Raw genomic sequence first — 72,089 nt, forward strand, 5'->3', positions numbered from 1 at the left:
TATAAATAAATAAATCTTAAAAAAAAATTGGGAAGCTTACAAGTTATTTGGCATTTTAGGTCACTTACAAATGCGCTTTTTATTTGCTTGACAGTGCTATTCATTTTCTTATAAAAGGATGATTTATATTGGCTTTCATTTTTACATTATCCATGGAGCCTAGTCAAATGCCACTGTTACCCAACAGTTCCTAGGTATTGTGAATTCTTCCCTTGGAGAGATAATTCTTTAATGAGAGTAAGAGATTCTGGATTTGTTCCCATGCCTTGGCTTCTAACACTAGGGTACCCTTAAATGTTGTGTTGTCATCAATTATCCAAAACAGAGCCATTATAGCCTATCCATATCATCAAAAGATGTATGAGCTTTCTACTGAGAGAACACTGAAGGCAGCTGCAGGTTGAGATGCTGGCCAAGATATATAATATGTGATTCCCAGGGCGTTAGGGAAGGAAATAGACTATGATCCAAAACCGTGGCCAATATTGGAAAGGCTTTATTGCGCAGTATTCATTTCTCATGCTGAAGTCCATTTTTTCTGGTAAGCACAGTCAAAAATAGAGGAATCTAGATGATGGAATCAGACACTCAGGCTTACATTAGTGTAGTAGCTTCCATTCTTCTCCTCCAACAAATATCTGTTGTGTACCCACTATGGACTAGGCCCAATGCAAGGTACCAGAGATTCAATTAAGATCAAGACTAAGCTCTCATGGAATTTAATTGAGTAGTGATAAAAATAATTAAAATAACTATCTAGTTAAAATTGTGATGAGTGCTACACTGAAGTATAGCACTCTATAAGTGCTTATCATGAGAAAAATCTACCCTTAATTAGGAGGAGAGACTGGGTAAGGTTTAGGAAGATTTTCCTGAGGGAAAAAAAGTTAAACTAACACTCAAAAGAGTCAATTAAAGGCAAGTTATGAAAAGATAAGATGCAAAGTAGCATGGAGAGTTTCAGGCAGGAGAACAGCATGTGGAAAGACAGGCAAGTATGGTTGGTATACCCAGAACATTCAGGGTCTGTGGACCATGCAAATTGCTGCTCTTGGGGTACAAAAAGTCCCTTCCATGATATTACAGGGTAGTGATACCTTTCCAACACTGACACAAATAATGAGTTTGTATAAGAGAATGAGTTTGCATCTATAAGAATGAGTTATAGGGCCTCCCAGTTGATGCAGGCAGTTGAGTGCAGTGTCCATAGCCTCTGCAGTGCAGGTTCAATCCCAGCTGGCCAGGGAGATACCCACATGGTGCAGCGGACCTCTCCCATCTCCCCACTGCTTCCCTCAGCAGTGTATTTCGGTCAGTCTGCCTGTTCTGTTCCCCGCTCTGTCTCTGGTGAGTCCTCTCTTCCTCCCACACATCTGGGCTGTGCCCTGGTTCTTGTATGCATGAGTGGATAAATCTTTAAAAAAAAAAAAAAAAGAGAGGGCCTCCCCGGTGGCGCAGCGGTTGAGCGCTGGGTTGCGAAGCTGCCCGCAGCCTCTGCGGTGCCAGTTCGATCCCCGGCTGCTCCCCGGCCACCGGAGGAGGGTCCCACATGGCCCGCAGACCTCTCCTGCGGCCCGCTGCTCCCCTCAGCAGTGTACTTTGGTCCTTCTGCCTGCTCTGCTCCCCGCTCTGGCTCTGGTGAATTCTCTCACCCTCCCGCGCTTCTGACTGTACCCAGTGCATGTATAAACAAAAACCAAACAAACAAACAAACAAATAAATAAATAAATAAACATGCCTCTATAAAAAAAAAATTAAAAAAAAAGAGAGTTATAGAAAACATCTAGTGCCTGCATACAACAGGGAGAGATTGCAGAATATAATCCTAATTTTGACATGTGAAACTGGATTATGTGACTTAGAAAAGACCTTGAAATTCATACTGAACAATACATTTTTAATACATGAAATCAGTAAGGTCAGAGCTTATAATTTACCCTAGATTATACCACTGAGAGACAGAACAAGCAATGCCTTCACTAGTCTTTCCCCTATACAATGAGTTTCAAACTGAATTATTTGTTTATATTACATGTTATGGTATCATATTATATGATATGTTATTATATTATATGTTATGATATCATGTTATATGGTATGTTACTCAAGATAACATACCAACTACTAAAGTTAACATACCAACTACTAAAGTTAGAATTGGAACCCATTTATGGCCAGTGGCAAAACTCATGCTCTTTTTACCAAGTCATGGTGATAATAAATAAATGAACCAACTCTTGTAAATGATTGTATGAAAAGAGTGAATGTATGAAGTATATGCATACAGTAATATGATTTAAATAGTGTTTTGATTGAGCACACAGTAATGAATTTGAAAACATTTTTATCTTTCAAAAATTTTAGACAGAATACAACTCTGGCTATTTGAGATAAAAGGGGATTTATTGTAAGAACCTAGAATTAGTAGGCTTGCAAAACAGGGGATTTCAGGTTTTGGCAGCAAGAAAAATTAGGCCAAGATTTTTGTGCTTTTGTTAAGGATTCCATGGCAACAGAAACCACATTCCAGCCTTGAATGCATCTAGGCTTGCTCTAGAGTCGAAGACCTTATCTGGAATGTCTGATTGGGGAAGCAAGAATAAGGAGTCTGGAGGCAAAAGAACACCCATTTTCAATTTTTGTTGCAGGAGGAAAGACGCTAGGTCCCCCTAACATCACAAACAATGAGAAATTTCTATTAAACAAGATGGGAGATTGGGTGTTTCTTAATCAAATTAATAAAATATTCCATGACAGCACTCTTTCTGAATACTCCTGAAATTAGGAAATAGAGTAAAAAAATATGCCGAAGTCAACTACTACTTTAAATGTACCTTAGAAGAGGGTCTCCCTGGTAGCACAGCAGTTGAGCACTGGGCTGTGAAGCTGCCCCACAACCTCTGCAGCACAGGTTTGATCCCTGGCCACTGGCGAGGGTTCCACATGGCACGCAGACCTCTCCTGCCGTGCCCACTGCTCCCCTCAGCAGTGTGTTTCGTCAGTCTGCCTGTTCTGATCCCCTCTCTGGCTCTGGTGAATGCTCTCACCCTCCCTCGCTTCTCACTGTACCCAGTGCTTGTGTAAATAAATAAATAAATCTTTTAAAAAATAATAAATAAATAAATGTACCTTAGAAGAGTATGTAGTTACACTTTGGTAGCAAAGATTAATTCTAGACAATTAGCAATAAGCAAGAGAGAATTTAAGGTGAATAAAGGTTGTGGTTCTAGAGCCTTGTAAGAATAAAAGAATTAAATATGCAAATACACTTCGTTTTTAGCTTGAAATATTGCAACTTTAGTATTCATCCACTGATGATTACATAAGAGCATTGAAATGTTAAATTATTCATGTCAGATGTCATGGGAATAAATAATAAACACGTCTATCACGTTTTCAACAAAGCAAGCATGCAAACACACACACATACACTCACATAAAATGACTTTTTTTCCCCTTTTTATTTATTTCAAATAGTTTTAAGTTTTATTAGTCTATCTGGGCAGAACAGAAAGTCTAAAATATGAGAAACAACAATGCATAATTTTCATCATCTGTAGGCAGGTGTATTTATCAGAGGATTTGGTAATAGTTGATGAAAAGGATTGCATTATATGTAGGTTTCATCTTTTTCTTATTCTATATGTTCTATTACTAACAACAACAAAAAACTAGTTGATTCAATTTTTTGTATCTCAGTGTGGTATTTTAACAAGGAGGTCTCAAGATTCCCTTGTATTCTCAAGTCACAGAGTGCTACTCTTCTCTCAAAGGATTTGAATAAGTACCAAAGTTTATGGATTTCTCTAGCATGTGAATTTCTAGGGAGAAATGTTTTAATAAAGAATTGAGGCATTCTGTCCACCATCTGAACCCTATCCATTCCTCATGTGTGTTTACCAAGACAACTTTTCCCTAATACTACAGAACTTCCTTTTCAAGACTATAACAAGCTAATGATTAAAGAAAGATATATAGATAATAAAAAGAGACTTGATAAGTAATATTTACCACACTACACATTGAGGTCTTGCTACGGGACTAAGTGAGTGCCTTCCACAGATTATTCATTGCATCTCTCTCTTTTTTTTTTAAAGATGTATTTATTTATTTATTTAGACAAGCACTGGGTATAGTCAAAAGTGCAGGAGGGTGAGAGAATTCACCAGAGCCAGAGAGGGGAGCAGAACAGACAGACTGATGAAATACACTGCTGAGGGGAGCAGCGGGTGTGGCAGGAGAGGTCTGCATTCCATGTGGGACCCTCACTGGTGGCCGGGGATCGAACTGGCGCTGCAGAGGCTGCCGGGCAGCTTCAAAGCCCAGCGCTCAACCACTGCACCACCAGGGGAGGCCCTATTCATTGCATCTTTACAAAGACCCTTTAAAATGAATATTGCTGTCCCAAGTTTTTGTGGGGGAAAAAAAAGAGAGAGAGAGAGAGAGACTTAAAAAGCTAATTAAATAACTAAATTTCTCAGTAATACCATCTTCTAATGGTGACTTTAAAAATAGGTCATTCAAGGTGTAAGTTCAACTTTGATTCCCCCCCTATTTTGTACTGTCCTCTAGCAATGCAACATGCTCTCAGCAGATTTATTTAGAGCCTTTCCCATTTGTGTATCAACACGCGGGCTTTACAGTTTAGCTGAAAAAAAAAAAAAGATCAAATAAAGGAGAATCTTTGTATGTCTGTTGTATTTGAGGAATTGAATGTTCATTACCTATAGAGCCTTTGATCCTGTCAGGTATAGTTAAGCAGCTCTGGGGTGTGGCTATCTGGAGTTGCCAAACTGGTAAAGTCCACGTAATGATAGTAAGCAAAGGCATTATTCCCTGCTTATGCTCTCTGATGTGTCCATGTCTATCTACAAGTTAAACATAGCATTTTTAGTTCTCATTAGCAATTATTTATTGATTTATCATGTTACTCATGATACATGTACATGCTACATAATTTTGAATATTTATGATCATGTACCCCCTGTAGAATCTGATGGAGAACTGTGAATATCATCTTCTTCTTACTACCAAATTAACAGACTCACATACAAATATTTGAAATGTAAATTTAGAATCCAGAGGCAGAGATGATGATGTGATGACATGAAAAGATCAAAATATTCTCACCATAGAAAATATAAAATCTAGGAGCATGATCAGAAACTGCTTTTGGGATCTGAAATCAAACAAGACCAAACAATCGTTTGAAATCAAAAATTTATTAAAAGCTACTAGAATTTTGTAAGGACAGTGGAAATTGTAGATTTTAGCCTGGGACAATTCTTATCCCTTTGTCCAGCTCAGCTGCAACTGGCCCTGAAAATTAGTAGCCGCCTTGACATAATACCTTTATTCTGAAAGGAACTGACACGCAATAAGTTGTATGTAGGAAAAGAAATAAAGATCATCAGAAATGGCATATATGTGCCTAAATATAAAATACAATGCTTTTAAATTTTTCCTCTATGAATTTGTTTTAAAAATATTTTATAAAACAATAAATACACCATTCTTTGTTGGATTTATAGCATATATGGATGTATGTGATATGTGTGTATGTATCATATATAAAAATAATAACACAAAGGGAGAGGAAATAAATCACTTTTAGAATAAAGTTAACTATATATCATTAGAATCACATATATACTAACTTGAAGTAGGTTGTGATTAATTGATATCTATATTGTAAACCTTAGAGCAACTCTTCAGAAAATAACAATTAAAAAAGTCAAGAGTAGAATTAAAATGGTACACCAAATAATTTTGTTTAGTACCATGAACAAATGTAGTGATGATATGTCTCAATTAAACATTATGAAAGTCACATATTTGGATAAAATATATCTCAGTAAATGGACTCTATCCCTTTTTATGTTCTTTAATTATTTCTTTGACTAGTCACATACTCACATATTCATAAGATAAGCCTAGCTTGGTATTCTCCTATGTCCTTCTGAGATTGATTGTGGAGTGTGATTCTTCTCTTATATATCTATTTGTTCTTATATAGATACTGTCAATGTCATATTTCTAAGCAATTCTTAAAAGAAGACATTCAGTCTTCTAGTGACGCTGAAATAATGCTTCCAGTAGTCTCAGTGGTGAAGAATCAACTTAGCTTTTACTTTTAAATATGTCACCAATCAATTTTTTTATAAAAATATATTTCTTTAAAAATGAAATGTTTCGAAAAGTAAAAAAATACAAGACAGTGCTTTTTCCATTATAAACATCAACAGATTTCATCAAGTTGCTGTGAAAGTTTCTAAACATTCTCAGTTTCTATACTTGCCACATTGTGATGGTTAATTGTTCACGTCAGTTTGACTGGACACACAGAGAGCTATCAACATTATTTCTTGGGCCTCCCTGGTGGCTCAAGGGGTTAAGCACCATACTATGAAGCAATACACAGCCTCTGTAGCATGAGTTCAATCCCCGGCCAGCTGGGAGAAACCCACATGGTGAAGCAGACCTCTCCTGCCTCGCCCGCTGCTCCCCTCTGTATTTCAGTCAGTCTGCCTGTTCTGTTTCCCACTCTGTCTCTGGTGAATCCTCTCACCCCCTGTATCTGTGGCCTATACCCCAGCTCTTGTATGCATAAATAAATAAATATTTTTTAAAAAACATTATTTCTTGATGTATCTGTGTGTCACACAAAGACATGAGCATTTGAATTGGTAGACTGAGTGAGGAAGATTAATCCTCACAGGTGCAGGAGCTTGTCTTCCAATCTGCTGAGAGAGGGCAAATTCTTTCTCTCTGCTTCTGTTGAGTTTGAGCTTCTCCTGTCAATTCTTGTTCTTGGGCTTTTAGCCGGAGACCTAAATTTACATCATAGACTCCCAATTCTCTGACCTTTCCACTCAGATTTATACCTTCTGTTTCCTGGATTTTAAGCCCTGGGACTCAGACTAAATTGTACCTCTGGATTTCCTGATACTCCAGCTTGCAGATGGCAGATTGTGGAACTGTTTAACCCAGTAACAGTGTGAGCCAATTCCTAGAAGTCTCATTTTAGATTATCTATCTATCTGCTTGCCTACCTACCTACCTTCCTACCTATGGATTTTCTTTCTTTCTTTCTTTCTTTCTTTCTTTCTTTCTTTCTTTCTTTCTTTCGTTCTTTCTTTCTTTCTTTCTTTCTTTCTTTCTTTCTTTCTTTCTTTCTTTCTTTCTTTCTTTCTTTCTTTCTTTCTTTCCTTCCTTCCTTCCTTCCTTCCTTCCTTCCTTCCTTCCTTCCTTCCTTCCTTCCTTCCTTCCTTCCTTCCTTCCTTCCTTCCTTCCTTCCTTCCTTCCTTCCTTCCTTCCTTCCTTCCTTCCTTCCTTCCTCTATGAATGATCTGTTTGTCTGGTATACCCTATTGATTATATCCTGTTGATTCTGTTTCCTTGGAGAACCTTGACAAATATATACAGTTAGACACAAGCAACTCAGTAAATGAGACAAGGTCACAAAGTTTTGAGTAGCTGCTCACTCAACCTTTGAGGCAAAAGTATTCTATGAATGATTATTTGAATCTCATTAGTTAACCAGACTTACATTGTACAAGATGGTCAAATATAGAATGTAATAATAAAGCATACAGGGAGTCACCTGCCCTCTTTCCAATATTCCTAACTTGAACGACACCAAAAACTTCTTTTTTTTCCACTTTAAGAATTTTTCAACTCTTGGGCCTCCCCTGGTGGCTCAGGCAGTTGAGTGCTGCGCAGTGAAGCTGCCCACAGCCTCTGCAGCGTCGGTTCCATCCCGGCTGGCCTGTGAGGGTCCCACATGGCACGGCAGACCTCTCCTGTCTCGCTCGCTGCTCCCCTCAGCAGTGTATTTCTTCAGTCTGCCTGTTCTGTTCCCCGCTCTGTCTCTGGTGAATCCTCTCACCCTCCTGCACATCTAACCTATACCCCAGTTCTTGTATAAAATAAATAAATAAATCTTTTTTTTTTTTAAAGAATTTTCACCTCTCAAAATGTGAAAATGTAAGAAACTTAAGCATGGTTTAAGAATCTGAAAGAACAAATTGAACAGAGTTAGCATGAAAATGGTGAGAAGGAGGGTGTGGGGGAAACTGAAGATGGAAAGTACACTAATCATATGGAGGAGAAGGAGTTGGAAAACGTGTTTGTCTCCTAAAGAAATCTGCTTGTGATGGTAATAAAATCCAAATTTCCTTGACCTGGTAATGAACTTCTTGAGCAGATTTTATTAGACCTAGCTCTAGCCTTTTGCAAGGTTTATCATGGTGATAACTTTATGGGTGAACTCTATGCCCTTTAAACTGCTTTACCAATAGTGAAACAGTATCATTTACAGAATTTGTATAATAATGACTTTCCTCACAACCTGCAAATGTATATTCCTAATTGATGAATGACACCAAAATAGAGAATACGATAAAAAGAAGATGGAATTTTGGAAGCAGTGCAAATCAAATGGAAATGAGAAAATTTCACATGAATGTAATTTATTTCTTAGAGTACCTCATGTGCTTTTCAGATATAATCAGCTCCTGATACACTTCTGAATGGCATCTTTGTTGCGTATAAACTCCTATTTCAAAGGGGGATGAGGAAAGCTAATAGTTTCTTTTATCAATGCTAGAACTGAATCACAGTCATAAGTATAGGTGTAGATGCAAAAATTGTAAGTCATACAGAAACAAGTGCTTGTTTATATATGGCAACTATCATTGTTGATTTTTATTCTGAAGCCTAGTTCTCAGTCTATAAATCTTCTTTGTAAGAAATGTTTAATAGTAGACTTGTTCTTCTTCATTATTTCATAGAATACTCTCACAAGTTCCCATCAAGGTTTGTTCTGTGCATCAATGAACAAATACTCATGTGAGATTAGAAATGGAGAGTTTCCTTTTCTTATATGGGACTGTATGATGCCACAATACAAATACCATTGGAAAATGTATTCTAGACTTTAGAAATTTGAACTGCAAAATGTCAAAGAACAAATTTAGTGGGTTAGTGAAATTGAGGCAATATTCAATCTTAAAAATACGATCACTGTCTTTTATTTCAACTTATTTCACAATTTTTTTTAATGAATATTAACAGTGAAACTTGATAGAATGCATGTTATACTGAGTCTGGGCTGCCCATGCTGTTGTTGAAACTCTACCCAAAGATGAAAAGGTTGAGAGAGGGAACGTGCCTATGTTCACAATAACCTATATATATATAGGTTATTGTGAAGGTTATGTATAGGTTATTATATATCTATATATAATAGATATCACCCAAGTGAAACCTGTCATAGTTCAAATACATTTACTAAATAGTATGTATTTAGTAATATTTGGTGAATGAATACACAATAACTCATGGGTATTTTGTTCAAAGGTGAGCTCTCTTTGGAAAGAAAATTTGCTGTTTTTTTTTTTTAACAAGAAAACAATTCCAACAATTTTTAATGTATTTTTCCCTTAAATTTCCTGAGTAAATGATTTTCACCCTAATTGACACATAGTATTCATGTGCCTAAGCATGGAAGGGAGAGAATTAAGGATTTCACTATTCAGCTTCCTTTTGAGAATGCGTTGTAAAACAAGATAAATATGCTCAATCTCATTTACTTTTCTAATGGACTGCTTAGATTCTATTTTTGGTTTTCCTTTTTACACATAGTAACAGACAAACATCAGACTAATTTTTATATAATGAAAGCTACATAGAAAGAATAATAGTACAGTTAGACCCTTACTAATTAATACCTCGAAGCGATTAGAGGGTAGAATGAAAGGAAAGAGGGAGAAGAATGGAAAAGCCAGATAACTGCCCACCTTAGAGAGGGCGAGCTGACCTAGATCCTCTGCGAGGAACACTGAGAAAGCATTTGCTGTGCTGCTGAAGGAAACTGTCTCGTAAGTGTTCTTGTCCCATAAATGACATTGGGCAGTATGTTTGAGCAGAGGGAGTCAAGCAACTTAACCATGCTGGCTGCTGTCATCTGCTGTGAGGGAATTCTGGTGGAAGGACAAGGTGCCCTCTCATCATGTTGGTGGACATTCATGCCCCGGTCAAGATAAAGGACTGACCAGGAGCCACCATCTCAGCTGAAGCTGAGTTGCAGTGAAGGTAATAGGCAGTATCCCCAAAACTATTGCTGAAGGCTGGAGAGATCAGAATGTGAGTTAAACTGGCAGTGGGTTGCTCCGCCTATGTCAATAAGGCATGCAGCAACCAGAGAGATGCAAAATAAACAGCTTTCTAAAAATCCAGGGATTGTATGTAGTTAAGGAACTCCTGTCTTTCACTTGCTGAACCATGAGGAGTCTATTCTACCAAAGACTTGAATATCAAGTAAGCATCTAGGAAATGGGGAGGCTATTCCAGAGACTGAGCATTTTCATGCAAGAGAGACTGAAAACTCCCCCTTAAAGAAAATAAATGATTGCATTGAACTAACATTTAATTCAGATTAAATATCTGGTATTTTTTTTTTTTTTTTACTAATTGGGGTGTGAACTCTTGTATAAAAGATCATATTCAGCTTAATCAAAATATTTTAAGTATACCCTTTATTTTGGATGACAAGGTGGCATTGTAAGCTTAAATTTATAATCTGAAGCCCTTCTTGCTCCACATAATTTCAACATTAAAAAAAGGCAGTCTCATACTACAAAGTCATAGTCATCAAAACTGCATGGTATTGGAACAAGAACAGACATACAGACCAATGGAATCGAATAGAAAATCCAGAAATAAACCCACAGATTTATGGTCAACTAATCTTTGACAAAGGTGCAAAGACTATGCATTGGAGCAAAGAAAGTTTGTTCAATAAATGGTGCTGGGAAAACTGGGTCGCTACATGCAAAAGAATGAAGCTGGACCACTACCTCACACCATACACAAAAATCAACTCAAAATGGATTAAAGAACTAGACATAAGACCTGAAACCGTAAAATACATAGAAGGAAATATAGACAAAACACTACGTGATATTCACATCAAAGACATCTTTACAGACACATCACCCAAAGCAGTGATAGTGAAGGCAAAGATCAACAGCTGGGACTACATCAAATTAAAGAGCTTCTGCACAGCAAAAGAGACAATAACAAAAACAAAGAGAAACCCCACCAACTGGGAGAACATTTTTGCACACAACACTAATGATGAAGGACTGATCACAAAAATCTGAAAAGAGCTGATGAGACTCAATAACAACAAAGAAAATAATCCAGTGAAAAAATGGGCAGAAGATCGAAAAAGAAACTTCTCTGAAGAGGAAATGTAAATGGCCAACAGACATATGAAAAAATGTTCAACATCACTTGTAATCAGGGAAATGCAAATCAAAACTACCATGAGATACCATCTTACACCAGTGAGAATGGCACATATTAAAAAAACTAGCAACAACAAATGTTGGCGAGGCTGTGGAGAAAAAGGAACTCTTCTGCACTGTTGGTGGGAGTGCAAACTGGTCCAACCACTATGGAGAGCTGTGTGGAGATTTCTGGACCTACTAAACATAGAGCTTCCATATGATCCAGCAATTCCACTCCTAGGTATTTACCCAAAGGACACAGAAACATCAATTCCAAAGAGCACCTGTACCCCTATGTTTATAGCAGCACTATTTACAATAGCTAAGCTTTGGAAACAGACCAAATGCCCAAAAATAGATGACTGGATCAAGAAGATGTGGTACATATACACCATGGGATATTACTCAGCATTCAAAAAAGATAAACGCATGCAATTTGCAGCAACATGGATGGCGCTGGAAGGGATCATGCTCAGCGAAATAAGCCAAAAAGAAAAAGAAAAATACCGGATGGTCTCACTCATAGCAGGAATCTAGAAAACTTAAATAAGGGACCAGGAAAATGAATAACTATAAGAAAGTGAAAATCAAAATCAACAAAAAACTATGAACCAGAGACACTTTTTGGGGGGTGGGGGGCGGGAGGGGAGGGACTGGGGTCAGAATGGGGGGGTTGCAATTGTATGGGGAATATAAAAATAAAATTTATTATTTTAAAAATTAAAAAAAGAATAAAACTATAACTATCAAACCCAAATAAATAAATAAATAAATAAATAACATTTGATTGCTAAAAAAAAAAAAGGCAGTCTCTCAAAAGTAACAAGTATTAAAGACCATGCTCTTTTTTTCCCCCAAATCAGTTGGTTTCTATTTTTTTTTCTCAAGAGGTCAGTCTCGCAGAAATCTTTCAAAAATAGATAGTTGAATAATACAGAATTCTGCCTTTTTTGGCATGATGTAGGAGAGTCACAGAAGTTTATATGTAGAACATAACATATGTGTTGAGTGTGACAGTGTGATTTATACAAAATGTCATGAGCACACAAAGGAGAGTGTGACTCCCTCTGTCATGGAAAGTTTTGTGCTGAGGTGGCATTTGACCAAGGACTTAAAGGACCTGTAGTATGATGTAATCCCAGGTGTTTTATCTTTTCCTTGACTTTCTTTGCTTTGGGTGATGAGTCTTAAAAGATGTTACTGAAATGTATGTCTTATGGTGTTTTATCTATATTTTCTTCTTTTATCTATATATTTTATGATTTCAGGTATTATGTCCACTTCTTTTATCCATTTTGAGTTGATTTTTGTGTATGGTGAGAGGTTGTGGTCTAATTTCATTTTTTTGCATGTGGTGGTCCAGTTTTCGCAGCGCCATTTATAGGTAAAACGTGGAAACAACCCAAATGCCCAAAATAGATGACTGGATCAAGATGTGGTGTATATACACAATGGAATATTATTCAGCAATCAAAAAAGATAAACTCATGCTATTTGTAGCAACATGGATGGAGCTAGAAGGAATTATGCTCAGTGAAATAAGCCAGAAGGAAAAAGAAAAATATCAATGGTTTTACTTATAACAGAAATATAGGGAAACCAAATAAGACATCAGTGTAAAAAAAAAAATAATCACAGTACAAAACACAACAAAGTAAAAACAGACACTAATAAATCAGAGACATACTGCAGGAGAGGGATCAGAGGGAGGGAGAGAGGGAGGAGCACAGGGGACTGGGGTGATGGTGCATGGGTGCATTGGTGAAGGAAACTCTGGGGAATACACCTGAGGGGGTGGGGGGAAGGAAATATTGTTTAAAAAATGAACAATGATGTAAAAAATAAAAATAATAATAAAAAATAATAATAATAAAAGAACCCGTAGTAACTGGCCAGGATGGGAAGTAGGAAGAAGGATATCCCAAACAGCTTATTTGAAAGCACAGAACTGAACACAAACCAGGCATGCTTGGGAACTCTGAGAGTTTGTTGTTACTGAAATATATGGAGCATGCAGGTAGATGTAGAAAAATGATTACCTAAAAGAATAGAAGCAATGAGGCAGAAATAAAAGCCTGTGTACAATTAGATATTGAGTAGTAAGCCATTCAATATTTGAGTATTATGGGATCCATGAGTATTATGGGAGTTTAGAAAAGAGCAAAACTAATGAAGATGGAGTGCTCAGTAAAGGCTTCATGGAGCAGATTTGTGATTCACTCAGATTTCCTCAGCATTGCAGTTCTTATGGGAGCAGTGTTATTTTATACCTCATGAATCTGGATCAGTTGATCAAAAACCAGGATGAGAAGAACCACCAACATGTGGACCTTCTGACTGAGATGTGTGGCTGTTGGTTGGTTGATCCTGCACAAGGTGTGTGAGGAAAGACTAGTTTTTCTGGCAGCTCCATTTTTATGATAGTTTTGCCTGAAGATTGTCACTCCTTGCACTACCTGTATCATTTCCATTGGTGGTTAATAAGTGTTTTCTATAAATAGAATTTTGTGAACAAAACTCAATGGGATTCTGAGGTGTCCTTTCTTAATATTCTATTGTTGAGATTCTTCAGGTGACTGTAATATAAGCAGTGTTTCCTAAACCTATTGAGCCACAGAATACTTTTTTTCCTGGAATATCTCAAAAGATTAACCTTCTACAGGACACAATTTAGGAAATGCAGACATGGTTTGGCTATTGACAGCAGAATAAGCATATTGTCTGGCAAGAAAATAATTCAAAATATAATATGGTGTCCTACCAGGGGGAAGGAATTCTGCATAAGGAATAATCAAGCAAGTGAGAGAAGTAAAGGAATGTGTAATTATTATTGGGGATACTTCTTTGTGTCAGTTCTGATCAACATATATTTCAAAAAGTGTTAGTTTCTATGGAAAGTTATAGTATTTCTGTCTTCCTCTCTTGTCTCTGAAAGTTGACTAGCTTTCGACTAGCTGTCCTTCAGTTGTTCTTTCCTTGCCCTTGGTGTTTCATTCCTCTTCACATTCCCCATTCTTTGCTTTGGTGACTGAACTTAAGAACTATTCTTTTTTTTTTTTTAAAGATTTATTTATTTATTTATAAAAGCACTGGGTACAGTCAGAAGCACGGGAGGGTGAGAGAATTCATCAGAGACAGAGCGGGGAACAGAACAGGCAGACTGACGAAGTACACTGCTGAGGGGAGCAGTGGGTGCGGCAGGAGAGGTTTGTGCGCCTTGTGGGATCCTCGCCAGCGGCTGGGGATCGAACTAGCACTGCAGAGGCTGCGGACAGCTTCGCAGCCCAGTGATCAACCACTGCGCCACCAAGGGAAGTCCTTAAGAACTGTTCTTTATCCTGACTCATGATTTAAACTTACAGATCCATCTATGAGATAGTAAGCAAGAAATTCCTTCACTCTTCCCAAGGATCTCAATAGAATGGTGTTATCCATCATTTAAAGAAAAATAAGACTAATATATTAGAATAGAATCCCGCTTGTCCTATGGATAGTACCCATAGGAACCAGGCAAGCTCTTCCTGACGTGATCTGGGTAAGAGGTGATCACAGAAGCTTTCAGGCAAAGGAACACAATCAGAATATAGTTACCAGAGCTGGGAACTAGGGTGGGTAATAGAGAGCAAAGTCAAAATCACCCTCACAACAGCTAAATCAGGAGTTTCAACTGCCAACTTCATTTTTCCAGTTGTGTATCTAAGAGATATCCCAAATTTAGAATTTCCAGAGCCACACACTTGGTCCCCTTACTTCTATCCTTAATGCTGATGCCCCTATAGTTTTTCTGATCACAATAAATGACATCACTAGTTATCCATTTTACCAGGTCCAAAACATTAGTCCAAACTCAAGTTTGTGGATAAAATTCAATAGGCTTCTGAGATGTTCTTTATTAATAGTCCTGTCCTGGGAATTTTAGAATTGATTTCAATTCTTAATACAAACCCCCTCCCACCCCCCTGTCCTGCCCCCAGATATTATGTTTTGGTCTTTCATATCATTTAGTTCTGTCTTTATTTTATTTTTTTAAATAAATTTTATTTTTATATTCCCCATACAATTGCAACCCCCACATTCTGACCCCAATCCCTCCCCTCCCCGCGCCCCACCCCCCCATAGAGTGTCTCTGGTTCATAGTTTTTTGTTAATTTTGATTTTCACTTTCTTAAAGTTATTCATTTTCCTGGTCCCTCATTTAAGTTTTCTAGATTCCTGCTATGAGTGAGACCATCCGGTATTTTTCTTTTTCTTTCTGGCTTATTTTGCTGAGCATGATCCCTTCCGAGGTCATGTTGCTTTACACAACAATATATATCTTAGAGATGTAGGTTTACACCTCTACAGATGTATGTTATTTCACCATACCCACCACCAAAACCAAAGTAATCTTCCATTGGACCTCCCTCTCCCCTTTAATTAGCTTTTTTAAAAAAGATTATTTATTTATACAAGATTGATTGATTGATTGATTGATTTACACAAGCACTGGGTCCAGTCAGAAGCGCGGGAGGGTGAGAGAATTCACCAGAGCCAGAGCGGGGAGCAGAGCAGGCAGAGGGACCAAGGTACACTGCTGATGGGGAGCAGCAGGTGGCAGGAGAGGTCTGCGTGCCATGCGGGACCCTCCTCTGGTGGCTGGGGAGCAGTTGGGGATAGAACCAGCGCTGCAGAGGCTGCGGGCAGCTTCGCAACCCAGCGCTCAACCGCTGCGCCACCGGGGAGGCCCCCCTTTAATTAGCTTTTGATGAATTAAGAATATAGTGAAGGAATGAGAGCCTGATAGGAGGAAAGAGAAGATAGAAAATATGAAGATTTGTAAGGAAGTGATGGGAACACAGTAGTGGAGCCAGAGTCTCTTCAGTGAAGACTTGGGAATGAACTCGATAGGTGCTTTCTCCCCATTAGAAGAGTAGATTCAATGTTAGTGCTTTACTTTCTTCCCTTGAGAGTCTAGAGATGTCTTAAAGGACTTTTTAGGCTGCGTATTGAAAAGGTGATTTTTTTATTGCAAGGTTCTAGGTTGAAAACCTCTTTATCTATCCTTTTCAATTGTGTAAAATGGTCAGGATGAAGTTTTACAGGCTTACCCCATGGGCATTATGGAAATCAAATAAGATGGATGTGGCAACACTTTGAAGCAATAAGGTTTTCATGATTATAAAATACTTACTATTATTATCTTAATTGCAATTATTATTAACAAAAGTAGATGTCACTCAAAAGTTCATATTGCTCAAAATTAGACTAAAATCTTTTATGAAGTCATGATAGTTGTGATCCTTTTATTTGTCTCACTAAAGAATTGCTAATTTTGAAAGTGCATTTAGACATGGATTTGAAATCCACCTTGCAACTGCCAAAATAATGACAACTCCCTTCCCACCTTAGTGTAATAAATGCTGGGAATCTATGCCTTTCTCTGCCGATAATTTGCATATAATCTATTGTTCTATAAAGTTTTTGTGTTTTAGGAAACAAATGCATTTCTGTAGAAACATTTCAATTTTATTATTCTCTTTATGTTTTAATTAGATCTCCTGGGAAACTTCTAGGCACATAAATTAAAAGCAAAACTGTAGAGGCAGCAGGAACACTCATTATTAGATATCTTTACATTTCATTATGCTTTGGGGTTGAGTGTTTTACCATAGGTTTTCCAGATGGAGATTTTTCCTGTAGCATCACACATAAAATGTAACCCCACAGGTGTAACTTACCTTGAGTTTTTTTTTTTATTAGTTCCAAGCTTGATTAGACATTTGGAGGCACAGGTTCTCAATATACTAGCTTCAGCTACGTAAAAAGCATTTTGAGTGTTTAATCCTGCTGATGTTACATGCTGACTTTTGTTTCTTTGCAATATCACTGAGAACGAAACAAATTAATGGATATTTTGCATTAATGTATCTCCTAAGAAATCTCTTCATTCACTTTCCATTTTGCTAGGCCTGTATCACTTTCAAATGTACATATTTTGTTTGATTTTTGCTAATAAGTTCAGACCAATAGACCAACTAAGAACTTATATTTCAATTTCAGTGCTACGTACAAAGACAAATAAGAAACATTCATCATGAAGGAGGCTAGGGTCAGGAAAGGAGACTAATTGTCTAATTAATCATTTGCAATATGGCAGTGTACATGCAGGGGTTTAAATGGTTAGAGAAGAAATGTAGGTAATTTAAGTTGATGTCACTTTTTCCTTCAACATGTATTCTAACAAATTTCACAATATAATGTGACTTGACTGATATCCTCTCAATTAAAGTCGTCAAGTGTGATATTAATTGATATCCCTGATAATGAACATGCAGCCTAAGATAGGAAGTGACTTATGAAGCATTAAATAATTAAGCACTGGGTTACTTTGTTGTCAAAATTTCTTATATATTATATCCTGACCCTCTGGAAGTTGAAATTGTGTATCCAATATACAAAATCAGTTTTCATACAGTCAGATTACTAAGGAGAAAGCAGTTCTCTAATTAGGCTAGAAGCCAAAAAGTTTACAGTTTTTAATGCAAAGCAAGGCTTTATTAAATAATGATCATCTACTAAAAATCATTCACTGGCCTTTATGCTTATATCCTCAGGATTGAACTTGTTCAGAGAAGAAAGAATATTTTGTATTAATAATAGCAGGCAGCACTAATATATGCTTGTTTCTGTCATGTATTGGAATATAGAATTCTAACCCATCCAATTTTTCTTTTGTATCCATAATTAATGCCTCTTTGCATTCCTCAAAAGTAGGATAAAGCAAAACAAAACAAACTGTATGAAAAAAAAATTCCAAATGTGTTTTCAAACACAATTTTCTGTATTGTCAGTTCTGATACTTGCACTACCGAGGAATTTCTATTTTATGTTGTCCATTGTTTATTCTTGTTTCTTTTATGTTTCTGAGTTTAGGTTTTCTGTTTGCAACTTTCTGCTTCTGCCTTTTCTTCTTGTCCATTTTCAGTTCCTGAAGTAAGCCTGAATTAGTTCTGTTTTACCTCTATAGTATGTGCTCTCAATCATTGATTCATCACCATAGCTGGGAATTGATGAAAGCTGAATTTTCTGTAGTTAACCAGAAAGGTGTGAATTACCACTAGTGACTCAAATAGTATGGATGGCCTGCTTCTAAAAAATACAGGGCTGACAGTCTCAAAAAAAAAAAAAAAAGAAAAACACTTTCATTAAAAAGATAAAAGATGGACTGCAAAACACTAGTTGCTCCCACTTCATGAGATTAACCTCACACAGTGAGATTTATAATTTGCATCTCTAGCTAATTTGCCAAATAGTCAACTAAGTAACATAAAATGCTATCACTACCTTTTCACTATCATCTTTCTTGTGTGTGATTATACCTAGACTGCTGAATTCTGATAAAAATGTCACACTATTATGAAAGTTGTAGTCAAATGAAAATAATATTTACCAAGTCATTCAGCCCATAATGTAGCTTTCAAATCCTATAATGTGTCTTTCAAATCCAAATATTCATATAGCATTATCCTCTAATTTTGCAATTTTACTCTGTCCTTTTAGCACTCTATGTTTCATTCTTTTAGAAGTTTCCTTTCCCGCTGCCTTTATTTCATGCAATAATTTTACCTTCTATTTATTATGAGTCAAGTTCCAACTGAGGGGTATCAGACCAAAAATATGTGACCACTGACATATTTTGTTAGAAGTTCCTTTTTTGGAAATTCTATGGGGACTCAATCTGAGGGGTTGGGGGGAAGCAAATATTGTCTAAAATATGTAAAAAATGATAAATGTTAAAATAAAAAAGAAGTCCTTTTTTATTGCTATTTGAGAACTTCCTGGAAACATCTGAAACTCATTAGAAAATAAATTTTTTTTTGTGTTTCTCCTCTGGCGGACGATGAGCTCCTTGAAGACAGATACTAAGTTTTTTGTCTTTATTTTTCCAGCTACTTTTCTTATTTAGCAAAAAAAAATTTGATGCTTAATAAAGTCCTCCAAGGTAATTTGAATACATTCAAATATTTGGAAGAAGGCTTAGGGAGACTTAAACTCAATAACAAGCGAGAACATTATATACACCAAACTGCTGAAAATTAATTTGCCAGTGATTAGGCTATAACATTTTGTTGAAGACAGGGCTGAATGCCCAAAATACTGAATTAGAATATGAATATCATAAAATTTGGATCAATTATGCTTTACTTTTGACTAAAATCACATATTTGAGAATTAATTTTTGCATCAAACTGTTAAGAAATTTGACTTTAAAGTTCAATATCTCCCAATCAAAGAACGCATGAAGGACAAAAGTATATCGAGTGTATAAAGTAGCAAAGTGATTTCCAAATGTGTCTTTAAAAAAGGTATACACAGAAGGTTCTTTTCTCAGAAACCTAACACTCATGAAGTATGATTTCTTTAGTGTAAAATAATGTTATTAAGTTACATATGAAAGCCAGGCTTCTTTTTCAGTAATGAAGGAGTCAGCAACATATAAGCATTGATCAAAACCATATTGTTAAGTCTCTTTGGGATTCTTCGTGGATGAAAATCATTAGTGTCCAACTTCCAGGGAATGTGCTTATTCACCATATCAAATCAAAGTAGGTTAGGTGGGGACTTCAAATAAACCTAAGAGCTGCTGATTTGTCAAAACAAGGGAGGAACGAACACAAGGGACTATGGTTATGGTTATGACTATGGGACTATGGTTATGGGTACCACAGTGGTAGGAGAATTATGGGGACTACACATGAGAGCAGAAATCAAATATTGTACAAAAATGAACAACAATATAAGAAAATTAAAAAAATAAATTTAGAAGCATTTGAAAAACTGAAAGAACTAAATGGTAATATGGATAAATATTTTAAATTAAATGATTGAGATAATTACAGATAGACATAGTTGTAGAATGATATGAAGATATCTCATGTAAGCTTTATTCACTTTTCCCCAATTGTAACATCTTACAAAACCGCAATACAATATCACAATCAGAATACTGAGATTGATGTGGTGAAGAAAAATAAAAGCACTTTCATGCCTACATGTATCCCTCAGTGTAATGTAATATCCTAGATGGGATTCTGAAACAGAAAAATATATAGGTAAAACTCAAGAAATGTGAAAAGTATAGAGTGTAGTTAATAATAAGGTATCAATATTGACCCATTAATTGTGACAAATATACCATATTAATATGAAATGTTAATTATAGAGGAAACTTTGTGTGGGATATATGGTTACTGTGTACAAACTGTAATTTTCTGTAAATCAAAACTGTAAATGGCTCTAAAATATACATATTTATTTGCAAAAGGAAAGGATATGTTTGTGATTACCTTAACAACAACAACAAAAAAACCCTTATTTAATCATGCGTTTTGGCAAGTCATTTTTTTTTCAAATTAAGCAGAATAAAAAGTGTAATAGTGACATATGAAGTTATCTCTTATCCAATAGAATTCTTTATTTAAACTGCATCTTTACATATACTCTCTGTGGTAAATAACTGCATTCATGAAAAAGCACCGAGGAAGACTGACAACAGTTGATATACTGCTATTTATAATAATGACCTTAAGAAACTGAATTACCCAAATGATCAACATACGCTTAGATATATTGTTTTTGGTTAAATTTCATATGTGGTGATATGATTCTTTGAAAGATATTAATCAGATTAAACATAAATAGCACATTTTTATTAACCCAAATCTTTTAATAGCTAGGAATAGCAGTATATTAGATGCTACCTTTTGCTGTATTTAAATAAACATGCATTATTGATGACTAGTGGTTCAAAATCGTTTAAATATGCATAGTGAGTTACCTATTTAGCTAGTTTGTTAATCGATAAAGTACATTTTCTCTCACCTCATTAGTGTTTATCTCTTTTCCTTTTCATTCTGTAAATTCAATGCTGATAAATACTTTTATAATCATTCCCTTTTTTGCTTGGTGGAAACTCAAAAACGTATCCTTTGCTATTAGGATTGATATTCGGACATGCTTCCAATTTTCCTTTGATGATACCTTTTGTGATTTGGAGCTTGTATTTCTAATTTGCAATTCATATATTCCCAAATTAGATTTATTAATTCTATGTAGATAGGATATTTTTCTCTTTAGTATTATTATTCAGGGACTTAGTAACAACAGTACATCAATATTAGATGTTGACAAATAATGTAATTACACAGGATTCATTTTTACATTAAAATTTGATTGGAGAAACTAATGCCAATTCATTACATTTTTTATATATTGGAATGAATCTAAGCATGTGCTGCTAAATTGAATATTATAAAAATGGATCAACTTTTTGTCTACATTTACAGATTGCTGTAGAATCACATTGGCTATTATTATCTGTGGGTGTTGATGTTGCCCTCTGGACTAACATAAGTCCTTTTACATGGTGATGATGTTTTATAGGTTTGGGAGTTCTTGAAATATCTGGAACAGTTATATGTTCTTTATATGACACTGTGTGAAACTGAGCAGATGAAGTGCCAAATAAGTGCAATTATTCTTTTGGAATTGATAACATCCTGACTTTTAAGAAAAGTAAACACTTGCCTTGCCAACACTGGGAGTCTTCACTCAAAGCAGTGACCATTAATTGTCTACAGTATCTATAAATATGAGTTCCTTTTATTCACAACATCAGTCCCCAGAGGAGCAAACCTGCAAAGGAAATTTAAAGCTTTCTCCTTTCAATATACTAGATACCACCAACATTTTCTAATGTTTTAATTAATTTTCAGACATGATTCTTTTTTAAAATTTTCTAAATACAAAGGCACTTTATTTTGGGTTTATTTATTTATTTTTAATTGAGGCAACATATGTTTACATCACTGTTTGTGTTTTGGAACTATAGGATTCCCCCCCTTTAAGTGCTATTACCATAGCACCCCCCACCACCAAGGCCACCACCACAGTCCATTGTGCTCTGTTTCCAATTTTATCTTCCTCCCTCCTTCCCTTCCTCTCTGAATACCTCAGTTCTATGGTCAGGTTTCATTATTCTGAAACAATTCATGATTGCATTTTTTTCTAGATACTTCATCATGGGTACCTGGTATTTCTGGTTTGCATCAAACTCTATAAGAACCACCCAATTTCTGTTCTTCAGAAGGGTAATCCAGAGAAGTTTAAATGATGAAGTGAGGCCTCACCTCATTGATGCTGGGAAAGAACGTGGCCACCAGAGTGGCTGACAACTTGATACAGACCGTTAGTCATCATCTACACCTGTAATTCCACTGCCCATTGCCATTGTTGCTGGCACGTGCGCTCTTCCTCTGTTGGACTTCCTCCTGACACTTGGAGGGTGATAAGATCTCAAACTTAGATCATGTTAGAGAGATAACAAATTCTCAAGTTTACCATCTAATCAGAATATCTTCCGAAGAAAACCATAGTCCAGTGTCAAGTGGGGCAGTTTAGAAGTGGAGTTGATTGGGATGCGGGAAGGCAGGCCCTCCCTACTGGCTGGTGGGAAAGCTTCCCACCTCTTGGACCCCTTTTTTCTACATATCTCCAGGTTCAACTGCTATTGTTTCAATCATGTGTTGAACAAGCTAACCCTTTTTCTCCCTTGACTTAACTTCTCATTAAAATCTTAAGTAAAGAGTTCAGCATGTTATTTGCCAACTGTTGAAAGAAACCATTTTGGGACCATGTGCTGAGTAAGAAGAAGCATCTTCTCTCTCTAATCCACATGCAACCTAAGGATATACTGTTGCTGCCCACTCAAAAGCTGGCCAACGACCCTGAATATTCTGAGTTAATTTTATGCCGCGATGAGAATGGACCTTAATTGCAGATAGGCTACTAGCTCTGAGATGTCAGTATGAAGGCAGTGACCCAGTTCTCTCCAGTACTCTCATGAGCCCACCTTGGTTCTGATGCTTTGTCTCTGAAGCACATCCTTTGTTAGAAAGGCATCATCAGTGTCTTTAAAGTATCTCATTCAGCTAACCTCTTCATCAGCACACCTCCATATGGCCTGAATTCACAATTTACCTAGTTCTTCACCTTCCCACAGGATATCCTCAGGGGGAAAGCACCTTCCCACATATATTCTGAGCTGCCGAAAGTTGGAACTACATAGTGTAAAAAGATGCACATTGGAACTACTCAAAAAGCTTTTAAAAACTCTCTGATATCTTTTTTCCCTCCCCACAGAGATTCACACTGAATGGTTTTGGGATAAGGTCTGGCTATCAAATGGTTTTACAAACCTGGCCCATGGCAAGTCCTTAGGTATTATTTTTATCCATTTCCATGATTCCATCAGCTTTCTTATCTACTCACTAAATTTTCATTTCTTCTATATTCCTTCAAACTTATTAAGAGTTTTCAAATCAAATAATTGTTTCCATTACCGCCACCATCATCATCAACTTATAATTGGAAAACAGCTTAGACTAAACCGATTGAAGTATCTATTACATCGAAGCATTTTCAAAGATGAAAATAGTTGCTTGAAAAGTAAGATTAAGATGAACTAATCATACCTGGATTGAGTTTTTCAAAATCACATTCATAGCACAGACTCTTGTTGGAAAGTTTTTGACTGTAAAAAACATAAATCAAAGGAGAAGCAAAGTCTCCTGTAGCATTTATAAAACTAACCTTCATAGTACTTTCAAATTTGGAGGCTTAGTTGATACTATTTAATTTTAAGAGATGCATAGTTAGTAGCTTATTACTAACTACATCATTATGTCTGCATCCATGTAGCTAATTAGCATATGTGGACCATTACTTCTTTTCAAAAAACCGAAAAATGATGTAAGAGTTATATAAAATAAAATATTAATTAAAAAATAAAAAATGGAAAAAAATGTTGATTATAATAAAATGATAAACCCAGGTCAATGTTTAGTATACAATGTATAGGCTTGCTTATGAGCTCATTTAGCTTATTTAAATATGGATTCCACAGGCCTTGGCTCTTTGTGAGTACTGGTATCTGAAATTTCTATAACTGGCCATCTGTTTGGCACAGATTAATAAGCACTGATGTAATGGTCATTGCATTCTATGCCTTCTATTTCCCTGCAGTGGTTCAGGCTAGTAATTGCTTCTGGTGTTTGACTGTATATTTTTAAGAATCACCTTTAGCCAATAAAAGAACAAGTAATCTGCTGACTCTGATTAACTTAATAAATATATTTGACTTCTTTGGAAGCTTTTAAGAACTTTTATAGTCTAGTAGAAGTATCTCTTCACTTCCCTGGGCCTTTGTAGTTATAGTTTGACTATCCAGTCTATGGATGTGTTTTAGAAGCAGTTGTGTATCATCTAGCCATGAACAGCTGAGTACAAAAACTACCAAAAGGTGTATACTAAAATCTATTTACTTTGACTTATCCTGCAAATGGAAAGGACTCTCAGTCATTCTGACTAATCAAAAAACCTACAAAAATTTTGCACTCACACTATTGCTTTATTCACAAATATGTATACTGTTTTAATAATGCCTTTGTTGGTAATGGTTTTCTCACCTGCTCATGGAGCAAAAATACTCTCTCACATTAGCTTCCTTATTTTCTAATGGTAATTTCAACACAGTATTGAAACTTTCCAATACTCCTTTATAAATGCAGTAGTTGGTCATACTTTTTATTATTTTTTTAAAGATTTTTTATTTATTTATGCATACAAGAGCTGGGGTCCAGGCCAGAGATGCAGGGGGTGAGAGGATTTACCAGAGACAGAGTGGGGAGCAGAACAGACAGACTGACTGAAATACACTGCTGAAGGGAGCAATGGGTGAGACAGGAGAGGTCTGCCTCGCTATGTGTGTTGCTCCCTGGCCGGTTGGGGATCAAACTCATGCTGCAGAGGCTGCAGATTGCTTCATAGTGCGGTGCCTAACACCTTGCGCCACCAGGGAGGCCCCTATACTTTTTATTATTTAAGAATAGTTCTGCAATATAAAATACTAGTTATCGTTGCTGTTCTGGTTTATTTGTTATCTTGTGACATTAACTGGAGTATCACCTTTGCTATCATATGCCATTTAAACATTAAAAGGCAGGGCCTTTGAAATTACTGGGATATATAATACTTAATATTTTTCTTTTTTGCTGGGTGATTATCATGCACTAATTCAATTTAATCAGTTTGCAGCATTTCTAGAAAATCAGTGTTTTATGTGATTTGAAATGAAGTTAAATTTTTTGAACTTCTTATGTTAATTTTAAATGCCAGCAGAGAACCAACTGCTGTGAAAATTAATGAATGAGCTATCCCATTCTGTCTTCACTTTGCACTTGAATGATATCAAACTCTGAGAACATATGCCACAAATAAAATAAATTCAAATAATACAAATGGCATCAAAAAAAACCAGTAATCTATCTCCTGTTTGACTAAGAAGGCAGACTGATGATTACAATCTTTTTTCTCTAGACAATTATTCTTAAGGAATGACAAAAATATTCTTGTTGCTGATATTAGTGAAAGGGTTTAAATGTATTGCTGTGAGATGTTGCTGTATTAATTTTACAAAATTATATTTATTATTTCTATTCTGTTGTCTCATACCTCACATTCAAAGAGCTCTGTGAAACCCTAAGTTCTGAAATTGCACAGCCAGTCTACTCTGCATGAGGTTGTGCAAAAGGGAAATGGTGGTGTTTCTCCTATTTGGGTTGAAATCTTAGTCCTGACCTGACCTGCTGTTTCTCAAGCTTGAGAAGCTTCTTTAATGGTGGCGAGTATCAGTCCCCTCATTCGTAAAATGAAGATAATGGCTCTAATCATGTACATTGGATTCTGATAAAGTGTAGTATGCTAAGGACTTAATCCATAGCAGACACTCAATAAATGATAGTTGTAGTAATATCTATCATTGTGGTGATCACTATACAATAAAGACGAATCGAAGAGAAAAAAAGAACACATACTTTCTATGCTATGTTAAAGCTCGTGAAAATACACGTGCACATTTGTAGACAATTGAGAAAAATATTTCCAGATACATCATTCAGATATTTTTGCTGTAAATGATCTGTAGTCCCAATGAAATAATGAACAGGATATTTGGCACAAACAGCAGGAAAGTATGTTTTCAATTTAATATTCTCATGCCAGTTTTGAATTTTGGGAATTAATATTAATGTTTTGCTTTACTAACACACAGAAAAAGATTTTTCTCTTAAACACAAAATCTGTGCTGAGTTAAAAACATTCCAGAAGATTCATTCTTATTTCCTGAGCACATCTTGAGATGAGACTGATATGCTTTTTTTTTTTTCTTCTTCTAAGAAGACACCCGTGTTGGACAGAATTACTCTGAAATACATTAGTAGAACAATTAGCTGCAAATCAACTAAAAGACATCATTCCAAATAAATTTAACGGACATTACATTTGTTTGTATATACCAGTCTAGAATCTTAGTGGTTATATTTACACTTCACTATAGTTGTATAAAAGAAACCTGGCATTCAGTGAAACAAATCTACGTTAAAATTGCAGTAAGAAATCATATTATACCTGTTTAATAGCACATATTAAAAAATATCTCCCTCCCCCAAACAAACACATAACAAATGCTGGAGAGTATGCAAAGGAAGATGAAACCTACTACACTGTTTGTTGGAATGTAAACTGGTGCAGCCATTTTGGGAAGTGGTCTGGATTTACCCTAAAAAACTAAAACTAGAAATACTGTATGATCTAGCCACTCTACTTTTAGTTATCTGTCTGAAGAACATGAAGCCATCATTTCAAAAATAGTCTGCTCCCTGGCCCTCCCTGGTGGCACAAGGGGTAAAGTCTCAGCACTATGAAGCTATCCATAGCCACTCCAGCATGAGTTCAATCCCCAGCCAGGGAGCTATCCATATGGCGCAGCAGACCTCTCCTGTCTCTTCCACTGCTCCCATCAGCAGTGTATTTTAGTAGATCTGCCTGTTCTGCTCCCCATTCTATCTCTGGTGAATCCTCTTACCCCTCACACCTCTGGCCTCCACCCCAGCTCTTGTACGCATAAATAAATAAATCTTAAAAAAAATTATCTGCTCTGCAAAGCTTATTGCAGCATTATTTACAATAGCTAAGACATGGGGATGACCTAAGTGCTCACTGGTAGAGAATTAAGAAGCGATATATTTGTACAAGGGAGTATTATTCAGCCGCAAGGTAAGGCAAAATGTTCCCAATTATGTCAAACTTGAAAGAATTTGGCAGATACAGTAAAGCAAGTCAGAATGTCAAATATAAGTAGTATTGGACATTTATATAGTGGGTGATTTGACAGAGCACAATACTTATACAAACTATTGGGCACAAATAAATGAAGTTCCTGTGTTTAAGAGGAGGAAAAGAGAAGGGATCAATGGAATAAAAAAATCTCTGAAATAATTAGAAGGTAGTAAGTGAAACTATATAGAGATAAATAATTAAATTTTTGTTACTGTGATATAATTCACAAGCTTATATATATTTGTTCTTATATGGTTGCTGGCTCAATATTCCCAAAACTTGTGCAGTTTCCTAGGTGAAGAGATTGTTATAGTGATATAACTATATATAGTTACTTTTGTAAAGTAACTAAGGATGGGAGCTGATTGACAGCTGACCAGAGGAATGAAATTTTCATGCTGTCACCTGACCTCTGGGGTGGAGAGAATGGCTGGAGATTGAATCAGTTGCCCATGACCAATGACTTGATCAGTTATGACTTTGTAATTAAGCCTCCATATAGACCCAGAATAGGTTTCAATGGACACTTGGAGATTTGGGATGCTTCCTGGAGAAGGCATGGAAGCTCCCACACACTTTGCCTTGTGCATCTCTTTCATCCAACTGGTCCTGAGTCATAGACTTTGTCATGAATGTTAATTTAGTTAGTAAAATGTTTCTCTGAGTTCTGTAAGCTGTACTGGGTAATTAAACCCTAGGAGAAGGGGTCATTTAAACCCCAATTTATAGTCACCTGGGCTTGCAACTGACATCTGAAATGGGGAGGACTAATCTGTGGAATGTGATACTATCTCTAGGTATGTAGTGTCACAGCTGAGTTAAATTGGAGGGAACCCAGCTGGTATCTTGGAGAATTGCATATTGGTTTGGGAAACCCCTCTCCACAATTAAACATTTAACTATTTGTTTGGTTTAGCATAATCTAAATATTTTCAATGTATAAATATATCCTGGAAAAGAAGACATTTTAGTTCAATGCTGGTGTCTTTAACAGCCTCAATTTGAAATTGCACCATTATGTTGTCCTCTTTACAGTAAATGAAAGTCTATTAAGAAGAGAATTGTTCTCCATACTTTTGACCAAGACTTGAATGGAAGATGAAAAAAAAATGTAGTACTTTGATTGGAATTCTATCTCTGCTCCTCGTTTGGGAGCAGTCAGCCTCCCCCTTAAAAATCTCTGTGGCATGGCTTTGCAAAAAGTTTGACTCTAAATATCTACTAAGTGCTTACAATATGCTGTTTTGTTTTTAGATTAAACTAACATGGATTGCTTTATCGCATTATGTATGTTTCAGGGGTACAGTTTCATACCTCAACAAATATATGCATATATATCATACCATAACAATTACCAAATATCTATTTACCATCCACCCCATCCCAATTGACTCCTTCTATCCATTCCTTTCACTTTCCTAACCACTTGGAATTATGGTATCTACAACTTTGTTGTAAGAATCTAAGGGTTTGTTTTGGTTTTGTTTGTTTGCTGGATTTTTTTCATTATTTTTTATATATTCTACTTATGAATGAAATCATATGGTATTTATCTTTCTCTTTCTGACTTACTTCACTTAGTATAATTACCGCAAGTTCTATCCATGTCATTGCAAATGGCAAGATTTCATCTTTTGTTATAAATGAGTAGTATTTTATCATAGGCTATTTTAATTGTAAAAGTTACAACGTGTGAACTTAGTGTGACATGGTTCCATTTCTATGTTCATCTATCAAGGGAAATTGATAACCTAAATTTTCTTCCCTTTCCCAGACTGCCTTGTCTTCATAAAGTCCAAGCTCAAGTTCCTCAAACTAACGATTCTCTCACCTCCTTGAGAAATTTCACTCCTTCAAACAGAAGTTGGTGTCTTCTTGCTTTCTTTTTTTTTTTAAGATTTATTTATTTATACAAGAACTGGGGTACAGGCCAGAGGTGTGGGAGGGTGAGAGGATTCACCAGAGACAGAGTGGGGAGTAGAACGGGCAGATGGACCAAAAGCACTGCTGAAGGGAGCAGCAGGTGAGACAGGAGAGGTCTGCTGCACCATGTGGATATTTTCTCCCTGGCCCTCCAGGAATCTAACCAGCACTGCAGAGGCTGCAGACAGCTTCATGGTGCTGCACTCAACCCGCTATGCCACCGGGGAGACCCAATGTCTTCTTGCTTTCTTCTTGCATTTTAGAAAATCGGAGCAAATTTAGTCCTCAGGCAGATACTCTTAAGATTCTCCTCTCTGTCATTTATGCTTCAGAAGAGGATGAGCCACAGACCTATGAACCCAAGGGGTGTGGACTACTCAATTCTGGTAATTTTATGTCTTAATAAGAACTTAAATTTTCCCAGTTACTTTTTCTACCTCACTTGTTAGATAGCCATACTTTGTGAAACCTGGCATTCAATTTTCTAAGAGGCATTCGAATCTGACTGCAGTCAAGGAAATTATATTAATTCTGTTAGATTGGTTTTTAGCACCACTACATGATACATTAGAAAAAATATAATCCTTTAGTTATCATGCAGGGAAGCATTAAGTATTTCTTTCTTGTCTGGAATAAGCTTGTCAGTTAAGGAAAAACCACACCCATACCACAAAAGGATCCATATTAAACTATTTTGCTAATTGTGTTATCTTATTGAATGAATTCTTTTTTGAATCTGAGGTTTTTTGTGCTACAAGTATATAAAAAGAGTTTTACTTGGTTCATTCATTTTCTCTAAAAAAAAAGAACAGTGACAAAGAACACTAAAAATGATATTCTTCTAAGTAATGAACTTAGAAGAAAAAAATTTTTCTCTGCTGTCTATAATAACAGGAACTGACTAAGCTGAAATTCTGTCATTACTAGGAAAAATTAAATCATAAATCAAGATGTAGTAGAAATATGGCTAACTTTTAGTGAGAGAGAACTGAGTTCACTTCCTTACTCTCCTATTTATTAATCTGATGTATTTGTAGCTGATATCACCTTTTGAAATCTCAGTTTCTTCAGCAGTAAAATGGGGTCAACATTACCTTAACACATAGTTATGGGAGTTACTCACATGATGTATGTGGAGTGCTTGATTCATTGTGGACTCTCAGTATGTAGTAGAAATGTTCCTTCTACAGTGCAGGTCACTGCACTGAATGTTCACATTCAACATTTTTATTTCTGGGATGTCATGTAAATCAAGAGCTCCTCTACTTCTTCCTTGCTCACAGGGAGGAACGCTAATGAGATAATGCATAAAGTGTACCTTTCAAAAATATGGCAATTTATTTTCTTGAAGTCTTTTTTTATATGAGTCATATTTAACTTCATGATTTCTGGAATGAGTTGGAACAGATGATATTATTCCCATATGATAGAAAGCAGAAACCTCTCAATGTTTACACTATATGATGATGGTAAATTCTGGAGTATAATACAAAATATTAATTATGTCCTTTGAGTTAATTCCATTCTCAGATATGATTTACTTTTGCCTATTTTTCTGATGGGTTAAAATTTCTTTTCAATGGAAAAATTTAGATAGCTCTCTCCTTGACTTACCTCCACATTCCTCAATGAATTTGGCTAGTGGTCCTTCAAGTTTGGAGAAAATGTTCAAGTTGGGGAATGTAAACTAAATTTGATTATTTGACTTTTCTGAATTCTTGCTGTAGGGTGGGCCCTGATGTGTTCTGGCAACAATTCTTTATTGTTGTGGACAGAAGTATAAATACCAGAGAATAGCAACCATGTTTTCACCTTTATGCCTTGCACTTTATTTGCTAATATCTGTGAGCTCCCAATTAGAGATTTAAAAAATGACTTCCCCATTTGAGTGATTCAAAACCATTTCCACTGGTCTCATCTAAGATGTCATTAAAAATAAAGTTGCCTCTCATTTTTTATATTATCTACAACAAAGGAATGAAAAGAAATAGAAAATATGAGTCTGTGTTCAAGAAAAAAGATGTATTCATAACTCAGAAATACAGATGATAAAAGGAAGTTTCAAATTTTATACAAACTGTACCACAAAACCCTGCACAGTAGCAGTGGCAGATAATTAAGAGGGCTAGTATACCGGAATTAAAATCTTTGTTTCATCAGTCAATAGTCCTGTGATTTGAGAAAGTTACTTAGTCACTTTCTGTGCCTCAATTTCCTCATGTGGAAACTGGGTATTATTACTGAGCACCTCATGCAGATGTTATTAGATGAATTAGTCCTCACATGCAGGGTGCTCAGAACAGTGTCCATCACATAATAAGCATCAGAAGTTAATTATGTTTATTATTCTCTCCTGTAGAATAGATGAAGCGTGGTGTTTCACCAGAAAGACATATAATTTAAAGGGCACATCCAATGACTAGTTTAGAATAGCAAGTTTGGTGAGATGAAAAAGGAAGCTATTAAGTGTCTGAGATTACCCAGACTTACTGTTAAATGTCACAAGTATGCAGAAATCTGCAGGATCATCTTTGCTAGAAGCAAGCTGCTAATCTAACAAGCTAGAGGAATATTTCATGAATTATAACCTTTTCTGTTCTTGATCTACTAAGAAATAAAGACTAAAACACCCCCATAAAGTAGTTTGACAAGAAGAAGGTAGAATGTGAGAGAGATCTTCCTTCACCTGGAGTACTGGGGACTCCCTGCAGGCCCAAGTATTATACCTGCCAGAGTAAGTGATGAGGAGAAAATTGGCAGTTCGGAAACCAAAGGTTAAACTCTCATGACTAAAGGTTTTGTCATCACTACTGTCTTAACTATGTGACTGATGGTTTACTCAACACTATTGCCTTAACTATCAGGTCATGAGAAATGAGATTGATTTGATGAGCAATAATTTAAAATAATCAGATCATAACAGTTTTTGTTAATATAACTTTCCAAAACTGTGATGACAGATGCCAGTCAACAACAATATATGCTTATGAAGTGATCAGGTGTTTAAGATTACCCAGACTTACTGAGACACGGAAAGCACAGGATGAAGTACGAGGGAAGGAACTAAGAATTGGTGAATGTGCAAATGTGCATGGGGAGACACTTTCCTTTCCAGAAAACAGATTGTTCAGGAAAAAAGATACATTTCCCAAAACAACAATGAAGTAAATAAACAAATAGCTGAGTATCATATACTCTTATACAACTCACCAATGTGTGCAACAAGGATGCAGAGTTATAGTAACTGGGCTCACCAGAGAATATGTTTTATGATTTCATTTTGCAAAGTTTAAGAATAGACTAAATCTAATCTACAGGGAAATAAATTAAAGCAGTGGTTGCCTTGGGGGAGGAGTTAGGGAAGGATAGTGAAGGGGTAAGCAGGGACTTTTTGTGATGATAAAAATGTTTTTTACTTTGATAGTGTACTATCATTCATAATGGGGGTAAAACTTATTTGACCAGACTGTGATCTAAGAGTGATATAAACTATAATAGTTATGGTATACTTATTGTCTCAATTAAAAATAAAGAGTACAAAACAGTTTGTGAGTGGAAGTTTGAAAAAAGAGAAACAATTGCTTTACAATATTTGTGTTCCAATTATATTTTGCTACTAATTAATTAAAACTATAGGAGATTCCCACAAAACCAAAAAGAAATAAAAATTGAATATTTAACAGAAGAGCACAGAGGAGATTATGCACCTCAAAGAAGAAATGATAGTGTTGGTGAAAAAGAAAAAGTGAATTGAACGAGTTTACGGAAAATGAAAAAGAAATAGAATACCATTCCAGAAACATATCTGAAACACGGTAAGGGAAATGGATGACAGATTTACCCAAAAATAAGTAGAAACCATCAAAGATTGTAGAATATAAAGGAATATGGTAGGCATGGGAGACACAGAATATCAATAAAACCCAATCAGTGCCCCACAGGAAACAGAACAATAAAATAGGAGAAATGTTCAAAGAGCTATTGGAAGATTGAAAAGCAAACTGTTTTTATGTTAGAAAAAAACTTATAATAAAGGATGAAAAGCACCAAGACATCTCCAAATAGTCATTTCCACAGAATAAAAAAATTAAATTCTATGGGCATTTACACAAAATTAAAATCAAGTGGTATAATTGAGGAAGAGGCCTCTCAGGTGGCACAAGTTGTTAATCAAAGCACTGTGAAGATATCTGTAGCCTCTGCAGCTTGAGTTCAATCCCTGGCCGGCCAGGGAGCTACCCACATGGCACAGAAGACCTCTCCCGCTGCTCTCCTCAGCAGTGTATTTCAGTCTCTGCCTGAAATTGTTGTGTCCCCACTCTGTCTCTGGTAAATCCTCTCAGCCACCACACCTCTGGCCTGTACCCCAGTTCTTATATGCATAAATAAATAAATCTTCTTTAAAAAAAGGAAAGGGAGAAGTATTTTTTAAAAAAATTGAGGAAGAATGTGGAAACCTCAGGTTTCTTCAAAGAAATGTTTCAAAAAATATTTCTTCAAAGATTTATATTAATAAATAAAGGAGAAATAAAAAAAAAAAACTATCGGAGAATGCAGTTCTCCAGACCTTGTATCTATCTGCATTCTTTCAGAAATGTAGGATTAAAGTAGAATTGTTTTTTAAATATGCATGATACTAGCAAAAGGAGTTTCCCTCAGTTCTGACCAGATACTTGAGTGTGAAGTTATGGTCCCTAAAAGTGCTCAACTTACCTCTAACAGTTATCCTTCTCATATCTCATTTAATATCAAAAATCTGACATTTCACAAACAACATGTGATCATTTCTATTGTTACCTTCCAGAGGCAAATATTTTCCAGACAAATGTATCACACCTAAATGGGAATGAGTATAACAAATCTATTGCTAGGAAAAGATACTGTAAGGGCCAAGAACTGGATACAGTGCAGGTTTTCTGATCCCATGCAGACCGGGTAAAGGAGGAGTCAGAGTCCTCAGTAGTTTTGCAAGTTTTTTATTGGGGTTCACAAGGCATATGGCAGGCAGCGGTGCTGGCTGGGGGGCTGGGAGGCTGGCAGACCTCCCAGCCCCCAGCAAGTCTTCACTCTATCTGGGCTCTCTGGCGTTCTCTGCTTCTGCTTCGGCTTCTCCTTCAGGTTCTGCTGCTGCTGCTGCTGCTGCTGCTGCTGCTGCTCACGTCCCCGTGACGCCGCCCTTAAAAGCACAGTCTTAGCTCAGCTGAATCCCATCTACCTATGCCCACACCCTATTCCAGGTGCCCGCCATCAGGCATGCATTCAGGACAAGGATCCATCATCTATCCTGATGGTGGAAGGGCAGAAAAGCCTGATATTTTCTTTACCCTACAGATACTGAAAAAACAGTATCTCCAAGAAATATCTGCTCTCATATTCAATGCAGCATGATTAAGAATAGAGATAGAGAAATGTGTCTGTCTATGAGTGAATAAAGATGATACTTCTCTCTCTCTCTCTTTCTCTCTCTCTCTCTCACACACACACATACACACACACCACATTATACTGGAATATTATTCAGCCATGAGAATAAAATAAATCCTGTCATTTATGACAACTTGAATCAACCTAGAGCTCACTAATGCTTAGTGAATTATACCAGATGATAAAAATTAGTATGTCAATAAATATAAAGGGGTGAGATTGACAGAATCTAAAAAAACTTGAACTCATAGAGACAGAGAGAAGAATAATAGTTATGAGAGGCAAGTGTTGGGTGAAATGAGAAGTTGCTGGACAAAGAGTGCAAATTTCCAGTTATAAGATAAATTATGATGATCCAACAAACAACATGGTGATATAGTTAATATTGTGTTGTGTATTTTAAATTTGCTTACAGAATAGATCTTAAGTATTTTTATCACACACACAAAGCAAATAGCACATCAGGTGATATATGTGTTAATTAACCTGATTGTGGTAATCATTTCACACACATATTTATCAAATCTTCACACCCTATACTTTAAAGGTATGCAATTTTGTTTCCTAATTGTACTTGAACAGTGCTAGAAGATAGAAAAACTAAAAAAGAAGTTAAACTTCTTCAGGGCAACTTACTAATTGCTGGCTCAGAGAGCTTTCAGTTTGGTTTGTTTGAGTCCATAACTATTGTTTTTTCATTAAATATGCTAAGAATCAAGAATTGTTTATTAGGTAATCTTTTATCACATAATTTGCAAATATGGTTTTTATCTTTGATTGCTTGTATTAAATCATTCTTAGTGGTAAAGAAAACAAGCCAAAAAAAGATACCAAAAGGTAGAAGAGAAAGAATAAGTTGAAACAATGAAACTTCTAAAAAGGGAGAGCAAATATTATAAGGAATTTTTTTTCAAATTAGGAGATATCAGTAACATGAAGATTTTTTTCCTATTTTGTACTTGTGCTATATAAAGCAAAATATATATACATGTCTTTAAAAACATGAAGTCTTTCCATGAACAATGTAAGACAACTAAATTAACTCACAATTAGGCCTGAAACAACAGCATTTTCTAGTTTATAATACAATGGCGTTAAGACAATGGCTTTGAATTTGTTTATTTGTAACTTCATTGCCTTAACCAAAGATAAAAGGAATCTCAAAAGAAAAATAAAATGTGATATATAACGTAAGTGGCCATTGTTGTATCCTAGATGCCGCAGCATCTACCTGTAGAGTGTCTTGCACCTTCCACCAAAGAGATGGACATTTCTTGTCTTTTTTTGGACATTTCTCTTCTTTTGGGGGGTATTTTGGAGGCACATTAACCCCACAGTAAATACAACCTGGCCAGGGGAGGTCTAACTGGTGGCCTAGGGGTTGTATCAGCACTGTCACCACTACAACTTGGATTCCATCCCCTGCCAGGGAGCTAACCACATGGCCTAGCAGACCTCTCCTGTCTCACCTGCTGCTCCCCTCAGTACCTGTTCTGCTCCCTACTCTGTCTCTGGTGAATACTCTCACCCTCTGCCCCTCTGGCCTACACTCCAGTTCTGAGCAAAAAATAAAATAAAATAAAATAAAATAAAATCTTTAGTAAATAAATAAATACAACCTAGGGGGCTGGCATGGTCCTACCACATAGGACCTCAGTTTTTTACTTTGAATGATATACTTCTTAACATCCTCTATGGGTTTGACTCCATTGTCCATAGCAAAAACTGGCTCGATATGTTCTTTATTACTTTTTTCCCTTCTCTTTCTTTCTTTTTTTTTTTCTGATTTATTTATTTATTTATACATACAAGCACTGGGTACAGTCAGAAGCGCGGGAGGGTGAGAGAATTCACCAGAGCCAGAGTGGGGAGCAGAACAGGCAGAAGGACCGAAATACACTGCTGAGGGGAGCAGCGGGCGGCAGGAGAGGTCTGCGCGCCATGTGGGACCCTCCTCTGGTGGCCGGGGTGCAGCCGGGGATCGAACTGGCGCCGCAGAGGCCGCGGGCAGCTTCTCAACCCAGCGCTCAACCATTGCTCAACCGATCCCTAACTTCTGCTTCCTGAGATTGCCTCTCAAATAGGTTACTAAAAAGAAATCCTTTCCTCAGAGGAAACTAAAGTAACAACCTTTAGGATCTGTAGGTATGTAGCCCTGGGAGCAATGTATCAAAACCAGGAATACAAGACTAAGTCCTAAATGTACTTTTGCATAGATCCTAAGTAACAGGGATGTCATGAATGATTAAGTCAGTGGAAAGATCTCAGCAAGGCAATGATTCTATAGATTTCAGACAACTTACCAGCTTACTTAGTATGAAACACTCTTGAGTATATTAGCAAATGTAAGAAAATGAATGTCTAGTTTTCCAGGAAATGTTCCAACATTGTCAGAATGACAAGGCAAGTTATGACATTACCCCAGATCTCTTCCCATAGAGAAAAGGAATAATAAATTGGATTGCATAAACCTCTTTGCCATTTGAAGCAACAGAGCGATTTCTAATGGTGACTGCTTTCTGAAACAACAAATTAATGAGATTTCATTTAAAATACTCTCTAAAATGCTTTCAGTTTATTTTCTCATTAAACAGAGGTCTCAGAGTAGCAGCTGTGACTTTGTTGGGTTAATGATAGTTGGACATGAAAAAATATCCAGACTTTGAGGGGATAAAAGGATGGGAGCCAGGGAGATAAAATTGTGGAAGAACAATCGTTTCTGATAATCCGTCTACCCCAGAAAGTTCAAAAATGATTTATTTCTGTAAAATAGTTTTTAAACTTTTACTTTATTTTTTTCTAGTTTTTCTTTTTTTTTTTTTTTCCTGATCTGTTCAGAGCTCACTCCCCAAAGGAAAGTTTAAATCAAACTTTCACATCCCAATCTCTCAGAATAAGGGTTTTTAATTTAACTTTAAGGGCAGCCAAGTTCCCTCATTATAATGCAAACAGGTTTCTAGAGATCAGTGGGCAGTGTTGTGTCTTTATTCCAGGATCTTTCACATTAGTCCTTTTTGAATACACAATGACCTTTCTGGAAGCTCACTGGCTTCTCCCACCCATTCCATCAGTGTTCTCTGGGCAGAACAAAAGCAAACCATGACCAAGTGGTACGGTAATGGAGAATTTGAATTTTGTGATAAATGTTCTTATTTCCAATACCAAAACTAACTTTTATAACACAAGGGTTTACAAAACACTTTCCCATTAGTATAGGGCAGATATAAGCAATAACTCCACCAATGATGATATGGAGGCTCAAAAGTTAAATGCCAGGAATAAGATTTCAATATTAATAAGAGAAAAAGGTGGGGTTTGAATTCGTATTGCCTGACTCTAGAAATAATTTTCCTTTGTCATCTTTCTAGGAATCATGATATCACACATATATTCCATGACTCATAATTACCTCTTCAAATTTATCTAGACAAAACTATAGTAAGAAAATGCATGTTTTTATTTATTTATTTATTTATTTTTTGCCAGAAATAGCTTTTAACTTTGAGGGAGAATTTTAAACATATGTTCTGTATTTCTAATGAAAATTTAGACAATGTGAACTTTTGTGTGTCAATAGTTGATTGACTCAATTTAGAGAGCAGGCAGGCTGTCTGCAATGCATTTCGCTAAAAAGCTAACACATTTAGTAAGTGTCAATTACAAGGGAGATTATAATAAGAATAATTTGTTTAATAAATGTCCTTGAACCATTTTCAACAGGCATTTGGAAATTTGGCATGATGTTCTTTCCTTCTATCTCCTCACCTACCTTTAAGACCATTTTATCTAAAACAGAATTGAGTTGGTAATATTTTTTACACAAAAATTAATTGATTTTAAGTCATTAAAATTTAGGATCAATATTATTTTAGTATGTGAAAAAGACATGTGTCAAGGACCAATGTTCCTTTGTTCTGTCAATAGATAACAGAATTGAATTTTTGTCACTTATTAATGGTGTTTTGGAGGCAAGGACTAGGTGTCTACTTCTTTAATAATTCAAGTACTTAAGTGCAACAGGATAGATTCAGAAGATTTGACTAAGGAAATTTAAAATTAATGTTGGAATGGAGTGAAAAGTCACAAAATCTCCTTAATAGAAATTTAGAAGTAAATCTTTTTCAGATTGTTTATGAAAAGAAACTTGTGAACCTGATTTTATGATTCAATGGAGTATAACAGTTGCTCACTTATTATATACTCTATTTCTTCTCATACCTATTCAGAGATAATTATTTTTCTTCTCCAGATGTGCTCTTACCTTTATCAATCATGAGCTCTGGATGGTTGTAACAATAGACTTGTTTACCCTTTGATAGCTGGTTGGTTTGTGTTGATGGGAAGCACACCCTGAAGAGTTGAGGGTAAGAGGAAGTGATGTATGTTTATGTCTCCAGGTCTCTCCCTACTAGGTTATTTCTTCCTTATCATAAAGCCTGTAATTCCTCCCAGTTCGCTTTCCATGTTCCTTTAACTCTGGGATAGTTAATGTCCTCCTACTGCCCTCACCCAATTGTGCTGGGCCTGGCTGGTTTGTAGGAGGGAAGGGATTAAGCAGCTGAATTCTGACTTACTTCTCTCCCTTTGATGATGGAATGTTCTGGGCCTCCCCTGGTGGCGCAGTGATTGAGTGCTGGGCTTCGAGGCTGCCCACAGCCTCTGCAGTGCTGGTTTGTTCCCCGGCCACAGGCGAGGGCCCCACAAAATAAATAAATAAATAAATAAAATCTCAATTTAAAAAAAAATGATGGAATGTTCTTTGGAAAAATTGTGAAGTTGGGAGACCTGATCTAATCATCAGATAAACACAATAATAATCTCTTGATAGACTAATGGAATAGAATGCTTAAAGCATAATACTCTGAGATTATCTCAGGCAGTCAAATGTAGAATCTATAGTTTTATTGGGTATAGCTTCTTGGGAAAGTAATGTAAAACATGAAGTTATCTGGTGAAATACTGCAAAGGTGTTTCATAACTTCATATGCTCATTGGTGTTTGAGCAGATACCTCACTTGAAAATACCGTCTTTCCACCTGGGAGTGCATGGCCTACCAAGGAAGGAGGCTCTCAGGAGCAAATTTGATGATCTGGATTTTTCTCTTACCATTGTCTTGTGACTGAGCGTACCCTTGAACTTGGATCTGATCTCTGATTAATATAAGCCTGATTTAAATCTCCAATCCTTTGTGTCAGCCCAGTTTTTGTAAATGCTGTTAAAAGTTGCTTCATTAAATTCTCACCAAGTTCCTCGTTAGAATATGTCATGGTTTCCTGGCTAGTATCCAGACTGAAATGGTATCGCTGCATTGTGATATTAGATTTATAGCTGTTGATTGTTTTCTTGTGTCTTAGCTTGAAATGATGTAACAGTAGGACAAGCACCTAACTTGTTCCATTATTAAGATTGCTAATCAACAGATAATTCATTTGTAATTTCATTCCACAGAACTCTTTGCTAAATTCTGTGATACCTAATAAAATGGGTAGTGTATTGTTTCTGTCCTATTCAGGAAACGTGACAGGCAGACAATATACAAAGGCAAGTAACAATTCTGAACAATGTGCTACTGTATAAAAAAGCATGGGCTTTGGAGTCAGACATCTGTGTGATCAAATTCATGTAATGTGAGCAGATTATTTAGTCTGAGGCAAACTTCTTTTGTCTGCACCCTCAGTAAAAGTAGTAATTTTGGTCTTATAGAATTGCTGTGGGAAATAAATTCAATAATGTTCATGTAAATGTACAGAAGCACTTGGCACACATTAGGGAGTCAACGCATCTCCCCCTCCTCTCTTCTCCTCTTTCCAGGGATACTTCTTAGTGGAATTTAGTGGGGGGGAAACAATTCAAGGTTTAGCTTAAACCATTATTTCAATTAATCTGATTTTTTCAGTATCTATTTTCAGGTAAAATCTTTTACCTCTTGAAATTGTGTGGAATGCAGTGTTTCTAGAAGAGATTATCATCTGATTCAGCAGACTGAGTGAAGAAGATCCACCCTGTCAATGTGGGAGGCAACATTCAGTCCATGAAGATCTGAATAGAACGAACAGGCAGAGGAAGAGTGACATTTCTCTCTCTCTTTATGAGCAGGAACATCTGCTATTTTTTTTTATATCCAAAAGAGCAGGTTTATTAAAAAGAAGGAAGGGAGGAAAGAATGCTTGCACAAGCATAAGTGGGCAGAAAAGCTGCCCCTGAGAGGGACAGGTTTGTTGAAAGAGAGGCCTGCATAGTCGCAGGCGAGCAGGCTTGGGAGGAGAGCTGCCTCTGCTGCTTTGCAAAGGGAGAAGGTTTGTGAAAAGAAACACCTGCATAGTCACAGGCGGGCAGGAGAGCTGCTCCCTGGGACACTATCTCCTCCTGCTTTTGGACATCAAAGTCCTTGGTTCTCCAGAGCTTCTGGACTTAACCACAGACTCAAACTGCATCTCACTGCCTGCTTTACTGGTTCTCCTGCTGAGAGAGCAGATTGTGGGACTCTTAGTCTTGTACAAGTGCTTGATGTATACAGACACATTTCTTGATGGTCCTGTGTTTCTAATACATCAGGTCATATAGTTTCTTTCTTTTTTTTTTTTAAAGATTTATTTATTTATGCATACAAGAACTGGGGTACAGGCCAGAGGTGTGGAGGGGGGGCTTTGAGAGGACTCACCAGAGGGAGCAGAACAGAACAGGCAGATCGACTGAAATCCACTGCTGAGGGGAGCAGCAGGAAAGACAGGAGAGGTCTGCTGCGCCATGTGGGTAGCTCACTGGCCAGGGATCGAACTCGTGCTGCAGTGGCTGTGGATAGCGTCATAGGTTTCATCTTAACCCCTTGGGCCACCAGGGAGGCCCAGGTCATATAGTTTCTGTCGCAAGTGTTCTATCTTGCTTCTGTAGTGCAAAAGCAGTCATAAACTGTATGTAAACAAATGAACAAGACTCTCTTCTGATACATCTTTATTTATACAAAAAGATAGTGGGCCACTTTTGACTCATGGATCATAATCTTCCAATTCCTTCACAATATTCTTACCTCTCCTAGGGAAGAAAGAGTAAAATCACTGACAGAAAAAAATGAAAAGAGATTATCATGCAGGTATAACTCATACAGCGGCAGAGTTGTATATTTATGGCAGATTTGAGAAACATTCCATGGGATTTTCTACTCCATTTATTTAAGAAGGTTAAATGAAGGTTTCTCAAAGTTCTTCCTCCCCCTTTCTTCTCCCCTAACCAAATTATAAAATCTACACATTGCTGGAATCCTGTCTCCTGCGTGAGACAAGTAACCTCCTGTCTATTAATTGTTATGCAAATAGCCTGAATGCTTAGGATACCATGGGGGAAGTTTGAAGTAGGAGGGTTGGGGCTAACCTTTTGTAAATGTGATTTTTTTATTTATGGGTTACTGATGGTACAGCGTTTAGAGCAAAGTCTGTAAGTTCACCCGAGGAGAGTTTAGGAAAGCTTCTGCACATAACATGTGGTCAGGAAATGTTCTCCAGGTGTAGAGAATAGGGCATTGCTAGGCCTTCTGCAGAAAGTGAATGCTGAGCGACTTTCTTAACAAGGAAGGCCATCACTAAGCAAAATGCATGAAGGCATGTCAGCTGAAGATAGCAACCCCTTGGGGCCAACTGCACTGCAGGACAGTGGATACAGTGGAAGGGGGAGAGGAGGCTTTAAAATGCATGGCCAAAAAGACAAAGGAAGAAAAGAAAGAAGGTGCATTTCAGGTTATGGGTGGGAATGAATTGTTGAATGACAACACAAGTCACTGAGATGAGCAATACACAGAACAAGGGAAGGTGGGATAGGGAAGGGGAAGAGCTGGCTCCTGCTGAGGACGGAGACAGGCAGGGCTTGGGTTTTTTTTTTTTTTTAATTTAATTTTTTATTTATATATTTTTTACATCATTGTTCTTTTTTTTAAAGATTTATTTATTTATTTGTTTGTATGTTTATTAATACAAGAACCCGGGTACAGGCCGGATGTGCAGGAGGGTGAGAGGATTCACCAGAGACAGAGTGGGGAGCAGAACAGGCAGACTGACTGAAACACACTGCTGAGGGGAGCAGTGGGCGAGACAGGAGAGGTCTGCACGCCATGTGGGACCCTCACCGGCAGGCCGGGATGGAACTGGCGCTGCAGAGGCTGCGGACAGCTTCACAGCATGGCACTTAACCGCCTGTGCCACCAAGGGAGGCCCTCACTGTTCATTTTGAGACAATGTTTGCTCCCCGCCCCCACCCCAGGTGTAGTCCCCATAGAATTTCCTTCACTGATGCACCAGTGCAGCATCACCTCAGCCCCCTGTGCTCCTCCTCCCCTGCAGGATGTCTCTGGTTTATACTTGTCTGTTTGTTTTTGTTTTGTTTGGTATTGTTATTATTTTTTCCCCCTGATGTCTCATTTGGTTCCTCTATATTCCTCCTATAAGTGAAACCATCCGATAATTTTCTTTGGGTTAAGGCACGGCACTATGAAGCTATCAGGGCTTCTTTTAATGAAAAACTGGCTGGTGTGAGAGCCATGGGAGAGGACTCGGAGGGAGAGTGAGGGAAGACAAGGACAGAAAGGGAGCTACTTCTCTCCCCACCTCTAGAAAAGTGGGTTTCCAAGGACAATTGCAATAAAGTGGATCAGGTGGAGATCACAAAGGATCTGATCTCAAAGGAAACACAAGGGGAAATAAAAGGGAGGGTGCAAGAAAAGTCTCCCAAGAGTATTTGAATTGAAAAATATAGGGAAGCATCACTGAAATAAAGCCTAACTGCTCGGGGCCTCCCTGGTGGTGCAAGGGGTTAAGTTGCAGCAATATGAAGCCGTCAGCAGCTACCACAGCACAAGTTCGATCCCTGGCCAGGGAGCTAAGCCACAAGGTGCAGTAGACCTCTCCTGTCTTGCCCGCTGCTACCCTCAGCAGTGTATTTCAGTACATTTGCCTATTTTGCTCCCCACTCTGTCTCTGGTAAATTCTCTCACCCCACTGCACCTCTAGCTTATACCCCAATTCTTGTATGCGTAAATACATAAATCTTTTTTTTTTTTTTTTTCAAAGACTAGGTGCTTCTGCTGACAGAGGAATGAAGAACTGAGGAACCAGAATGTAATTTAGGTGTTGCAAGATTTGAGGGAGGTTTGTGTGCTCTGCTGGGGGGAACCTGTAAATGGCTCATCATCTAGTTCAACTCCAGCAGCAGCTCTCTCCAAAATACATGAACAGTTATTGCTCTGTATTTGATTTCATATACTGAAGTACATGCTTGGTTCTGAATACTAGATTAGTCAATGTGACAGAAAAGGGTGCATTAGTAATCATATAGAATAGAAAGGTAAATACATACAACAGACACGAACACGCAGACATGAGTATATGCATGTATATATTGATATATATTACCACAGAAATTTTAAGAATTAAATAGCACTTATGAGTGCCTATCAGATACTTAATTCATTCAGTAAAAGTTACAGGGGATGATAGAAAAAATGAGTAGTGCAGACCTGTCTGAATCACTATTCACATAGCTTGGGTACTCACTGATTAATGTGGACAATGACCACTTCTCATGCGTGGGAACAAGAAACAGCTTTAGACTTCATGATTGCCTATTGGGATTGTATTTTAAAGGACAGGAAAGTTATCTTTCTTTTGGGCACCATCACCGTTGGAAGGTTTATTTTTTAAACATTTTGATACAGCAATGAAGGGCTTGTCTCTCTTTCTGTCCCACCAGATAAGCTCTCCTATTTCCCTTATGTTCCCTGTAGGCTTAAGAAACTTTGTTTTCTTACATTCCAAGAGACAAGAGCACCACTAGGAAGATAACATCTGAATTGCTAGCTGATAGCTAAAGCATGCTGGCATCAACCAATATCTCTAGACTCTTGCCTTGCAAAGATAGACACACTAACTCTTGCCCACTCCCCCCTTCTATTTCAGTGTAACTCTGGGTAAATACCCCTGCATTCTGCCAAGGAGCAGGATGGTATTTTTTCAGACACAGATCTGTTGCCCTTGGAAAACGGAGACCAGCATTGGTATCAATTTCAGTTGTTTTTCTTCCATTGGCTTTGCTTTCTTCAGAGTCAGAATCTTAATTTACCTTATAGTCTCCATTACACAAGTTTCTTTTTATCTTCTTCTTCATATCCAATGACAGCGTGGAGGAGAAATCTTGAGTCAATGCTGGAGCAGAGTTGCTAGGAACGGAGAGTGTGGGAGAGGCAACTGCCCCCTAATTAGCATCTCATGTCAATATCACAGAACTTGGGCCTCCCCCGTGGCGCAGTGGTTGAGCGCTGGGTTGCGAAGCTGCCCGCGGCCTCTGCTGCGCCGGTTCAATCCCCGGCTGCTCCCTGGCCACCAGAGGAGGGTCCCACATGGCGCGCAGACCTCTCCTGCCACCCGCTGCTCCCCTCAGCAGTGTACTTCGATCCTTCTGCCTGCTCTGCTCCCCGCTCTGGCTCTGGTGAATTCTCTCACCTTCCCGCGCTTCTGACTGTACCCAGTGCATGTATAAACAAAACAAACAAACAAACAAATAAATAAATAAATAAATAAAGCATGCCTCTATTAAAAAAAAAAAATCACAGAACTTGTGTCTCTCTTGGTTTTATCTCCTTAGCAATCTAACTGAGACACCTTGGTATATTGTCTGTCTTTTGCAGGTAGGATTACTTTTGCTATTTTCATTTAATGTAAGAAATTACCTTCAGTTTAATATTTGAAACAATGTGCATGGAAAGTAGGCATTCTTAATAATCTGGATGCTGGATAGTCAATATTTCAATATTATTTGATTGATACAGCAATGAGCATCTTTAATACAGTCTTTTTCAGACCATACTCTCTCATCTCCATGTGTCTCTACTTCCCTGTAGCATTGTGCATATTACCAATGCCAAAACTGGAACATTATCATGTCTCTCTTTAACTCAGAGAAGAATCATCATATGAGGCCAATTAATCTTGAAACTCATTTCATTAATGAAGTACTAAATAACACCCCTAGAAGATGACCTTACCTCAGAAAGAAGACTGGATTTCCAAAGTGTGGGCCAGTGTATGACATAATGTGAGAATGATAAGTATTGCCTAATTTTCAGTAACTAGTGACCTGTAACCTTACAAATCTAAGAAAATTCTGTTTAAAGCAGTTGTCGTGTGAATGGAAAAGGTTTATTCATTTTTTTCATTCCAATATGTATTTTTTGAACACTTCCATTGTACGAGATACATTAGAATTGATGGGAAAGTATTTTCTCCATGGTTTTTCCTTTAGAAATATAAAGGTGATTCATAACCATAATTAGAAGTATTATTATATGAATACATGCAAGAGGCAGAAGCAACAGGGGGAAAAATCTACCTCTTAGTATTAACTTCATATTAAAACATTATAACAATGTGGGCTATTAGCCTTTACTATAAAATAGGTTTATTCCTAACTCCTTAGATTACTTGTCTTGCAGTTTAAAAATGCCTATATAATTGAAAACGTCCTCTGGAAACTTTAAAGTGTATCTCTTCTTAAATTTCTATATGAATTTGAAGTCCCTAAGAGAGAAATATTTTCATAATGTAATTTTTCAAGACTTTCTCCTTAGAGTCTAAACTGCTCCAAGTTAGACAATTTTCTCCCTAATCATATGAATATTTTATGTAAGTATAATACTCTATTGTATGAATATAAATCAAGCTTTCTTCAAAAATTTAACTTTGGATAGATTTTTCTTTGGACAATTTATCTGATATATTTTCTAATTCTGAGGGAATATGCTTTTCTTAGAGTTCAGAATTTCACTGAATTTGTGAGAATAGAAATGCAAGCAATTCATTATTCCTGCTGTGGTGAAAGGAGCAAGAGGTGATAAATGAAATCCAAATGTAATCCCCCCAAATTTATTTTAATGAAAATCTTCAACTCCTTTAATAATGCTGTGTGAAGCTCGTTAAGGACAGGCAGAAGTAGCTCCCACATTGGGGTTTACTCCCTCTCCCTGCCTCTAGGCACACTGTGACCCCAAGGGTTTCTGGGTGAAGTGAATGAGAGGCAGACATCAGAAGAACAGAAAATGAAAGGCTTGTGATAGAGCACGTATATGATTTAAACTAGTGCTTCTTCTTACCCAATTCCCATACACTTTGTTCTAGTTTCATTGCGTTCCTTCTCATGCTATATAAAAGTTAGGTAGGTGTTTGCCCAGATCCATTGTATTCAATGGTATTTATTGAATATTTCCTTTTTTCCTGTTTTTTTTTTAAAGATTTATTTTTGTTATTTATTTGTAGAAGAATTGGGGTGTCAGCCAGAGGTGCAGGGGGTAAGAGGATTCACCAGAGACAGAGTGGGGAGCAGAACAGGCAGATTTACTGAAATACACTGCTGAGGGCAGCAGTGGGGGAGTCAGGAGAGGTCTGCTGCACCATATGTGGGTAGCTCCCTGGCTGGGGCTCGAGCCAAGGCTGTGGCTGTGAGACAGTGATAGCTACACAGGGGAAGCCCCTATAGAGTATTTCCTTTGTGAAAAGCACTGGAAGCACCTAGAGAATAATGGATATTGTGTCTTAAACTTGTCTTAATCTGGTATTTTTAAGACAGATTTTGTATCATAAAATATATTATCTGGCAGTCCTATGATGCACAGAAACCTCTGTGAATTCCATGTGCTGTATAAACCTGACAGTGTGGGCAACAAGAAGCCAGCGTTCTTCCCATGACCCCTTGCAGTCTTTTCATTCCAAAGTGATGGATATTTATCTGTGAATAGAGTCAGCTTTCTGCTCTTATTATTTCTGTCCCATTTTTACTTTTGTGACAGAAGAGCACTGGCGTTACCCTTTGTTTTATGGGTAGTATTTCGTTTAATCAGATATGATAATACACACAGGCATGGGAAATACCATCATGAAAGAATTTTTTTAAACTCACAAATCCATATGCCACATCAGACAGAACACCAGGAAGCAATGAGGCCAGTCCAGAGGCAGAAGGAGTGAGGCAACAAAGTAGGGAAGAGCTTTTAATGTGGTTTCTGGAACCTGGAAAGGGTTGAGCAGGGTAAATAGATTAGGATTGGCTAGTAGGCAGTTGAGGAGGACTCTGTGGCAGAGAGGCTTTCCCTAGTTGTTCCCTGACCTAGTTGTTCCCTAGTTGAGGAATAAAGGCTCTGAGTATGAAAGCACCTAAAAAGGGGTTGGGGACTTGGGCTGCAATTGTTGGTTTGCATATGCAAGACACTCCTGGGAAGTTATTTGCTCTCTAGGAATTAGTGAATCTTGGGAGGGGCAGCATGGCACCAAGATGTCAGAACATCTGACAATTGAAAGGGCACGCTTAATGTACAAAAGGAGATTTATGATCTCTGTTTCTTAATTTCTCCACTATCATAAACTTTCAGCACTACCTAAGTTCTAACTTTGGGTGTGATTACCATGTCTATGCCTCAACTCAGTTCAGTCTTTCCTGCAATTATATCTCTTGACCAACATTGGGTTAAGGGTTTATGCTGACTTAATTGCACCGAATTGTACTAACTGGTACAACTACACACACACACACACGCACATACTCATCATAGTACTATTAGTAAAGACAACATCTGGGAGTAACTTAAATATCATTCAAGACTGGACAGGTTAAAAAATAAGTTCAGTATAAAAATATTAACTTGTATATTTAAATAATATTTAAATGATTTTAAAATACTCATAATATTCAATGCAAATAAAAAATAAAGTGTATTCTGAGTAACACCTAATTTTAATATAAATACACAGATAAATGTTAAGTAGATACTTGAACATGCATATTTATTAGGAAATTATGAAAAATACATGTCCAAATCATATCAATCTATTTTGTCTTTAGACTCTCCTGTATTTAGCATTTATTACTTTTGTAATTAGAAGTTTGCTTAACAAGTGAAGGATTTACTATTTAGTAGAAATAGAAGTAAATCACTCATTCAACCAACATTTTTGAGCACTCAGCCTTAAGATGAACTGTGCCATATAACGTAGCATGGTGTTGGGCGAGCTGCCTCATTGTGTTCTCCTGTCTGGTGTTGGGACCAGGGACCCTGTCTGGAGGATCATTTCAGAAGGCCTCCTTGCTCCACATATTAAATAAGAACAAGTTTTTCTCTCCTTTCTAGTTGCTGATTTCTTACTTGTGCCAAACATTTGCTGTATAGTGTATATGCATTAGCATATACTTTCCAGCAATCTTGTGAATTTAATGTTAACCTACAAGACATCAAAAATTAATACACAGTTCAAGAAACATGGAAGAAATGTGCACTTTTTCCCTTGAGCTGTTCTAATCTTCCTGTGCAACTAAATTATTTTAGTCTGTCCACTAATCTTAATCCAAATTCCAAATTAATACTTCACTTCAGCTAAAAAATTTTAGTATCTTATTAATTAAATGCAATATTTCAGCATTTCTTCCTTCCCCTTTTCTTTCCATCATGTCAACTGATGTTTTAGGGAAGGAGTGTGGCTTGAGTTAGTTGTGCTTGGTGCCTGGTTATTCTGCTGGTTCTTCTACTGAACTCTCTAACTCGTGAAATACTTTCTCTCCACCTCTGTCCTGTCCCCCTCTCTTTACTCCTTTGCTTTTCTCCTTTCTGTCTCCTTCCTTTCCTCATCTGCACCAATTCTCTCTTCTTTTCTTCTGTCATCTCCACTCTGGACTCAGCCATGTCCTAAGTCCTTGTGAATATTGCAGAATATCTTGACTTGGGAAACAGCCTCTCTGACATTGAGATTTCCCCTAAATTGATCAAGTGCACCTCCCACTTTGGAATATTTGCCAAAGAGAGGGAGACTGGGGCACATAAACACTAGATTGCTTGCTTTTTCTGGTGTCCTGTTCTTTTCCTTTTTCCAGTCTTTCTGTCACTTCCTTTTGCTCTCCAGTTGAGTGAACCTCCTGGTAGACCCAAGCTAGGTCCAAGAAAGATCCTTCTGTCCTCATGATCAGCATGAGTGTGAGCATGATCATGGTGGACTTCTCAACATCTGTTGACATTTGGGTGTTGTGTTGACGTTTGGGGCTCAATGGTTTTTTTGCTACTGGTCTGTCGTACATACTATAAGACACTTAGCAGTATCACTGGCTTCACCAGATACCAGTAGCATAGCCCTTTCCTCCCAGATATGACAATCAAATATGTCTGTGGACACGGCCAGGTGTATCTTAATGAGTAAAAATATCCCCATTTGAAAACCACTGGTTTCCAGATAAGGGTAAAAATGAGGGATGGGTAAAATGTGTACCCATTATGCTTCTCACTTCAGGCTTAAAAAATTTGCCAAGGTCAAACAGGTCAAATAGAGCAGGAAGTTATAACCAATCTGACTCCATTGCCTAATCTAGACTCTCAGGTGATATTGGCCTAGAGACCTAGGGGAAAAGTACAAACTACGGGAGAGAGACCAACAAGAATAAATTCACCAAGTTGACTATAATTTTGAGCATCTGTTCATTCCTAAGAGAATCTTATCATTCTGCACTAGATGGAAATGTTCCTTGGAGAAAGGGAGGGTGGAGCACAAGTAGGGAGCCCTGGTATTTTGACATGTGTATTTATATGAGACTCAAAAATGGCTGGTGAAACAAAAGGCTTTTTCTTTCTTAGAAACGTGAAAGAAAATTGGCATGTACTTGGTTGATACACAGAAAACGGATGCACCTTAGAGACGACACATGTCTTTAGCTACAAAAACAGAGATGTTGAAAACAAAATGCTTTCATTCTTTAAAAGAGCATTTTTTGAATTCATTTGCATTCCAGCAACTTGCAATGTAATCTGAGGGCAGGGGCATGATGCTGTCGCTGTCAACCCAGAGTCCTGCACGGGACCTCGCTGGGAGAATGAGATTGACAAGCTTGCACTGAATAAATTTGTGTTGGCCTGATGCCTGGGACTGTTGACATTGCCAGTAGCCACATAGGATAACTTACACTTAGGTGTTCTTTCTATGTTTTTCAACTTTTTTCCTGTTTAAAAATGAAACTGTGATGTTTGGCCTCTAGTGACTATTGACCTACAGGTGGAGATTTCCTTTCTGGGCAGTTAAAACATTCTCATGGGAGTGACAGCCCACAAGAGCTGTTCAAAGAACAAATGTTTGGGAATGACTGGGTGGGTCTTAATTAGCAAGTTGAATCTGCAGTGGGAGCATCTATTAATGGTGAAATCTTGGCCCTGAAATTTCACAGACTTGAGTTCAAATGACAGCTTCAAGATTCACTGGGCAACACACTTAACCTCTTTAAGTTTAGTTTCTTCTTTTACAAAAGGGCTAAAGTAATCTTTAAGCATTGTTGTGGAGCTTATTCTAATTAGTTAAAGCAGTTAGCATAGTCTTAAGGTCTTTGTACTCTCTTCAATACTTGACTTTCTTTTCAGAGCTCCTCCCCATAAATAAATCATTTAAACTACCTAGTTAAATGTTCTGCTGTGTCATAATGAAAATAAAACTTTAAAGCTATCTTAAGAAAATTTTAATATTTTATTTTCCATGGCTTGTCACATGGACTAATAAATTAATCTCTCTCACACTAGCCTTATCACAAGTTGAATCAAAATTTTGCCTCTGCAAAATAATTCCATCTATTTTATGGGTTTTAGAATGGTTCAAGGAGAGTTGAAATGGACAGCAGCATATTAGGAAGCTGTAAAGAGTGTGCTGTATTGGGAGGCTTTACAGACATAACTCTTGGGTTGACTCCCAGCTTTCCCACGAGCTGTGCAGTTTTGAGCTCGAGGCTCAACAATTTTCTCCTTCTGGGTCCCATTTATTAAATTAGTATAATAATATCACCTAAGTCATTTGGAGTTTGAAAGGATAAAAATAGTTAATACCTTTGAAGCCCTTTAATAGTTTGAATAAAATAATGATCAATGAATATTCATTGCTATTATTTGGGAATACTAAGAACTTACTATTTTTTCATGCTTTTGATGTGTTTTTTGGAGTCAGTGGGTTTGGACTGGGGGTTCCTTGGGCTCATTCTGGGAAAGGTTTCACCAGAGGTCCCCTTTCAGTGGCAAGCGACTAGTTTCCCAGGGGAGTTTGTCCATGAGACAGAGATGTTAGTTATATTTAAAGGACAGACTTATTAGGGAAAGGGGACAGAAAAATAAAGGACACTTGCATAGACACAAGTGGGCAGGAAGAGCTGCCCTGAAAGGGACAGGTTTTGCTGAGAGAGGTCTGCATGGTTGCAAGTGGGCGGCCTTGAGGAGAGCGGCCTCCACTGAGGGAGGTCAGTGAGGGGAAGCCTGGGCATAGGGTATGTCAGGGGCAGGCAGGAGGCTGCTGCTCTGCAGAGGAGAGAGTTGGTAAAAAGAAGCATAGTCACAGGTGGGCAGTGGGAGCGCTGCCCTGTGCCTGTGCAGAGACTGCCCTGATATATTCTTCTTGTCTTTGGGAGGGGCCCACTCCTTTGTGGAATGGCCTGTTTGCTGCTGATTTTGGACACCAGAGGTAGACTGGAGATTCCACAATGGGCTCAATCTTCATATCTTTACCCTCAGGTCAGAGTGTCTGTGCTCCAGGCATTCCTTACAGCAGTCTGATACCTGCTTGGGTCTTATGCCTTTGATAATGCACTGGAGCCTAAGGATCTTGATTTCTATAGCCGGGTTAATGGTCACGTTCATCCCCTCTACCCCCACCTCCAGCTCTTGGCATTTTGTGAGCCAGGTTTTAGTCTTGTGATGCCTCTTTTAGGTTTTTGATTCTTTCCTCCATCACTCTAATAGGTGAAGATTCCCTTTCTTAGTCATTTCCCTGCACCCACCTTTCACATACACACAGCCCACACCCCTCATGAGGCCCGTGGCCTGAGCACTTACAGGGCATCAGGCTCATAGACCCTGATGTATGCTTGCCTTGAGTGCCAGGTAGAGGTTGAATTCAGAAATGCAAATCATTTTCAGCTTTCACACCAATGCTGAATAAATGTATGGCTTGCCTAGAGTCAGTTTTATAAAGCTTCCAAAGACATGTCTTGATTCATTGGATGCCTTGAAAGCAGAGGAAGTAAGGACTAAGCATTTTCCATCTATGAACTTGATCTTAGCTCGGGGATGAAAGACAATAGTTCCTAGAAATTAAAAAATTGGAAAAGACCTTAATCTGTGTCCTCTACTAAACTACATACTTTGGGGCCAATTTAATCTTCTGTGGGAGCTCCAAAAGGAGAAGGACAGAGGCAGAGAACAAGGGGTAGTCAGTTCAGGTGATAACAGGGTACATTGCCTGATAATTAACAAAATAAAACTATCTAAGTTTGTCTAGTTTTTATTTTCATTATGCTCTGGCAATTTTGAACAATATCAATGAAATACCCTTGTCTCTGAAAATACGTTTTGTTGATCTGAATACTAAACAAGTACTAGGGTTACTATGAAGTTTTTAATAATAATATCTAAGTTCCAAATTAGCATACCTTTAATGTATATCTTTCACTAAAGATTGTCTTCTATTGGGACTTAATTTGGAAAACCCCATTATTAAAGTTGGCCAGATGCAGACTCAGCTGCACACATTCATTTTCATGGTCAACAGTATGAGTAGTTAAGTGAGCAGTGTGGAGTGATTCAGCTTATTTCAGGGGGAATCCTTTCTCCCTCCACTCTAATCCTGTACATTTTGTATTTAGAAAACAAATTTGAAGTAAACAATAGTAATATACTAGTTGTAGAGAAGGAGAAATGGAACTTGAATTCCTTCAATTCTTCATTTTAGGAATAAATCATGTGTGAACTTTGAGGACCTCACTCTTTTTGTTTTAAAGACTTATTTATTTATGCATACAAGAGCTGGGGTACAGGCCAGAGATGTGGGAGGTGAGAGGATTCACCAGAGACAGAGTGGGGAACAGAACAGGCAGACTGATGGAAATACAATGCTGTGGGAACAGCTGGTGAGTCAGGACAGGTCTGCTATGCCATGTGGGTCAGCTCAGTGCCTGGGGATGGAACTGGTGCTCCAGTGGCTGGGGATAGCTTCAGAGTGCTGACACTTAACCCCTTGTGCCACCAGGGAGGCCCTGAGGAACTCACTCTTAAAATCATTTTTCCATACTCCCTTTTCCCTTTTATTAAAATATCCAATTAAAATGACAAATCTACTTTTTTGGCAATTATTACTACTTACTGCCATACTGCATAAACAAAATTCAATAAATTTTTTTTTCTGATATGATGATGATGATTTCATGATGAGAACTGGAAATATGTTAGTATCTAGAGCAGGGGAATGCTAAAGTCTTATCTATTTCAAATGTCAAATACACATAGTGTGCTGCTACTTCGAAGTGTCCTCTGCCCTCACTACTGCCCTAGCCTCCACTTTAGTGGAGGGAAAGCATTTGGTAACTGCTGACTGTAACACTTCCCCTGCCTATGTTATTATGCCTTTAAGCAAGCCAGTTTTCAGTTGTAAAAATGGCCTGGGATTTTATAGAAATGAGCCCTATTTGCTTTTGACAGTTTACCATCACTCTTTGATATTAGACTGTAAAAGTAACTCCAATGTTAAGTTGCACAGAGTTGTAGATATATATTTGGCTAATATGTAATTTTTGTTACTAACCACAATACTCATCCATTAAAGACTAAAACATGTTAAGACTTGACAATAACATATTATTCCTTACACTAAGGAGTTCACATTTAGAACATATATAATAGAGATATACAGATGGTGAGGAGAATGGTACCAAACGTTGCTCTCTTATATGGAGATGACCTTAAGAAATGCATGTGCACAGGTACACACATGTAGTATGAATATGAGCCATGTGGCTGATTACGAAATGTCTTAGAACATAATTACCCACACTTATCTCAGGCCCTCAGCACAGAAGACTCTTTGTCGGGCGACCATACTAACATCACCACAATGCTGCCATTGCTTGCATCATTTTGGAACTTTCTTCGGAATGAGGAGTCTGTGCATCATTAACTTTTGTATATTGATATATGTCTTTGTGATTTATCACCATGTGGTTCCACTCAGATGGATTTGGCCTCTCAACCAGAATGTGAGTTTCTTAAAAGACAGAATCTAAGTTCAATAAATCAATGTCATATTTTTAAACCAGTGAATAGTGAAAACTCATGATCATCATTGGATATAAAACAAAATCTGAGATACAGCCAATGGTTTCCCAACTTCAGATCTTGTGATGGAATGGCCATTTTGACAGTAAATGAATTTTCATTGCAAATGGGTCTGATGCCTTCTGCCTGAGTATATAGGCCCATCTATTAGTCTGGACTCAGCAGCAGTGAAAGCAGGGTGCTCTGAATCTCAGCACAGAGGATCCCCTTGTGCCACTGAGCCAGCGAGGGTATGTCATCCAGGTTGCCAATAATGAAGTTGGAGATATAAAGAAGCAGGCTATTGCCTATGTTTTCTGTTTCGCCAGAACCTTTATTTTCAATTGTAATGAGTGTCTGTGTATACCAGGTGTTGTCTAATGGGCTGAATGCAATTGAGTTCTCTGAATGTTTATGAAGAGATAAATGTTTAAAGAGCAACCCCCACTTTCTAGTAGGATTAGAGCATGTGACAGAGTAAGATCTTACTGGGTAAGCAGGAGGTGGAGGGAGTTGAGGACCAGATAGGATAAATACTCACACCAGTGAGTCTGGAGGGTATAATTCCAACTCTGGAGGTGAGTCTGGGTCAGGTGTTTCCCCAAGTTTAGTAGCCAGAGCTCTGAAAAACTTTTAAGGGGATGGTAGGCTTTGAAGAAGGAACAGACTCTATTCTGTCTGAGATCAATAAGAATAAAACTACAAATACTTCTCCTTCATGAGTAACACAATTTTTGAATACACATCATATTTATATGTTGTATATGATCCAAATGAATTGCAACCACTAGGTTCTCTTAGAGACACATAGCTTCCAGATATCTTCTCTCCCAGACATGAATGAGAGCAAAAGCCAGGAACGTATACTACTAATATCCCCATGTGATCATTATGAAAATTAAATTTTTGCTTTAAAATATATTTTTATGTGTGTACACATATAACTGTGCAAATATAGGAATGAAGTCATATCATATAGGCTAACACTTATTTACTTGCAATCTTCCTTTCTATGGTTACCTTCCTACCCTACCCTTAGTTGAATAATTTATATATTTATATACATCCTCCTAGATGCAGATATGCAAACACTAGCAGATACCATATGTGGTTATATATGCATGTAGAATATTTACAATTTTTTTAAAAATGGGATCTTATTAAATACATTTTTCTGTAATTTTCTTTCCTCAGTCAATAATATTTCACTGAAACCTACAAATTAAATGACATGGTCATAACTTACATTAAAATAGCTATAAAATATTCCATCATGTATATATGCAATAATTCATTCAGCTCTTCAGAAATAGCAGAAATTGGCTTCCAGTAATTTATCACATAGAATTAACAATGATATGTAAGTTATTATTTGTTGCATTGCTACTCAGTGCAGCCAGAAAAAAAAAGGAAATACCTATTGTATTCTAATTTAGCATTACGAAAGTTTTAAAACTGACCACATCTGATAGAAATTTTCTTCAAAGTTGCTGTAGTATTGTTGGCCATGGTGATAATAGGGGTAGTGGGGTGTGTGTGTGTGTGTGTGTGTGTGTGTGTTTTCTAACATAAATTTCTAAGAGGACAATTGGTTGGTGAAAGTACATGTTCTTTTAAGGGCTCTTGTCCTATGAACAGTTGTTACTTAGAATCATTGGTTTACACACACAGTTGCAGCGCACGGAAGGCTCATGTCAATGGAAGTGGACATAGTCTCTGCTAGTCTGATAATTTAAAAACTGGGTTTTATTTGTATAGGTGCATTTCCTTTTTTATTTTTAATTTACTAGTGATGTTTAACATTTTTGTTTTATTTATTAGATATTGATATCTTCTCTATATCTGCTCCATATATCAGGAACACCCCCACCACCCCCTGCATCAAATAAAATATCTAACTGCAACTTAGAGATACATAATAAAGTGCACTTTTAAAATGTGATTGTTAATGTGAAAGTGTAACCACTCTGTTTTCTGACAATGTCAACACTGATGAGTCCTTTCATGTGTTTATTTGTCTGAATTCAAGCTAAAAGATTGGATTCCAGACTGCCAGGGCAGTATATTTTCTAGAACATCATGCTCATCAGGTTGTTTATGCTTTTTAGCCTTTCAGTTCTTCCATTTTGCCTCATATGTGCTAGATTTGAGCTGATGTATGATTGCTGTAATCATTGCCTCTATTTGCCTATCTATCTTTCTATCATCTATGTTTTACACACACACACACACCCCCACACACACACGCACACGCACAGGCATACATATATTCAGGATGGGAGGAGAGGATCAGACTGGCTTCCTTTTGGAAGAACTTTAAAGATTCAAAAAGATCATTAGGAGGGTCTCTTTCAAGCTGCCAAAGCTAAAAGGAAGGTTGAAGCTCTGTGCATTACTTTGAAACTAAATCCTGTTTGCTAATTCATCATCATCTTACATTTGGAGTGTACAGAAGCAGTTGCTTCAGCATTTGAGAAACATGATGCTGTAAACTAATCCCACCAGCAGGCCCTTTAGGCAGAGATTAGCTTCCATAGCCAGGGCCCGCTCTTGCCCTTGGTATCTGGAGGGCTGCACTCTACAACCACACACTTTTAGTCACCCTACTGCAGAGATGGCCAGCTTTCTTGCTTATTCAGTATGGACTGCAATTCCTCTGCCACATCTTGGGGTGTAAGGGGGAGGTGTCAATTACTGTAATTATTGTAATATTAATCCAGGAAAAACCAGGAAATGAGACTGAAGTTAGTCACAGATGGACAGCCTAAGGAAGTGGGCAGAATTTCCCTGGAAGTTTGGTGCAGGGCATCTGTCTGACTGTGCGTATGTGACCATCAACTCGGTTATCCTACCAGCTGGCAGGGCCTGGTCTCCCTCCTTCAGATTACCTTCCCCAGCATGCATCTGGCCTGAGGAGCATATGGCCTACACATCTACTTGATTCAACTGTTCCAGTCTCCAGACTTCCTTGCCTCTCTCCTCAATATTCCTGTTGAGGTAGGTATTCCTCCGCAGTGTCCCATGCCTGATTATTTCAGACATTTACCACATTAAGTGGTTATTGCTTACGTATCTTCTCGATTGGGCTGTGCTCTATTTCAATACAGAAATTAAAAAAAAAAATTCTGTGCTCTTAATGCCTAGCACAGTGTTTACCACATGGTGAACACTGTCATGAAATGTGTTTGATAAATAAATAATTCCTGCATGCAAGAACCAGTGAATGTACATTTTCATCTTTACCAAAACTTATAGAAAGCTCTGGGTGCTTTGGAGGCAGAGGAGCAGAGGGAGAGGTTGGCCTGTGTTGCTGTCACAGGGACCGGTAGCTTCCTCAGGATTTCTGCTCTGTGAGGGCTCAGCACGTTGTCCCCAGGCCTCTCACACTCACAGGACCAGTCATTGGATGTCCGGTACGTAATACACTCACAATAAGTGCTTATTGAACCGTAAATTTCTAAGGAGAAGAGAGACTGAAGAGCTCATTGATTTGGGAAATCCTCTTATCTAAGGAGTATAGAAAGAATCGTTAAGCAAGCCAAGACTCTTCCCTGGCTCGATTCTACCCTGTCATGGGCTGATCTGGAGACCTGGTAGCCGTGTCTCACCTGAGGCCAGGGTCAGAATGTGAAGCAACTGACACTCCTTGACATTCCCTCTGGCTCACTCCCCCGGCCTTGGTCCCTGGTCTCATTTTTAAAAGGGAGTAGATGCTTTGTCAAGCATCTGGCTTCTCCTACGTGCCTTTTGTCATCCTGTCTCCAGGCCCTGATCTGGAGAAGAGCCACTCAGCAGGAAAATTCACTGCATCATAAATTCATAATCCATTTTTCTCCATATGCTCTGACCAACTTATGATGTTCGTAATTAAAACTTTATGCAGACTTACGGCTACTGAGACAGGTTGATTCAGTGCTTGTTGTAGAGCATCATAAATCACTGCGGCTTATTGTATAATTGGGCCCTAATAATTATTCCATCAGTGTTAAGCAGGGCTGGCACTGGGTAAAAATTTGAGACAGACACACTCTTCTTTCAGGGTCCCTGCCTTGCTGGGGGCTGCCCTTTTAATATCAGTCCTTGCCCCACTGCCTTTACCTCAGTTTGCCCCACCTTGCTCTCCAGTCTTTTTCAGTGTGAACTGCCTCCTTTTCTTTCCAGGTTCTGTCCCATTACCCCCAGGGGACCATCTCAACACATTCCATCTCCCAGTAGTCTGAGTGCCAGAGTAGGGGGGAATAGCACCTTTAACTGCAGTCTTATTCCTTTTGCTCCAGGTGCTGAGTATGACCTCCAGGGGCTGTCTAGCCAAGGAAATCATAGGACTGAACTCTTTCTTTAATCACCATTGAAATGGGCCAAGAGGGGGAGGGAAAAAAAGAAAGTAAATTGGGCCAAGGAATCTCCTATTTCTTCCAAATAGGAAACTCCATGTCTTGGAGAATACATAGACTGATGCTTGATACTATGTAGCTCAGTCACTCATTAGCTCTGCAGCACTCAATGTTACTCAAAATTCCACTCTTGTTCTGCAGTAGCTACACAATAGAAATTATGCAAATATGCTAGAATTTTGTCTTGGCTTTTAGCTCTGAATTTGCACAAGGTGTTTAAATTCCGCAAATCCTATTTTTCTTAGCTATACAATAGAGAAAATAATACACAACTTAAAAGTCTTTTTGTCTTCCTGGTGGGGATTAGAATACTAGAATACATGTTAAGTTCTTGTCATCAAATAAGAATTCTGGATGTGTTGAACTTCCTTTTTCCTCTTATTTGTTAGTATTTTAATAATAATGAATTATTTATGTTTAGTTTGAAACAGTTTTAAAATCCATCAAGGCCTGAGTAAAAACTGATAACTTGTAACATCATTAGAGTATTTATAATTAATTTGAAAGGATTGTATTTGTAGTAAATGCAGGTGGGACTACATGGAGACAGATCTTTGAACTATCAAGGACACCATCTCAGTGCAGTGGTTTTCCTTGGAACTTTCAAAGCCTGACTTCTACCCACTGCTATTAGTGCTGTGCACACATACTTGTCTTGCTAGAAATCAGAATGAAAGCTTTGTGTATGACTCACCTACTTGGATTGAATGATCCTTAGGAAATCAGTCATTTTCCCACAGAATTTATGCTACTAGAGGGACAGGGAGGGATGGGGTCAAATGAGGGAGGGGGCCCAATGGTCTATAGCAAAGGACTACTGGTGCTCTGATAAGTATGTGACTGGTGTAGTCACATTCATCTGAGGAGATGGTACCCTAGTCCCCTAAATCATATACAATGTTGTAAATTAATTTTAGCTCAATAAAGAAAAAATTCCGTTTTTCAACACAAATCACTAATGAGTATTCAGAACAACAGTTACTACCAGAGTAAGTTCAGTAATTTTTGAAAAGTACCGAGTTCTGTTAAATTTCATCTCATTATTATTAACCAGAGAATGATGTGCACTGTTATTAATAAAATAGGGCACTGTTCAGAGAACAAGCTGTAGGTTGACATAGACATGGATTTTGTAATAAAGTCATTATGGTTATGATTGTGAATCTATCTTTTATCATTATCATTATTTATAGTGATTAATAATGTTCTTTATCCTGGCATTTCATTCTTGTTCATATTTTTATACTTTTATCTAGGTTTGAGTTCAGACAGTCACTTTTGTAGAAAGACCTGTTCCAAGGAAAATCTATTTAAGATTGCAAACCTCTGCCCTGATCCTGATATTTCATATCTTTTTCCTCTTGTTTGATTTAACCTATAACCTTATCACATCTGAAAAAGTAATTCACTATGTATTATCTTTATTTATTCATGGTTTGTCCACACAATTAGAAAATAAACTCCTTTTAAAGGGATTTTTGTCAGTCTTGTTTACTGCAATATTTAAGCATCTAGCACAGTACCAGATAGAGAGCAGGCAGTCAGTAAATAATTGAATAATTTTTAAAATTTATCTTTGATATGGAGCTCAAGATGTGTTCTTTAAATACTTAATGATGTGGCCAAATGAGATGGCTCACACACTTAATAAAAGGCATCATTTATAATAAGTACCATTATTATTCTTTCCTGCAAATCTATATTTGAAAGAAAGCATTTTTGACTCAAAATATTTATTGCTTGCTTCTCATTTCTTTCCAAAGAAAAGGTGTTAACTTCTTGACAAAGTTGGGCAGAGAAGAATATCAATGAGTTGAGAAAGACCCAAATAATGATCTTTAAAAAACTTCTTTGCAGAGTTATTGTTTGGTTGGAAAGATATGTTTGAATTTTACTAACTATTGATAGTAACTTGTGAAATGTAGGAAGAGAACACCAAACACACGCACCTTGGGGGAAGAGGAAGAAATAACACTGGTCAGGAGGACAAACTTGGCCTGTCACCATGTAACAGAAAGATTTTCCAAGGTATGAACAACATCTTAGGCTGCCTCTTATGTGCAGATTATTTTAATTCATTTTTCTTTGTTAAATGCCGGGTTTGAGGACCTCAATTTATCTCTTCTCTTAAACAACTGGTTGAATGTGACAGCCCTACACACACGTACACACACACACATATACACACACAACAGACACTGCAAACACATTGCCTCTGAAGAGGTTTGAAAGGAATCATGAGCATTATTATGAAGCGTCTAAGGCAGATGGCTTAGGACACCTTATTCCAATGACCAGAAATTGAAAACATGCTTGAAGCTAGAGACCAGAGAGATTTTATATATGTACACAGTAGCCTGGGAATATTACCCATATGCTTTCAATAGTAAATGCTTCGCATAATGCAGCTCAGTTCTTGTTAATGCTGGCTATGTGTGTAAAAGCACATCTTTGCCCAGATGATGCAGTACGTATTAGAAATTTGAGTGTGTACACTCAGCCTTGGAAAAATATTTCTCCGGGAGAAAGTTATGGAGTTCCAGCAAATGCATCAAGATGTCCTATCAGAAAATGGAGGCTCCATGGTAGTCTTTACAAATGAGAATACAAATGTTCTCACCCAACTCTCCACTGTAAGAGACCACAAAGAAACTGGGGTCACAGACCTGGTTAAATAATAGAATATGCTGATGGTTCCGGAGAGTTCTCTGATATGCTTCACAAGCACCTGAAGTGTAGGTGACTGCTAAAGGATTAGGGGATTTATAGTGCCAACACATTTTATAAAGCCAAGTTCCAAAATCAAATAAAATGAAATGTCATGGCTTTGAGTTATCTCCTGTTTTTATTTATCTATATCTCTTAGCTCTATTATTGCAGATCTTTCATCTCTATGTGCTTCAGTGATCTACTTTGATTCATCTAGAATTTACTGTATGTGGTAGGACTGGTTACTGAGTGGAAAATCCCATGTGATCCAGACATGGGCCCATATGTAAAACTATAATAGTTAATTGTAGATAAGCCTAAATAGTATGCTATGAAAAAATAGAAAAAGAAAATACTAAATCTGGGTGAATTGAGCAAAGAAAAAAAAAACAGATTTTTGAAAGGTAGAGAGAATCATTATTTTCTGTTTGAATGATGTTGAGAATCATCATGTCTCATATACTTTACATCTAGTTATGTGGCCATTTTCCCCAAATTCTTTTCTCTATGTCACTAATATAGTTTCTAAATGTTTTTAATTATTATTTTCTTTTCATCACAAAACATGACTACAATGCCATGTGCAGTATGATAGTAAAGCATTAATTACTATTCTTCAAATACGAAACATTTCCCTTCACCCAAAATGAGTAGTAGGAGCAATGATGAGCAATTAAGTACAGATTAATAAGAAATTATTGTCAAGAAATACATACTTTAATCTTTGGTAATACATAACTCCCAAAATTATCAATCTCTATGTTTTTGCTTTACTAGTAATAAATGTATAATTATCACAGTATTCCCTTGCCCCTCACAATTACCTTATTAAGTCATTTTTTTAACATCCGTTTCCTTAATTATCTCTCTTTTCCAAAGTTAGATTTTTTTTACATGTCAATCACCTGAAAAACAAAATGATACCTAATATTTGGTTATTTTAGAAATAACTCATTGACTGCATCTTAAAGTTCACAATAAAAATGGTGGCTGAATTTTTTAAATTAATTTGGGTGACATTAGCACAATACTTGTCATGTAGTTAATTTTGGATTGTTTGATGTAGCCACTGTTAGATGCCACAGAGACAGGTAAAACTTCATTTGTTGCATATAAATGAGCTCTATGGGAATGTGACTCAAGTTGAAGCTACCTTGTTGGTCAGTTTTGAATAACTACAATAGCCATTATTATTAAATGTTTAATGTGTGCTATACCTATCTTTGATCATTTGATCAATGACTTATTTGATTATTTTTCTAATTATACATGAGGGGTCAGAGTCTAAGAGAAGTTAGAGGTTTTGCATAAGGTCACAAACAGAACCTAAGCAGAATAAAAAATCCCAAGCCAGAAACATGATAGGAAAAATTTTTTTCTTGTGTATCATGTGGTCAGTAAAATAATGGTTCCAAGAGATGTTCATGTGTTAATTCCTGAGGGCCGTGAATATATTAAATGACAATGCGGAATCAAGACTGTAGATAGAACAGAGGGATTGCTTATCATTTGATATTATCTTGATTTTCTTGGCCCCAATGTCCCAACACCATCACAAGGATCCTTAAATGGGGGCAAGGGAAGCAGAAGAATCAGGACCAGCTGGAAAGCGTAAACAGATTGTTACTAGTTTTCAACATGAAAGAAGACCATGAGCTAAGACATGTAGGCAACCTCTAACATGGAAAAGGCAAGGAAATGAATTCTCTCTTAGATACTCCAGAGAGGAGTGAAGCCCTATCAACCCCTTATGTTTGCCCAATGAGACAATATTCTAACGTCTGACCTCCAGACTGTAACCCACTAAGTTTGTGATAATTTGTTACAGCTGTGAGGCAAGCTGATCCTGTCTCTTTATTCTCCAATTATGTAAGAAACTTTCTTTTGTGTCTAAAAGAAAACCAGCATGTGCATAAGAATGAGATTGAAGGTAAATAGGGCGATTCATCTAAAAGAAGAAGGCAAGCCTTTGAGAAACAACAGCAAACAGGATGTCTGGGGATAAAAGATGTAATTATGAGTTGAAAGCCATGAGCATTAATCATAGTGTTGAACAAATATTTGTTCAATGGATAAATGAATGAAAAACCTGCAGACCAGTATGGATTGATTTTCATCAACCTTTCTATTTATAGAAATATAATTGCTAATTTTAAAGGTGAATAAGCTATCGTTTCAATTTAGATTTCTTTGATTATTAAGTTGACAGTCTTTCATATGATTGTTAGCTGTTGTGTATTCTCTTCTGTGAGTTATAATTTGACTACAGGGAAAGTGAGGTCTTCATTTAATTTTAATTTCATGAGCTCTTTAGAAAGTAGGCCTATTAACCTGTATTTGCCATAATTTCTTTTTGCTAATACAATTTTCCACTTTGTTGATTATCTTCTAAGTATGTTTATAATACCTTTGAAGCACAGACTTATTAAATATTTTGCAATCAAATCTGTTGAGTTTTCACCTTAGTGACTTCTCTCATTATTTTTAAACTGTAAACCTTATGGAATTTGTTTTAGAATCATACATCAAATGAAAAACGTATTATTTGTTTAAATAATTGATTTAATAATTACAGTAATATTTGTTAAATAATCTTTGATAGTTTATGATGATACTTCATAAAATATATTTGATATATTGAAAATCTTCAAAGCTATCTATTTTAGTTTGTGGTCTTGTTTCTTATTCTGTATCACTATTTTCCCATGCTTAAAATTACTATAGCTTTTATGTCATTTCAGTTGTTTAACTATTCTAACCTCTCAGTCTTCCATATGAAAGTGAGACATTTTATTTTATTTGTAATAATATTTTATTGAGATTGGTTAAAGTATAAGTGGACTTCTGAAAATTTGTGATTATTACATTGTTCTGCTTGAGAAAACCTGGTATGACTTTCCATTTATTCAAGTTTCCTTTTTTGGTTTTGGTTATATATGTGTAATTAATATTTCCTCTTCAATTTTACTTTCTCAAGTAGTTTAAAGTTAGGATATTCCAATCTAAAGATCACCTTGGCAATTGTTTATTGCATCTTCAAGTTTATATATGCTTTATATATGAGTTACATTTACTTAAATAGTTCATTTTGTTGAGGTAGGTTATTAATTATAATCAGTCTCAAGATAGTAATCTTGGATTGTTTACTTCTTAGAGCAATTTTTTTTCAAAAATTCAATCAATTGTTTCTCTTTCATGTTTTATTTTAATTACTATCATTTCTCTAGCAATACAAAATAATATTTATAATCATTGTAATCTTATCTTATTGCTGGGTTTGAAGACAGTGCTTTTATTATTACACTACTAAATATTGTTGACTATTAGCTAAAACTATAATTTTTAAAATATATATAAATTATTTTATTGATGTACTAGTTTACAATATTATATGATTTGGGTCTATAGGTTTGCACTTCTTCAAATGTGTGTATCCCACCATGACTGCCACCAGAGTAACCACAATTCTCCACCACAGTCCACTGGGCAATTTCCTTTTTTACTCCCTACCCGTACTCTCTCTCCTGGCAGGCCCAATTCTGTAATCATATTTTCTGGGCTTGTTTTGTTTTGGCTTTACTTGAAACTACATTTTTTAAGTGGTTCTTTTATCACTAACTTATTTAGTAAAATGTTTATTGTCAGAAAAGACTTTGAAATTTTATTAATTTTCACAGTAACTATGTGAAGTTGCCAATTATATTTGATAAAAAGCTATTCTAGATTCATAATTATAATCTTATGAACATAGATCATTTTTTTCCCTCCGTGATTTAAGGTCTTCGTTGGAAGACTATCTAGATGTAAATGGTTGATTGATTTTTTTCAGAATAGACACCATCTTCTTTGGCATTTAATTTCTTTTATCTGACATAAATTGTTACCTCTGATAGTTCATTTTGCACTTTTAAAGAAATTTTTCTGGTGGATGTAAGCCTACATGTTTTCCAGTTCCATTTCATAAACAAAAGTGCAAAAGTTCTGTGACAGCGATTCCATTATTGACTTATAAGGAATAAAACATAATGAAATAGAAAAAAGCAGGAGAAAGCAGAAGGAAAAGAGACATGAAGGGGATCAGGGAGTAAATAATGCAAGAAAAGGCTTATGAACAGTCTTAAGAAACATGGTGGATACACATACTTTTATTATATTCAATCTTTTACACATATTATATTATTTAATCCTCTCAATTTTAGAAAAGAAACAGAGATCTAGTGTGGCTGGATAACTTGCCTAAAATTGTCCATGTAGCTTTAATCTTAAACAAGTTTTCTCAGTGGGAAGCAAACAGAAATGAAATAATTTGTGCCTACCACTCCCTCCCGTTTAAGCAACTCAATGGGACTAGTGAACTCCGATCCATTGGAAGCATATTCATTTTCTCATGAGCATTTTGGTTACTTTTGTAGGATATGAAATTCTAGGGTCACTTGAGGTCATAAAGCACAATATCTGATAACAAATTAAAAAGTCCCATCCCATAGGATCATCAGCACTTCCCTTCCTTGCCAAGGCCTCAGCAGGTAGGAATGAGTGTGAAGAGATCAGTTGCTCTCTTTTGTAGCTGGAGTCCTCCCTTACCTATTACTGTTAGCAGCCTCTTTTCTTCTGATTGTGAGATTAAAATGTGAGTCCTTTGATAACTCCTTCCTCCCCAATTCTTAGTGATCTCTCCTGGAGATTTTTTCAGGCAGCAGAGGAGTACGTCTACTTTGGAAGGTGTCTTGTAAAGTCTTCTGCAGTAGGGGCCTCCCTCGTAGCCTAGGGGTTAAGTCTCAGCTGCCTGAGTTCGATCCCTGGCCAGGGAGGTGATCCACTTATGGTGCAGCAGACCTTTCCTGTCTTGCCCACTGCTCTCTTTAGCAGAGTATTTTAGTAAGTCCACTTGTTCTGCTCCCCACTCTGTCTCTGGTGAATCCTTTCAAACCCTCACCTCTGGCCTACACCCCAGTTCTTCTATGCAAAGTAAAATAAATAAAAATCTTACAATAAAGGAATAATTCTTAAAAAAAAAAAATAAAGACTTCTGCAGTAACCAGGCCTTCAATGGCCTATCTCTTCTGTCCCTGGTGGGGTCCCATTGTCCTAGGCAACCCCCTGGGTAGGCCCTAAACTGATCTTCAGCTACCTCTCTTTTTCTGGATGGGATTCAAATCTACTCGTATCCTTTAACTGTAGAGTAGATCTAAAGTCCACTGATTGATCTTCTTGAGGACCTTCTCACCAGACTTGAGGGAAGGGACCTGTGCCTTCCAATTACACATTGTGGACTGTGGAACTCTCAGCAATGATTTCTCCACACAATTCACCCCTTCTTACCTCACCAGTCTGCTCCTTTTGTGATCTTTTAATATTCTCAATAAGGATGAAATGTTTCAGAGTAAAATAACGTGGATGTTTTATTTTATAATTTACTTTAGTATTTGATGGCTGCCACAAACAGGATCTCAGCAGAAATACTCATTTCAACATTTTACTATCTGCATCTTATTAGAGGTAGGGCTATCTTGAACTCAAGTTCTTCTACCTCCAAAGATTTTATTTCTTTCCCTAAATCATATTTACAATTTAAAACTCTCTCCCATGGAGTAGAGATTTCCATAAATGTTTCTTTCTTGATACATTTATGCTTGTGTTGCTGTGGTTATAGAAAACATGATGTTACAATATATATTCTGCTACAGATATAATAGGTTTGATCCAAGTCTGTACTCCTAAGGCTTAGAAGAAAATACATCAAATTCTATGTTAGATGTTCAGAGAATTCAAAATGGAAGAAAAGGGCAATTATATTAGCATTCCTTGGGGAGTCATTAATTATCATCTTGCCATTTGGAGAAAAAAGCATCTCACTTGGAGCTAGAGGTAGCAAATCTATATATATGAAAGTAGGTCAGACTCTGGAGGATAAACTGTTTTAATTCAGATAAGTTAAAAATGTTCTTTTTATTTATGTAGAGTTGGGGCCATTTTTTAAAAAATCTTAAAATATTTCTTTTCTTCAGAATTAGAGTTAAAATTACAGAATATTTTCCCTCAAGACATTCTTCTTATAAATTAAACTGCATGAACAAAATGATTTCATTTTCTCATCTTATTTGTATTTCACTGAAATTCAATTGTCATTTCTCTCTCCCTCTTTGTGGAATAGCTGCAAAATCTCCATTAGTCCATTTTTCCTCTCAACTGCATTGATTTTCACACTTGAGCCATATTTTTCTTTTTTAATAAATTTCTCTCCGCTGCACTCACAGAGAGATCAATGATTTCCTCCTTCACAAACCAATAGTACAGATGGTTGAAAAATTAACTATTTTTCCTTGACAGGTATTTTTGACTTGACAGTGAATTGACTTTTAATGAAAATTTCCTGTAGGAGCTAGGAGAGTAGAAACAAGGTTTTCTGTTTTGTTTTGTTTTGTTTTTGAAATGAGACTTTTTTATTTTTCAAATAGTATTTGAACTTTGGAGATATCTATAAAGGCACAAACCTGACCTTCTCTTGGTAAAGTTATTTAGATCTGGAAAAGATACCTTCGATCATACTCATGTCCCTGAGTATTGTGTTACTGCAGGTAGAATATTCCAGTGGAATGTAGGGACCCCGACCTGAACATCCAGGTTCTTGCCTGAAGCAGATACTGAATGCTAGCCCCAGTTAAGTCTCAAGTTTCCCATTATGACGATTGAACCCTGCCCCCTGCTTGCTTGTTGCGGCTCGTTTGTATTGGCTGTCTCTCCTTGTTCGAGATAACGAGAGACTCCCTCGTCTGGACCTATATAACACTGTACTTATCCTTAATAAAGGAGACTAGTTATGATCTTGGCTTTGTCTCCACTCCTTGCGTTCCCCTGTCCTACCTAGCCCCTGCTTCTTCCCCCAGGTGCCGCGTTGATTTGCCCGGCAGGTCTGGACAGTGGAATAAGGCCTAGGACCTTTGGGAGCAAGTTACCTTACCCCAGGTAGAGAATGCTGCTGAAGGGCAGAAGCATCCAAGAGCCATTGCCTGAAGGCTGGGCCACTGATCCATTTCTAAGGTCGCAAACTAAGGCAGCCCCAGATCCATATGTATATGGATCTGGGGCTGCCTTAGTTTGCAGATGATCCATTTGGTTTGGGACTCTTGAGCATGTTCTGTCTTGATGAAATTCTAATAGGTCTGAAGCAAAAATCAGATACCTTGAGCAAGAAACCAAAATTTTGACACTTTGATTTGGATTCTTCCTTTCTTTTTTTTTTTTTTTAATATTTATTTTTGTGTAGAAGAACTGAGTGTGTGTAGGCCAGAAGTGGAGTGTGGGTGGGGTGGAGTGTGAGAGGATTCACCAGACAGAGTGGGGGGCAGAGCAGGCAGATATACTGAAATACCCTGCTGAGGGGAGCAGCGGGTGAGACAGGAGAGGTCTGCTGCACTGTGTGTGGGTCAGCTCCCAGGCTGGGGATCGAACTCAGGTCATCTTGGTGGTAGCTCTGAGACTTAACCCTTAGGCCACCAGGGAGGCCCCTAGATTCTTCGTTTTCTTGTCTAACATCTTATTATTTATATCTCTATTCCTCCCTGTTAATATTGATTCCTGCTTCCTGAAGAAGAAGGGCCATGTCCACATAAGACAGGGAAGGAGTCCCTGGCTGCAAGGTCTCAGGATTTGTGCTTCTGCAGTCATTTCAGCCTTGGAGAGAGTAATGTTCTAAAAACCCTGGGCAGAATAATACTCACTAAAAATGAATTGCATTAAACTTATGATAAAATAAATTGTACAAATTGAAGTATGTAATATAATGTATGGATGTATGCATGCACCCATGAAATAATTGTCACAATTAAGATTGCAAACATTTCCATCACACTCAAGTTTTCTCTTGTCCCTTTGTAATTTTGTCTTCTCACCCCACCTGTCCATCACTTTAGCAACCTCTGATGGACTTTCTCCCATTGTAGACAAGCTTGCATTTTCCAGAGTTTTATATAATGTAATCATATAGTATTATATTTATAGTTTTCTAAAATAAAATAATTTATATTTTATGTTTTGTTGGTGATTTTAACTCAGCATTATCTCCCATATTATTGTGTTTATCAAAAGTTAGTTCATTTCCTATTATTGTTGAATTATGGCATGTTCTGTGGATATGCTACATTCTTATTAGTAGTTCACCTGTTGGTGTACATTTTGCTTTTTCCAATTTGGGGCTATTGCCAACAAAGCTTGCCTTGTTGGTTTTCTGTTAAAGGTCACATTTTCAGCTACTGATGTTTTATACACTTTGGCTTAGGTTGTTTTAGAGGCATGAGAGGGAGGTGATGTGTGGTAAACCTTGTTTCTATTACTCTATCTTGGCCAGAAGTGGTTGTTCCACATAAAATTTTAAAAATGTACAATTGATTGCATTTTTTATTGTACAGCAAATACTGTCCAAAAATTCATGCTATTACATTTCAATAATTCATATGTAATATGATTGAAACAATGTGTTTATTAAACTCACTCATTTTCCTCTCAACACAGGAAGGCTGCTGAGACATATGATAAAAGAAGCTCATATTCCAGTCCTGCTTGGAGAAAATTCACAGTGGGAAGCCATCAGATGGGGATATGGTAAGTGGACACCGAGTGAATGAAATATCAGTGATTCTCGTGACCAGTTTAGCTTTTGTTGCCTCTGCATAGCACAATGGCTTCTGACTAATATATACGAAGACATGGTTGGATAGACACTGTTATGAAACTATGGTTCTTAACAAGGGTGGAGGTGATTTCAGTCCCTTGTGGCAACATCAAGAGGCATTTTTGATTGTCACAGCTGAGGAGGGGTGCTCCTGGCATCCAGGAGTCAGACTTCAGGGATGTTGCTAACACTGCAATGCTCAGGGCGACTTCCCCCGTAATGGATATTTGTTCCAAGAAATCAGACATCCCAAGGTTGAGAAATACCATTATATAAATATTCATGTGTACCTTAAATAACATTTTATTTGCATATGTTGTTTCCCAAAGTGAGTAAAACTTTTCTGAAAATGGTTGAAAGCCTGTAAAACCACAAGAAATGATCTTAGTCTGCTAAAATATTCCACAGAATGAGATGTTCCATGCATGCAAATATTAGTTAAGCCATAGATATCTATGGATGATATTCATGAATATATATTTCTGTGTGTATTCAATCAACTTTTTTGAAAAAATTATACCATGTGTAGTGTCAACTGTTTTGGAGGAAAAAGGAGCTGAATGAACTATAGCAGACTTGAGCTTTCAAGGGACATATGAACATTCAGGCAAATAGATAAATTTTGTTTTTAAAGAATTATATGAAATAAGTTAGGGGCCTCCCTAGTGGTGCAGTGGATTAAGTCTAAGCACTATGAAGCTATCCGCAGTCACTGCAGCATGAGTTTGATCCCCAGCCAGGGAGTTGACCCACATGGTACAGCAGACCTCTCCTGTCTCACCTACTGCTCCCCTCAGAATTGTATTTCAGTCAGACACCTGTTCTGTTCCCCATTCTGTCTCTGGTGAATCCTCTCACACCCTGCACCTCTGGCCTATACCCCAGTTCTTATATGCATGAATAAATCAATCTTTAAAAAAGGAGCTAAGTTATGCTAGGTTCATACGAAAATATATGTAAGCTCTAAACACATATGGATTTGTAGAAAATTATCCTGGTGGAAGAATTCAGAAAAAAATCCTTCTAGTGAACTTAAAAAAAAAATGGGATTAATTTAGAAACAAGTTGCTACTAGAAATAACAATGCAAATGTAGGCACAAGGGTGGAAATTCTCCAGTTGCTGAAGAAGCACAAAGGGTTCACTTTGGCTAGACCTGAAAGAGTAAAACTACTAGGCAAAAAAAAAAAAACAAAACAGAAACAGGTGACAGCTTCTTGACATTGGTTTGAGCAATGAATTTTTTGGACGTGGCATCAAAAGCACAGCCAACAAAAGCAAACATAGACAAGTGAAATTGTTTGAGCTGAATATTTTCTGTATAGTAAAAGAAG

This window comes from Talpa europaea, assembly GCF_964194135.1.
Source record: "Talpa europaea genome assembly, chromosome: 1".
In the NCBI taxonomy this organism is placed as follows: domain Eukaryota; kingdom Metazoa; phylum Chordata; class Mammalia; order Eulipotyphla; family Talpidae; genus Talpa; species Talpa europaea.